The following is a 72089-nucleotide window of genomic DNA, read 5'->3' as shown; positions in this document are numbered from 1 at the left end:
TCGCACATATTCTCCAATGTTTTAACCAGGATCAAGTTTTGTCGATTTAGGTCTTGAAACAATCGAGCAGTTAGATCACCTCAAATATCAAAACAATCGTAAATGACGGATAAATAACAAGACTTTCTAATAGAATCTACAAAGACTTTATGCAAGTTCACCTTTAAGGGAATTTACATTATAAGAAGTTCACATTATAGAAGCATCTACTCTATATCTTCTAATTAGCAGTTGTTACTTTAACCCTTTGACTGCCACATTATATGTTGCGCCAAGTGCATCAGTGTCACATTTGCTTCACTCAACAACCTGGTATTTTTTGTTAGCTTTTGCTCTGTTATGTCTTGTTCCAGCAAGCACAAACTAACAATATATCATTAGAAGTTAGGACCCTTTCAACAACAGAACATAATCAATAGTACCCGACACGGGTGACCTCATAGCGAACCAGGTGATGCTGAACATAAAATAGTGTCTTTACAAATAAAAATCCCACTGTCCTGGCTATACGTCATGGTTTTAAGTAAATACATCGACTTGTACTTTTACACAACTTTTCACTATATCATTTGTGTTGCAGGTAACTGGGTTGTTCACAAGATGTGTCCGTTCTGATACGGCTGAAAATAGAGTGAGTACAATCTGTCCAACAAATCTGATATTTTGTCTATATAGCGACTTTACATTTATTCTGAGCTGTAAAATGCGTGTAAATTGCCTAATCCGTTTCGATGTTATCCGCTTCATTGAAACATGTTGCTGTAATGCTTTTTCCTGTGAAACGCAACATAGCCTGATGTTTGTTCAAATTAAAATTGTGACGCGTAAACCGCTTGCATCCGCACATTCTGATTGGCTCATGATTAAGGAGAAGTAAGCAGCCAGATTGTTTAAGTAATACAGATCAATTAATGGGTATTTTAATAGATTTTACGGCAAGTAAATAAATTGATTGATTCAAAGTGTGTCTGATTAAATGGAGTCCTGTCAATTCTTTCTAGAATGCAAAGGACATGTTGTATAGAGAAGTAAAAAAAGATTATATCGATTGCATTGATTGATTCAAAGTGTGTCTGATTAAATGGAGTCCTGTCAATTCTTTCTAGAATGCAAAGGACATGCTGTATAGAGAAGTCAAAAGGGATTATATGACTTGAATAATGGGAAACAAAATATATATTTGCCACAGTAAAGGCAGTGTCTGTCTGTCTGTTCTGCTGTTTGTCTGAAGCTAGGATTAGAGGCTAAAATAACACATTGCTTTCAATAAGACTCCAACTTAGGATATTCAGTTTGTAGGCTGACACCTGCACAGATCAACCACCTTTAGACATTTCTGAATAACTGTGCACATACCTATTCCCTGTGCTTAATCAGCACTCATGACAATCTCTCACAGCACTCTAGACTGCCAGGGAACTAGTATATATAGTAAATATAACTCTATATGTGATTTTTCCTCACAAATGTGAGAAGAGCGAAAGTGATGTTTTTAAGGCTGACTAACGGACCCCCGTTATTCAAATCGAAGTTGAAAACTTGCATTGACTTGAAGCTTTACGTTACATTTCTTACGTAATATGAAGCAAGAACTCTACATAAAGTCTTTACGCTAAGATGAATTTATGTAAAAGGAGGTTTAAGCTATAAGAGCATCTACTGTATTTACATATCTAAGTTAGCAGTGTTGAGATTGTCATAGTTATTTGTTTATCTTAGCAAGTACCAGATGCAAGTTAGCTCTAGCTCACCAATAAAACTAAACTCTACTAGGTTTTTAGTTGTTATCACTGCACTTTAGTATGGATAGTTCCGCGCCATGGTACTACTATTATGAGTGTACAGGGAACTGGGAGGTTTTGGGAATTGTTCAGAGACATTTATTGTCTGTTGTAGAAAATACAAGAGCACACAGAACAAAACTTGCAGCTGAAGACGGAAAAAATTGAACTTCTGAAGGCAACTGGCTAGATAGCCAAACAAGCGGAAAATTGACTATCATCAGACATTGATGTTCAGGCTGCAAGGGATCAATAATTCAAAGGTTTAACACAGGACCGACCACTATGGCAGCTCTAATACCTTCTGCAGCTAAATAAATTGAGTTTAGACACAGGACTTTCTACTATAATCGCTGTGATACCTTGTTGCAGTTGACTAGGGAAAGTTTGGACACAGGGTCTACCACTATATCAGCTGTGACAGCTTCTGCGGTTAGCTAGAGTGAAGTTGGACACAGGACCGACCATCATAGCAGCCGTAATACTTTCTACAGATAGAGTGAGTTTGGACACAGAACGGATCACGATAAGGGTTGTGATACCTTCTGCTGTTAGCTAGAGAAAGGTTGGACACAGGACCGACCACTATAACAGCTATGATGCCTGCTGCAGTTATCTAGAGAGTGAGTTTGGACACAGGACCGACCACCATATCAGCTGTGACACCTTTTGCAGTTAGCTAGAGAAAGGTTTGATGCAGGACCGATCATTAGAACAACTGTGACACTTTCTGCAGTTAGCTAGAGAGAGGTTGGACACAGGACCGACAACTCTAACAACTGTGACACATTTTGCAGTTAGCTAGAGAAAGGCTGGACACAGGACCGAGCACTAGAACAGCTGTGACACCTTCCGCAGTATGCTTGGGAGAGGTTGGACACAGGACCGACCACTATAACAACTGTGATGCTTTCTGCAGTTAGCTAGAGAGTGGTTGGACACAGGACCGACCACTATAACTGCTGTGATACCTTCTGCAGTTAGCTAGAGAAAGGTTGGACACAAGACCAACCACTATAACAGCTGTGATACCTTCTACAGTTAGCTAGCGAGAGGTTGGACACAGGACCGACCACTATAACAGCTGTGATACCTTCTACAGTTAGCTAGAGAGAGGTTTGATGCAGGACCAATCATTAGAACAGCTGTGACACCTTCTGCTGTTAGCTAGAGACAGGTTGGACACTGGACCGACCACTATATCAGCTGTGACACCTTCTGCAGTCTGCTGTAACGGCTGTAATACTTATTCATTTATTTGTTAGTGAAATATAATATTTCATTTTTATGTTATTATTTCAAATTTGTAATAATAATGATACATCAGTTGTTTACAAGTCACAAAATCCATTTGCTTTTTTTCAACATTTCTAGTGACAAAAATGACAGTGAAATATTTGAGCGAGGTAAAGGTTGAGGTGAGGATAACACTCAAACCTTAACAGAGATGATATCAAAGCTATAAACATTTTAGCTTAGGCAGGTATGATTATATATAGACAATTAACAATTTTAAATACTTTGAAATGCTTGTGACGAATATGACAAAAACAAAAACGATTTATTAGGAAAATAAATGTTGCAGTTGTTGCAGTCACAATATGGAAATTCTTGCAATGTTGGACAATTAATATCAGAACTGAAAATATCATAGTACATATGGCAAATCTATGACGAGATTTTATAAGGAATCTAAGTGAGCAAGGAGGGATGACCTTCCACAGAAAGACAACTTCTTGAAGCACACAGAATAGATTTTAGGCAATTATTTTGATGAACAGGTTCACAGGCAACCGTTTCCTGACCATATTTTTGGTGTAGAAAAAACATATCAGTAAAAAGATGGAGCACCTGCATAGAATGTCACAGTACGCAGGTTGGAAAGAGCAGTGTGTAACTGAAGCGGGGAGTACCTACACTTGCAGTCAATGTCAAGATTCTCAGAGCAGTTAGGTGGAAAACTTTTACAAAGAGCCTAGTTGACAGCCACAAGAAATTTGAAGTATTCAAATTGTTTACAGTAAGTTAATAATTCAAGAAATATTAAATACTCAGACCTACCACTGAGCAGCTCAGGGCTGATGTAGGCTAGACTTCCTCACTGATCATTCAGGACTTCCTGAACAGTAGTGTAGTCGCTTCTTGACGCATTTTTAGTAAATTGTATTACAACTAATTATAGAATAACAATCACCTCTTCATACGAATCTCCTAATAAACAATATATAATTTTATTACATATTTGTTTTGACATGCGAAGTAGTTCATGAAATATGAAGGTCTTTACATCAAATCTTTTCGCTAAGATGAATTTATGTAAAAGGAGGTTTAAGCTATAAGAGCATCTACTGTATTTACATACTTAAGTTAGCAGTATTGAGATTGTCATAGTTATTTGTTTAGCTTGGCAAGTACCAGGTGCAAGTTAGCTCTAGCTCACCAATAATACTAAACTCTACTAGGTTTTTAGTTGTGTGTCACTGTACTTTAGTATGGATGATTCCCAGCCATGGTACCATATGAGTGTCCAGGGAACTGGAAGGTTTTGGGAATTGTTTAGAGACATTTATTGTCTGTTGTAGAAAATACAAGAGCACACAGAACAAAACTTGCAGCTCAAAAAGAAAAAATGCAATCTTCTGAAGGCAATTGGCTAGTTAGCCAAATAGGCTGAGAGTTAGTACTGGGCATTGGTGTTCAAGCTGCAAGCAGTCTACAACTCAGTACCTAGAACTGAGTTGGCACCTGAAGTCCTCTCTCAGTACCCTCTCTGTCACAATCATTTGGTTGCACTCCGTATTTCTGTAAGAGAGGACAACCTCCAAATCATATCATATCCTAATATTATTGCTATTAGTATTTAGGGCGTACAAAGTGCTCAGCGCACAATGTAACTAAAAATCTATAATTATTTAATCATTAGTGAAATATAATAATATATTTTTATGTTAACATTGCAGATGTATTATAATACATTTGTCAGGTATCCAACATTTCTTCTTATAGTCACTATTGTGTGCTATTTGGATTTTATATAAAAGTAGCAGGTTTTGGACTTTTTGTCACTACTTACTAGCCTGAAAACTGAATTTATGTTGAATACAGTTGCATGTTAGAGGTGGAACGAGACACGAGACGTCTCGAGTGTCGACCTGTCTCGTCTCGTATCAGTCTCGTCTCGACTTAACTATTGCCAAACTCGAGACAGGAAATAGAACTGAAGCGCCTGCGCACGGTTGTTAAAACATGGCTTCTTACGGTAGCGACAACTCCATATATTGTACAGGATTGCGGGCAACTGCCTTTAAAGTTATACCCGGTTCGTTACTATCTGTTGCTATTGATTATGTTGGCCACTGAGTCTAATCATGTAATGTAGTCCGGATAATGGCCCTGTTATATTTTAGTTCGGTTCTGTGTCCTTAAAGCAGATACTGGGTCGTATCTAATTACTCTTCGGATAATCCAATTTAATAAATAAGACTTTTGCGGGTAAAATGTCTGTATTTTATCGTATCGTGTCTAAACACCAACTGCCTTTCATAAAATTCGGGCCTCTTTTACGTATATACTACTAATCGCGGATAAAACTTGCCCGGACACGGAGAAACGAATGAAAGGCCGTGTCGACCATAGTCTGTGTTCGGTTAACAATGACTTTTTTTTAGCTCAATATAAGAATATACATGTACATGTATACAGTAATTAATATAATTTCATGAGTACAATTTAAATATAATTCACATACTACAGCTAATACACAAACAACACTTAACATTAAGGAAACGATAAGAATGAAAGTGTTATCGTGTGTTCTTTTAGTTGCGGTATTTCTTCGTAGAGCGACGGCTATCGGTTTCATTACATTAAAAAGTAAGACCTATTCAATAGATGGTAAAAATATACATGTACAAAGCAATATGTTTATAATAATTATGATCAATCAAGCTCAAAATTCTTAGAATATATAACCTCGGTATTTTAGAGCTGTTTGTGTCACTTTTGTTTACAAAAACTACATGCATATCACTATTAAAATATTGTATTTAAATCGTTTACACCAAGCGAAAATTCAATTTAAAAATAGTTTTATTAATTTTATATATACCAAGTAGCTAGTACTTGTGTAGTGAAATCATCACCAAATGCTCATTATTTTACTGTCTCGTGTCTCGAGTCTCGAATTTTTACAAGACAGTGTCTCGAGTCTCGTCTCGAACTTAAAAAACCTGTCTCATTCCACCTCTATTGCATGTGGCTCTTTCATGTTAGCCGCACCACTAGTAAATTGTGATGCTGAGTGAAGTAAGTTGTTCTCTCATGCAATAATTTTGTTGCATGAGAGAACAACTCCTTAATTAATCAAAAATGTTTTTGTGATTATTTTAATGTTGACTTGCAACAAAATTCACATTACAGTTATTTGCTATCAAAAGATTCACAATGTCTTACTCTGCTGTGTTGTAGGTGCATATTATGTGGAAATGAGATTACAAGCTCTTAAAAGCTAAAAAACGAACAGTTATAATCGGAGCCATCACAAAAACGCCGTAGTTTAGAATCTTTATTTGGCTGACGTACTCCAACAGTTTGGTTATTGCTTTGACATGTGACGTTATCATGTGAAATTAAAGGCCAATAAAAGTCTCAACATAAAATGTCTCGTAGCACTAGTTTATGACAAATACTTTGGGTTCTACTGAAAAACCTGTATCAAATATAAAATCTCGCTACTTCACAGTATCGTTTCAGCCTGATGTAATCATTTAGTTGTAATCTGATCATGTGACCCAGAGTTTCCGCCAAATCGCGCGAACAGTTTCTGCAGAATTTTTTGTCAATCGCAGGTGACCAACAGGCTCCTCATGTTCATCAGAAGATAATATGCACAACTTCAAGCAAAAGCTAAAAAATTTAACAAATTTTCACGATAGGTTTTGAGATATCAGTGCTCAAATGACAGCTTTACAATTATGATGAAATAGACGCTTAATGACAATGGACATAATTTTATAGAATGCACGAAGAATATTTGTGAAAATATTTCAACGAATGAAGTTGCATGAAAGTGTAAACAGAAGCCATCTTGTTCAACTATGTCCCATTTGAGCCGTTTTGAAATTGGATTTCAATCTACGGCATTTTCGCGATGGCTGCAATTAACTCTTCATTTTTTAGCTTTAAAGAGCTTGGAATCACATTTCCACATATTTTGCACCTACAACACAACAGAGTAAGACATGGTGAATCTTTTGATACCAGACCAGATAACTGTAATGTGAATTTCCTTACAAGTCAACCTTTAAGATGTTGTTTAAAAACTCATACATTTATTTTTTTGTTCTTTTACAATTACGAAAATATTCTGTCACATTCAAAAAGATTCAGTCTAACAACTTGATTGTCATTATCAAATTGTTAAAATATCTGTCACATTCAAAAAGATTCAGTACCGAGTCTAACAACCTGATTCATTTTCAGTTGTTTTTTAAGCTCAATATAAAAACTTTTTATACAATGATATGATTTTTATACAAAAAACTGTCTTTATGTAGTTTATAAATTGTTTTAATTTTTTTAGGAAAAAATATATTTACCCAAACTAGAAGATTATTCTAAAGATGAAGAGGAGTCGATGAGAAAAGTTTATAGTTTTGTTGGTTCACTCATTCTAGAAGGTTCTAGAAGGTTCTAGAAGGTTCTAGAAGGTTCTAGAAGAAAAGTGCACAAAGGAAAGTTTGAAATGTTGGATATGACTCTAAACCAGTTATACTCGTGACCAAAGACCTTCTCCATTTATTCTACCAGCCATTTAATCTAGAATTACTAAGCTTATTAGAGGACAACAAATGGCTTTGGTCTTAGCGGGCGGTTAGCTTGCACCTTGGCTATTGTTTGAACTTTATTTATATTTTTATAGATATTTCACCGATAGCATTGAACTAAATGAGGTTTCTTCTACGATTCTATAAGAGCACCATCCGTCGTGTCTCCATTAGCTGTGTAATCAATATATTTTTGGATTTTTAGCTCCTGAAATACTCCTCAAGTTGTTAGCTGAAATAACTTGCTATATAAAATATACTGTCAACATGCTGAAGTTATTGTTCATTTGACTGGGTTCTTGTTCAATGTTTGGTTTAATAGAAAAAGTCACGCATGAAAAAAACTCATAATATATACACCAAAATTTAACACAAAAAAAAATTAAATTAAATAATTAAATAATATTAGCTAATGTGACAGAAGCAGTAATAAAATTTAAAACTATTCATGACAATATTTTCCTGTGCGATAAACAACCTTCAGGTTGATTAGCAAATCAACAAGTCAGCTCAAGTCTCATATAGTACGTATTGTATTATAATAACCACTTTAAGTAGTCAGCATATCGCAATATATTACCAAAATATTTAATTATACCAACTGGCTATAACTATGCAAATAGTCCTGATGCAGAACTCAAGCTACTTGTAGACTAGTTAGTCATTTTATAAGTTTTTATGACAAAAAACCTTTTTTGCAAATGAGCAACTCGACCAATCCACACAAGCAATTGATATTACATGCATAAATGTGTTTATTATTTTTATTGGTTATTAGCACAGGCTAGTTTGTTCTGCATCAAAAAATGCAACTGCATTTTGCATGCTTTGCTCTGATTGGTTGTCAAAAAGAGAAAACCGTTTGCAAATTGAAAAAGTTGAAACTGCAGTTTTAAAGATTTTAAAGCAGGCAAAAACAAAATCATTTTTAAATTTATTCGACTGTCAAGATTTTCAACCTAAAATCCACAAGTTGAAATTTTAAAATTCTATGAAAGTATTAAATATGAGCGGATAGTTGGTGTGAGAATGAGATATAATTTTGAATACTTGTGTTTTTTTGTAGTAAATTTTAACTTCAGATTTCTCATTTCACATTAAAAGTTGAGTGAGTAAAATTGAAAAATATGCAAATATCAACATTCTTCATTAACTCAAGATGTCTTTCTCTTAAAATTGGAAAAAGGAGCAAAAAATGCTTCTAAAAACAAATTAAAGAAAATCATCTTAAATATAGAAAATAAATATTTGTGTTAGAGAAAGGACAGTGTTGAGATATTTGAAAGCAAAGAAATCAATTATTCCATTATTAAAAAGCTAAAGGCTATATGTTTCATTCATTAAAGCTTTTTGATACCTATGCTTTGTCGAGCTATAAAGCTAATAAATTGTTGTATAAATAAAGATATCAGTCAGTTATAAAAAAATCATTGAAATAATTGGAATATTCTCTGCTTGGTCTATTTAAAACAAAAACACAGTGCTGTAGCATGGACCCTGAATAGCTCAGCCTGCCTTGTGCTCCTGTATGTAAAAGACTGATGTAAAAGTTTGCACACTGTTTGAAAGCTTTCATAATATAGTATTAATTGTTGTTGGAAATAAAAGATCACAGCTCTGATTCATGTGAAACTATCCAAAATCTATTTGCAATTAAAGTGTTAAACAGGCAAACATTAAATTTTAAATGTTAACTTTGAGGTGTTATATATAACTGGCAAAAAACCTGGAAAAATAACCCCTGGAGTAAAAGAGAAAAAGCAAGTCTACCTTTATACGAGAATTGATGCAAACGTAAAAGTGTGAATATCTTTACCAAAAACTGCGAGCTAACAGGCTAAATAATTTTCAAACAGGCATTAGTAGAACTAAATTGGCAAAAAGATGCAAAAACTTTACGAATAAGTAACTGTTTATTTTGCATCAATAACATATTTTAATGGCTCCACGGATAGCTTGTAGGTTGAAGTTGTCTTCTTTTGTAACCTGTCAAGCAATTTTGAACCTTACTCGAATGTGCTGGGGCTGAATGATCAACCAGCAAAAGTATGTATACATCAAACAACAGTCAATAATTCAACTACTGAGAACCATTGAGACAAGCATATATGTATATGGATTACTTCTGAATAATTTTTGAAAAATGATTTCTCCCGGAGATTGACTCCTGAGTAATCAACCCTGCCAGCCCTGAGTATTGATTGGCTCAATAGTTGAACTTTATGTTTAAAACATAGACTCTAGACCTCTAAACTCAAGACTTCACCAATTCAGAATATTAAGTATCAAGTCTACAGTTAAACTATGCAAATGTTTTCTTTAAAAATATTGGTACCAGCCTGTATTTTAGAAACTTGGGAAGCAAAACTAGTCGGCAGCTATTAAAATATTACCCATCACAAACTATAAATTAGGAATTGCTTGAACCTTGATAAAACTGCCATTCTGATAAAAGTGTAGTTGAACCACTATAAGGCATGGTCAGACAACTACAAGTTTGTGATGATAAAATATTCTTACTTGTTGCTTAGCAGCATTGCTGTCCATTTCTTTACCTTTAATATAACTTGTTTTGAGAGTGAATGACCACACATGTTGCAGATAAATTCCTCATGATTGAAATTTAATCTCCTTCACTTTTAAGTTTTTAGGGCTTTACATATAAGACATGAGATTAATATTACCTTGAATGTGACAACCAGCTTGAGAAGACAACTCTTCTATCATTTTCTTCATAAAATTACAAATAAATTTGCTAAAATGAATAGTATATAGCAACAAAGAATAGAAAAAAACTATCAAGTATTTTGTCGGTTATCAAGAGAGACTGATGGAACAATAACAATTGACAATATAATGAGTAGAATATTAATGAGTCGAAATTAAAATATATCTTTTAAAAATGCAATTGGATTGGAAAGGCAACCGCAAGTGGCATGTTTCTAGCTTTATACCATTTAGCTGGAGATAATAGTACCTTTGCATCTAAACACTTTTCACTATCATCAGTTTATACCAATTTATAATTCATAATTCAACTCTATTAACTCTATGAAACATGATAAAGTTTCATAGAGTTTTTTATCCTCACCATACTAGGGCTTTGTCCTCAAATTGCATAGAGACTTTTTCGTTCTCGACGTACTAAAGCTAATTTGTTTTCCAAAATTATATCAACAATAACTCCTTCCGAAATTAAATATTGGTGATTGCATCTCAGTTCAATGTCATCAATTCAACGTTATGGTAAAAACGGGTTCGAAAACAAACTAGTGATAAAATTTTGGTGAACAGTTTACTAAAAGGCATACTAAAACTTCTTTCAAGTATGTTTTTAGTAAGCTAAATTCATATGAGTTAGGTTCAGCGTTTTTCGAAGGTAAGAACTATCTAAGTAGTACATTGTAATATTACATTACATTAGTAAAGTTATTGTAGGTAACTACACTAGTGTAGTTACCTACACTAGTTTTGAAATGTAAACAAAATTGTGCATTGGTTTTCTATTATTACTATATTAATAATATTGGTTATTCTAATAATATCAGTACATTTTACTTCCAATATTGGCCAATACCACATTTCTCCTATTGCAAGTGGAAAAATATAAACATACAATCTTTTCCTTTCATTATTGCTGTTTGTTTTATATAATAACACCCACACCCAGTACATTACAGCTACCATTGCAGTTATCCTATTGCGCTGCAGTGCCATTTGACTGCTAATATTGCATTTCACAACCATCAGTACCCTTTCCTTTTTCCAATATCACTTTGGTCGTGGGCTGTATGACAGGGGAATTTCTAGTAATATTACATTAGTAAAGTCATTGCAGGTAACTATAGTTACTAATGTTAACATATTGTTTTGTTACTGTTTTGTAATGAGGATTGTGATGATTTGTACCAGGCAGTGAGGCAGTGATTGCATTAGATAATTACTATGGGTTTCTATACCACTTTATACGTCTATACAATATTTTCTCATTATGGTGCCAACACTGAAACGAACTAAAATCATGTAACCGTATATCAAATAATTTTTTATTGTAATTGTAGTAAAACAGACTATATTTAGCCATTACTTGCTAATGATTTCACATTTGCATTTAAACACCTTAAAAGTTTTATTTTTTTTCCTATTTCATTTCAACAAAACACTTTTATCATGATATAAATTTTAAAAGTAGTAGCTGTTTGAAAACATTTACAGTGGTTTAATTTTTTCTCTTAATTCATTTGAACTGCACAAAAAAACAATTTTTTCATGATATGAAGTTTAAAAGTTAGAATGATAAATGTTGTATACGTTGAATAAAACAATTTTTTTGCCCGCAGACATTTCTATTACCTGGAAAACGCCGGGCATTCAGTTAGTACTACATTATATAAGGTTTGGTTGTTGAACATTTATATACATGAATATGAATATCAAAGTTTGTTGCCTGCAATGCTGTCTGCCCATCTAAAGCCAATAGTATGCAGCATTGACAAATCCACATCACCGAAGATTCGATCTCAGAACCTCCCGTTGATCAGGCAATTACCTAACCAATTCAACTACATAAGATGCATTAGGCTCATTGCGCGACATGAATTTTTATCTGGGTTAAAATACCATAGCACTCTGCATTACGCAATGTCACTAAAGCTTGCTCTTACAGCTCTTATTAGTAAATTAGTTTACTGATTGTAATGGCAGGTGGCAGGCAACTACATTACCTGTCACTGTTTATAAGCTGCTTTTTAATACCCGTGCAATGCCGGGCATTCGGCTAATACGTATATAATTGTTTATACCCATTATTATTGTTCAACCAGTACGCTCAAAGCAATCTACATTCACTAAGCATTCTTTACACGAGTCATCTGCAAGTTTGTGTCATCCACAAGTTGGTTACAGCAAGTAAAAAGTTAAAAGCAAGTTAAAAGCTCGCAAGTAAAGCAAAATTTGCTTTACTTGCGAGCTTTTGCTGTAACCAACTTGTGGATGACTACTTACTTGTTACTTATTAACTTACTACTTACTTCGATAACAATTCACAAATTGTCATCGAATATTTTGTGCTTGCGAAAGATAGAAAGGAAACTTGTGAATGATGCCCAAGAAAATGCTCCACAGGCAAGACACAAGCGTGACTCAATAACTACAAGAATACACGAATAGAATTCTTCATCTTTTTTGACAAAGCACTCGCGTTAATCCGCGACATGGGAGGGTCGATTAGAATGCTCATCGTACTGCAAATCAATGTGCTCACAATTCCGAATTCGCACGATGGAAAGATGGTGCTTGCCTATTGCCTGCTGAGCAGCACTTCGGCCATCCTTAGAAACACCAGACTATCTCTTTAGATTTATTGTAGGCCACCGGGTAACATTTGTGTATAATTATATAACTAGTCATAAATAGATGACATCTATTTTAGCTCAGACTTTCTTGGCTAGGTCAGACTATATCGTCATAGATTGACATAATTCCACAATACTTCGATGATCATCTGTAATAACAATGTATCACAAACAAATCTGCATTTACATCAGCGAATAGTCCACGGTATAGGGTTCTCATTATAAAGTGCTGTCACGGGAATGATGAAGCAGTAGTCAGGCAGCAACTGCCATGGAAAAATATAGATCAAGCAATTTGTGATCGCCAATCTTCACCGCTGGAGTGATGTACATAGCACAGACTGTCATGGGTGCTTGGTGACCTATTGGAAAGGTTGGACAATGTATTGGCGTTGTCTCAATGATGCCATCGGTTTACGGTGCACATAGCTAATGAATAATTGCAGAGAGGACAACTCCAACATACAACGGTGTGGCGTGAACTGGCCTTCACGATAAAACTTCGGATAAAACTTGGCCAATTTATCTGATGATAGCAGTTGTTACAACTGTACAAAACTAAATAGCAATAAAATGTTGCCAACATTTTAGTTTTACGGTGTAATACAATATATAAATATAAATATATATATACAATATTTATATATATAAATACATTACAATAACACTCTGGGCGCAATATCACTGGCGCAAAAAATGTGGCTTGCCCAGATACCGACAGCAATCAACTCAAGTGAGTTGCAGAAAAGTGCGCTATTAGGAACAGCTAAGATCTTGAGGCGAGTGCTCAAACTCCCAGGTCTCTGGTAGGAGACCCGAGTTGGAGCAGAAATTACCACCCATGTGGGTTAACCGGGGTGAGAAAACAATTTTTATATATATAGTGTATATATAATGTATATATATATGTATATATATGTATGTATATATACGTATATAACTAAAGTGCTAAAATAGGTTAAGGTTACGTTGTTTTTTTCCAGAGTGGTGTTTTTCTCTGGGATCACGACAGGTCTGTTTCGTGCGTCTGCACTCGTCAGGTAACTTGCGTTAAAGTCACCTGACGAGAGTAAGTGTATATGTATATATGTATTGTCGCACCTCACCCAGAGAGCTCAACCAAATCAAAGCAAAGAGCAAATACTCATGCTACAGACATTACTGTTTCAACTATTTAAACCTCGTTAGTGCGGCTCAGACTAGGCAAGAGAGATAACTCCCATTACATATAAGAGTTGATTTTCTGTTGTTTCATATTTTTTCATAATTTATGTGAACTGCACAAAACACTTTTTCATGATATGAAGTTTGAAAGTTAGAATGATAACCAATGTTATATGATAAATAAAAGTAAATTTTCTGTTCTAAGACTGTTCTAATGATTTAACATTTGCATTTAAACACCTTTACAGTTTTATTTTTCTTCCTAATTTATTTCAACAAAACACTTCTTTCATGATATGAATTTTAAAAGTAGTAGTTGTTTGAAAAAGTTTGAAAACCTTTACTATATTACTAACCTTTACTATAATCTAAATAATATTACTCAGGAAGCGCCAGGCATTCTGCTCGTCATTTATATAGCTAACCCAACTACTAACCCAACTACTAACCCAACTACTAACCCAACTACTAACCAACTATAAAACGCACAACGAACGGCTTTTGATAAGCACTCAACTTCGCTAAATTTCTTAGAGTAGATTTCTGTTTGAATACTTCATATAAATTAGCATATGTGTTTATTGAGGTATAGACTATAATAAAAAGTGGTAATTGTCTTCTTCCAATTGACTTATTAAATTAAAATAAACCTAAAGAAATAAAAAATGGAATGAAACTGAGATTTCAATTTTGATTTAAACTGATTTTGAATAAAAAGTACAAAATTAGGTGATAACAAAATAAAGTTTTCATGATTTAAAGATGTTTTATTATAATAATTAATAACTTATTATGTAAAATAAATTAAAATATTTCACTAAATTTCATCGCTTTAGTTATTTCTTTTTATTGCAATTCCTGTCAATGTGAAGGCTTTACAGTAAACCCAAAGATTATCACAGTTATTATCAGACTGTGAGATGATGAACTGATTAAAGTGTTGTGTCAGGTTTCTATCAAGTAGCTTTCAATCAATATGCAATATTCCTTATGAGGAAACGATAACCAACACTTTTATGATGCTGTAAACCTTTTTGTGAAGAACCTTCTGCTACGTATTTATGTTATAAAACTCGTGTGATGCAACTTTTTTTCATCGCTCAACTCATCCTGAGGAGTTCAAGTGTACCGAAGGAATCATATTCAAATAAAAATTGATTTCACTTTTATATAGAGTGTCGGCACATGTTCGGATGTTTATAGGTCTACCTTAAAATATGCCTATGAATTCAAAAACTATTGACGTGTAATAAAATATAAATTATACTATAGATACAAAAATAAATATACATATAACATGCGATGTAATATATATTTAATATAATATACTAACACAATAATAGCTAATGATTAATAATACAAAATATATATAATAGAATATACTGCACAAAATAGAACACAATATATAATGTAAATAATACCATATACTATATAATAAAACCACACTATAGTACCTAATAAATATGTTCAGTAAACAAATATAATATGTTTAGTACCTAGTATTGGCAAGGCACTGTATAATCCTTATACCAAATTTCAATTACTTTCAAAACATTATAATATAATCCAGAAACTTTATTTTTTATTTTGCAGCTAATATTTGATTGCTTTAAAAAAAGGTTTGCAGAAAAATTATAAAATCATGTATTATTGTTTGATGTTCTGTACTAATAGTCGTACCAATAATAATAATGTTGTACTATTCTGTTATATAGTTTGATAATAACTTGTTGAATTTGATATTCTATCTGATAATACTATCACCAGACTGAGCAGCGAGTAAAAATGCTGCTTATATAGTACTGTAGCATCGCTGCCCAGAACACAGTAATTTTGCAGAGCCTTGCAACTTTCTAATGCGCAGTAGACAATTACTGCTACTGCAACTGTGCTGCTTTTGTGAATTACCCACTCCGATCTACTGAGCATTTACTTCCGCAATACATGAACTGAAATCCAGCAATTCATGCATTCTGCAAATGCAAATTCTTCAAAAATTGAAATTGAATTTGTACAACAACTGCGTATTGATATGTATTGATACTGTGCACAACAACAGCTATGACATATGTACTTATGACACATATAACACATACGTATGACACAAATGTACTTACTATTACTACTGCTACTGCAAATACGTAGATACGTAACTGCATTTTATTTTTAGGCGTCAGTGAGTATTGATCAATGCACCGTTGTGATTTCTTCTGAATGACCATAACCCTGCCATCAACTTACTATAAAATAAGCAGTAGATGGATGTTAATATTCACTCAACCCTACTAAAATTTCTCTGAATCATGTGATATGTGAAGTCAATAAACGGTTTAAACAGAAATTACTCTCGTTGAATGAACAAAGAACTATTATGCTCAAACTCTCTAATTTATAATAGCCAAGCTGAATTAAACTTCTATGCCGGCTGCTTGTACGCTCCTCTCAATATTGTAATCAGTTGGAGACCAGTAGAGCTCAGAGGTAGTAATGATTTCTAGCTAAGGCGTAAAAATATACAAGTATCTACAATATCTACTTGTAAATATTTGAGGTAAGTTTATTATAATAAACATTTGAACACCCCTTCGCAACTTCGAGTTGATCACATGAGACTTTGCTAAATTTTGTAATAGCACTTTGTTTCTGTCTGTGCAGATGAACTAGAGAACTTTACTGACCAAAGTAATAGTTTGCTATAGCATTTTTGGGATAGATCTTTGTTTGGTAAACAATGTTTTTATTACAGGAAAACAGCATTATGCCACTGCCATCACAAAAAAACTGCCTTGTAGCAGTTGGAAGCCTTTTGGTTCCAATTGTTATCATCATATTATCAGCGCGATCAGGGTCTAAAAGGCAGTAAGTAATACCATAAAAGTTTATCATATGGAGACTTCTGCCTGAATGTTTCGCGTTCATTACCAAATGTGTTTATTAGGATGTGGATGCAAGCAGCCCAAACAGGTTTGTTACTACATATAAAAAGGAAATGCAGAGATCTTGCTAAATGACTAGCAAATTACAGGAAAGTACCACCTCGCTGTACATATATTTGCATGGTTTCAGCTTAAATACTATATCACAACTTGGTTCACAAAACAAAAAAGAGTGGAAGTTGAACACAACACGAGTATGGAAAAGAGGTTGTAATTTTTAACGAAAAGTGGTAATAGACTGAGACTCAATTAAAATTTAAAGACAGGAAATAGATATAGCCTGAAGTTTAAGCCATAAGTATAAAATTAGGTGAGAACAAGATAGTCTTGATTGTTGTCTTGTGTTGTATAAAGATAAGGTGAGAACAAGATAGTCTTGATTGTTGTCTCGTGTTGTATAAAGATAAGGTGAGAACAAGATAGTCTTGATTGTTGTCTTGTGTTGTATAAAGATAAGGTGAGAACAAGATAGTCTTGATTGTTGTCTTGTGTTGTATAAAGATTAGGTGAGAACAAGATAGTCTTGATTGTTGTCTTGTGTTGTATAAAGATAAGGTGAGAACAAGATAGTCTTGATTGTTGTCTTGTGTTGTATAAAGATAAGGTGAGAACAAGATAGTCTTGATTGTTGTCTTGTGTTGTATAAAGATAAGGTGAGAACAAGATAGTCTTGATTGTTGTCTTGTGTTGTATAAAGATAAGTACTCATATGTGGGGTAGTAAAGAAGGGCTGTGTCTTTTCTTCTATTTGTATTAAACTGCGTAATGCTACATAGTTCCCTGCCTTTATCCACTTACTGTAGCTTCCGTGACTACCCGCAACTGCTGTCACCTCAGATACCCATGTAACCTTAGCCCACAAAGTTTAATTATTGAGTAAATGAGTATAAAACAGAGGGGTCGTAAAAAGATTAGACAAAGAGGTCAATGAAGAAACAAACGAGAAGAGAACAAGGTCAAGGCCTTGAAAAGTATAAGAAGCTTTTTGCAAGGCGCAAATTATACATGCTGAACATTATCTGAATAATATATAAATAAATACAAACATTATTAATTATTTGCAGAATGAAAGTTGTGCCAGTTGGTGTCATGAACAAGAATCTACAGAGTAGTAACGATCTCAACTGTAGTGCTATGTTGGATAGCAAAAGTTTAAATGATGGAAAGTTAGCAAATGAGGTACATTTGATGGCAGCTGTTCCAGGCTCAGGAAGCGCTTGGAGTATGGGTTCTGTTAAAGCGATAACAGGTGATTTTTGATGTCTTATTGAGTGAAAGCGGTTTATCATGTCAGTTAGTATTTCCATGAGTTGAGCTGTATTCTTTAAAACTAGACATCTGGTAGATGACAACTGCGATTGCCTTATACCACATTTCTTACTTAACATTCACACCTACAATATATAAGTAGGTTAGTTTGTGGCTTTTGATAGAATGGAAAAACCAAAAGAAATATTAGGAGTTATCAGACCACTTAAGCATGCAAGAATGATGAATCTTGTCATTTAGCACGCGATATAGCCTTAACTACAAAAGTACACCTCTATCAACAAAGGCTTCTGTTACATAAATGGTATAAAACAAAAATATGTATAAGTTCTATATTTGAGTATTTATAATCATTGTAATCGGGCTTTGAAGCTCCTTTATTTTTCATGATCATTATGTTTATAAAAACCGGAAATAGTAATGGTTTGTAGTTAGCAGTCTGGACTGTCAAATGGCAGGTCAGTGTTTTGATCCTTACTCACTCTGTTGGTAGGATTGGGAACCATAGCTACCGAAAAAGTGACCTTACCACGGAAGAGACATGCATTTTATTATAAGACGCACTACCCCTATTTTGGATCGAAGAATCCATCCCTGGTTGAGCATCCTGACAAGACAGCAGTTCTTATAAGAAATCCATTTGATGCTGGAATTTCAGAGTTCACAAGACGAAATTTGTAAGTTTTTAATTACAACCTGGATTTTAATGTTAATCTCAGCCTCTTCTACTCTACATGTTCACACATGAGAGTTTAAATGGTCTAGTCAAGTTACCATCTTGATCAAACATGAAAACTAACTTTTGGGCTATAGACAGAAAGAAATAATTCTTGTGGTGACACAAGATACATGTTTTTATTAACATTTGTTATTCGAGCTTACTATAATATTTGTAGGAAAAGGGAGTTAGCAAAGAGAAAGAGAACTGAGAGGGGCAATTATACACAGGAGAAGGGCAAGTATAAAGGTATCATAGATATACAAGAAATCCTTTATCTTGTTCCGGATAAAGAGATCCCCAGTGAAGGTGAGTTGATAATATGACTAGTTCCATCTGCTTATGACTGAATAATTGGTAGATATTTGTCTTATAACTTTGTACAGCTTGAGTAGAGTTATTTCCCTTTGTAACAACCATGTGCAGATAACCGATAAATTAGGCTATATTGTTTTTATACTTTGCAGGGTTCGAGAGTTGGATTCAGTCCTATATGTTGAGATGGAAAACTTTTCATCGATATTGGTTGAAGGATTACAAAGGCAGTGTTAAGACTGTTTTTTATCAAGATCTCATGAAGAATATCAGCAAATTTGTAGATGTTGTTGAATACTTTGGTTTCAACACCACCCTAACTACTGAACGGTGAGTTTTCTTGAACATACTTGCTTTCAAAGTTTGTTTGTCTGTCTGGTTGTGAAATTGAGTGAAGTGACTATATCGAAGCACCTATTAGTATGTAAAGAGACCTTTTCAAAACACCGTAACTATAGCGATAACACAACTGACAAAGTAGGACTGTTAACCCTTCCCCGTTATGATTAATTAATTCTTATGTGAGTTATTGATCATAAAGAGGCAATGAAGTAAATATGAATGAGAAAAGTAAGAGGGGAAAGAGAGATTACTAAAATAAAAACAAATAAGATAATAGCGGATGAGAGAGGAGCCTAAACATGAGAAAAACTTTTTTTTATGTCATGAAAACTAGAGCAACAAAATTTTAAATTGGTAAATATATTTCTTATCATGATTTTTTTTCGGTTCATTAAACATGGTAAAAAAGAATGTACTGTAAGACCTTAGATTGGCGGCCACCTTTATTTGAGTAGGTTAATGCCGTAAAATCTCTAATTGAGCGCTACCTCTATTTGAACGCCACCTCCATTTGACCGCCACTATCACTATCGTTGATCTTTATGAACTCATAATATCAAGTGATCAGTAGAAAAATGTCCACAAAATCCTATTAATGACGAATTGTTTACATTAATCGTAGCTGAGGCCCATATTGAGTTTTTGGAGATTGCCTTTTGGACAGAGATAATTGGTTTATTGACCAGTAAATCCCGTAAAAACTAGAAATTATTAAAAGTAGAATATGATTATGATGATGTCAGCAGTGGATAAAATGCATGAATAAAATATGCAAATAGAATATGCGGATATTACTAGAGGTAAACAAATCAGAGGTATATGTCATGAAACATAAAAATTAATGTACCTCTATTCTCCTCTCATCGGAGCCTTGCTAGTACTTGAAGATATTTAAAATATTTATCCAACAGGTATAATTGCTTGTATATTGAAAAGTTTCTACTATAATAAAAATATCATGTTCATAAATTGATAAATAAAGTTATCAAGTGCGAACTTTGTAACGTTGCCGTCTTGGTGAGTTGTAGAGACTGATATGGGTGAGTTACTGACGTGTATTTATATGATGTACCAGGCATGTAAGAAATTATAAAAAATGGTCTAAGGGTTACTGTCATGAACTGAACATTTGGTGCACCGATTCTCGCAGACAGCACCAAAACAGAGACAATAAAATGGGACATAAACCCACCCAATTTCAAGAGTCGCTAAGCCAAGCTCCAGAAATTGCACCAATATAATTGCTGCTCCATTGATGGTACCCAAAGCAAAGAGTGCTGAAAGCATCAATCCAGATGGAACTGACCAAATTCGAAGGCATGAATCAGCCCAAAATAGCCCATTAGACTTCAGACAGCTTTGTGCCTTTTTTCGTTAAACCTTGGAAAGCATCATCATAGAAATAATCAATAACGGTCTCAGGCTAATAGTAGTTCCTTGTTTTACGCAGTCTTGATACTTTGAAGTGCATGTAGCTATACAAAAATGATTTAAATTCATGTTGGTAGTTGAATTTTGAAAACAACAACATAGAAATAACTAATATCTGTCTCAGGCTAGTAGTAGTTCCTTGTTTAACATTGTCTTTCTACTTTGAAGTAGCCTACACATATATTTAACAACAAAAAAACGTTTAATTTTACGATTGTTGATGAACTTTAAAAGCGACACCATAGAGATAATTACAAACTGTCTCAGACTAACAGTTGTTCTTTGTTTAAACCATAACTGTCACGTACAACTTTTATCGTAGTTTCTAGGTATAAATCAGGCACACTGATTCCGCTTTCGTACTCAAAATAAAGATTAGTTCACTGACTTTCAGAGTGATGAAGGCTTTTTTACAGCGTTTTAATATCAGTTTCAAAAACAACACGATTGGCATAACAAGCTCCGCCCATAAATACGTGACGTAACCTAGCTTTTTAAGAACAGAAATTACGTAGGGATGTTTAGACCGATTTAGAATAATAGAGATGGGTGTTTTAAAATCCATTAATATCTAAATTCAGCCTTAAAAATAATCTCAGTCTTTTCTGAAAGGTAGATAAGCTATTTAACATTGCATATTTAAAAAAGCCCGATAATAACGCTAGCTTGTGATAAAACTGCGCTTTTTGAGCTCATTTTTTATAAGCCTAATTAGACATCATGTAACAAGCTACGAGCAATTTTAAATAGTTATATACCTTTCATAGAAGACTGAGATTATATTACAGGCTGGATTTAGATAAAAATGGGTTTTAAGACACCCATCTCTATTATTCTAAATTGGACTAAACATTCCCAACTTCCGTTCCTGAAAAGGCTAGGTTTCGTCACATATTTATGGACGGAGCTTGTAATGCCGATTGAGTTTTTTTTGAAACGGATATTGAAACGCTTTAAAAAAGCCTAAGTGACTGAAGGTTAGTGGTCCAATCTTTATTTTGAGTACAAAATCGGAATCAGCGTGGCTGATTTACCTAGAAACCACGATAAAAGTTGTACGTGACAGTTATGGTTTAACGCGGTCCTAGTACTTCGAAAAACACGCATATAAAAACGGTTTGCAAGTTTTGGGCCAAAGGTTACGTTTAGCGAGCTAACTTTTATGCTTTGAAATTATGCTAAATGCAGTGCATAAAAGTTCTACGCTGCCAAAATTGTTTGGACACTAATATTAGATAGTTCAGCAATGCGAAAGAAGAGTTGAGGTCAGAAAATATTGTGGATGCTATTGGACAACTAGAAGATGTTTGTTCCACTGAGAGCAACAAGCAGGGCGCAGCTATCCGAGCAAACGATGCAAACATTTTTGCTTTTAAAGCGTTAATTTTTGTTTCCGCATGTCATATAAGTATGGTTCATTTTTGTCACTTGTTTCTGCATGTCATATAAGCATGGTTCATTTTTGTCACTTGTTTCTGCATGTCATATAAGCATGGTTCATTTTTGTCCCTTGTTTCCGCATGTAATATAAGTATGGTTCATTTTTGTCCCTTGTTCACAAATATATATTTGTATCATTTAATACATTATTATTATATAACTTATAAATTTGCAGATTTATGGCATGTTGTTTAATAGCATCCTTACGGCTATCTTAACACGGCTTACAATGGATCGTTGTTCATAACTTCTCTTCTTTATGCAACATTGGTAAATACAAATATGAAATAAAATATGTCTTCAAATTTAAAATTATATTATGTAACTTATAAATACTGTACGCAGATTTATGGCATGTTGTTTAATAGCATCCTTACGGATATCTTAACATGGCTTACAATGGATCGTTGCTCATAACTTCTCTTCTTTATGCAACAGTGGTCAATATAGATATGAAATAAAATGTTTAGTCTATTTCATATCTGTATACTAGACACTAATAATTATTTATTTTAACTTGCAGAAGGCAGCGTCTGGAGTGCTTCATAGACGCACATGAGACAATTAACACAAGAAGGAGACCTCAATCAGATGTTATTGATCATGCCAAGGAAGTGCTGAAGGAATACTATGCAAAGGATGTGCAAGAAACAATCTCTTATGTTGAGACACTATTAGCAAATAAATACAACAAGAAGTTTGTGATATTATAATAATTAATAATTTATTAGATGAAATAAATTAAAACATTTCGCTAAAATTCATTGCTTTAGTTTTTGCTGTTTATCGCAATTCCTTTCAGCATGAAGGTTTTACAGGAAAACCAAAGCTTATCACAGTTCATATCAGACTGTGAGATGATGAACTGGTTGAAGTGTTGTTTCAGGGTTCTACTAAATAGGTTTCAATTAATGTTCAATTACTGTCCTAATATTCCTCACAATGCAAAAGCAAAAGTTCTAAGTAGTGGCTAAGCAAGTAAATAAACGGCAGCTGCAGATATGGAATGCAAGTTGTCGACTGACAGCAGCAGGGCTTGATAGAATTACCAGAAGATGGAAAGGCAATCGGTTGTAAATGGTGTTCAAAGTAAAACACAACATTGTTGGACCAGTTGAAGGATTTAAAGATAAACTTCACAAATTTTTAAAGATTTCATCAGGAAGATTTCATCATATATATATATATATATATATATATATATATATATATATATATATATATATATATATATATATATATATATATATATATATATATATATATATATATGTATATATATATATATATATATATACATATATATACATGTATATATATATACATGTACATATATATATATATGTATATATATATATATATATACATATATATATATATGTATATATATATATATATATATACTCATGCTACAGACAGTACTGTTTCGGCTATTGAAGCCTCATCAGTGCAGCTCAGAGCTTAGGCAAGGGACACAAATCCAATATATATATATATGTACATGTATATATATATATATATATATATATATATATATATATATATATATATATGTACATATATATATATATATATGTACATATATATATAGTTTCCTCAGCCTGGTTAACCTATATGAATGGTAATTTCTGCTCTAACGCGGGTCTCCTACCAGAGATCTGGGAGTTTGAGCACTCGCCTCAAGATCTTAGCTGTTCCTAATAGCGCACTTTTCTGCAACTCACTTGAGTTGATTGCTGTCGGTATCTGGGCAAGCCACATTTTATGCGCCGGTGTTATTGTGCCCCGTGCCCCAATAACTGCTGGGATTACAGTTGTTTTGACATCCCAGCATTTTTCAATCTATTCTCCATGAGGGAGATATTTTTCTACCGTTTCTCTTTCTTTTCTGGCTATATTGTGGTCATTGGGTCCTGCTACATCTAGTATAGTAGCCCTCTTGTTCTCCTTGTCCACTACCACTATATCTGGTTGGTTTGCTAAGACATGCTTGTCAGTCCTGATGTAAAAGTCCGAGATGATCTTAGCACTGTCATTTTCAACGACCTTACCAAGAGCTTCCCAGCAGTGTTGTGGTTTATTAAGGCCATACTCATCACATAGACTTCTATACGCAACACCTGCGACATGATTATGCCGCTCAGTGTATGCGTTTCCTGCTAGCTGCTTGCATCCACTGATGATGTGTTGGATGGTCTCAGATGCATCTTTGCAGTCTGCATCTAGGATCGTCTCCAGTGATAGATTTTTGTTTGGAGTTGCCTTGTTGGGAGCACTTGCTCCTGGGCTGCCCATCTTTTTTTCACAGAGGCTTTGTATTAGAAGTGGAGACTTTCTGGGACTCCTAGCAAACCTTCTGAAAATAGAATATTTTATTATTATTAGTATTGGAAAGTGTTGAACGGAACGTTAAATGTATATCCAAGAGCATGTGTATGAACACGCTGAACATATACTCAATAGAGTGCAATGAACTTTCAAATACTATTAGGCCTGCTAAGCAACGAGTAATTTGTGTCTCACCATTGCCATATTTCGTTGTCAAGAGTTGACTTCCTGAATATCAATCTATATCTATTGCTAGCTGTGTTTCCCGGCATTGCCCACATATTAAAAATCAGCTTATAAACAATGAGAATTAATGAGAGTTGCCTGCCACTTGCTATTAGCCTGCCACATTGCCAATGGGAAATGTGAGTATGCCCGGTGGCAGGTGTACGTGGTAGGTAATGATAGCTACCATCTTTGTGATGTTATGCTATTACCCTGCGTAGTACGCAAAGCTGTTGGGTATTTGCTCCCATATACCGACATATATCAGCTCGTTAACAAATAAGTCTCTGTGGCCTAATTGGTACGGCGACGGACTTGCAAACAGGAGAATCTTAAAGATCAAATCTTCATGAGTGAGGATTCTTCATTCCAAAATTTGAATAGTTATAGCCACAATGCAGACAGACATACAACACACACTTTGAGAAATATACAAATAGATATATAAATTTCAAAGTCCACCATTCAGTTTGTCCAGCTAGGGCTATTAAAATTTAGGAAAGGAAGATGCACTTCGTGCTGGATTTGATCTCGGAACCTCCTGATGGGCAGATTTCATTAGGCGATATGAGTCACTATGTCGGTTAAAATACGCCTAGCACTCCGCGGTTATGCAGCATCACCAAAGCTTGGTCTCGCGGCTCTTATTAGTAAGCTTAGCAATACAGATAGTAATGTACTCAGATTAGTCATTAGCAATGTGCCAGGCTGATGGCAATTGGCAGGCAACTACAGTACCTGCCACTGTTTATAAGCTGTTTTAATACCCGTGCAACATCAGGCATTCCGCTAGTGGATAATAAAAGGACAATTATGAGGTAGCATGCTAAACAATGCATGTTTTTCTATTTATCATGTCTCATGCGTGGAGCTTGTTACTAACTCCTGCTATCTAGGCTATGTCTGGTAGAGGATGACAACTGTATATATGCAATTGTCTCTGTCATTTTTAGTTCTCTAAATGGCTGAGTAATGCATTTTTCTAATTAGTCCATGCTTGTAGCTTCCGAATGTAATTTTGGGGTTTATAATTTCTGAGTAATGTGTTTTCTCTAGGTAGATCTTCTTAATATAGTAGATGTTTTGATGATTAAGCAAAATGTGTAAATTGTTTAAGTTTTCTCCTCTTCTGATATTGCTAAAAGTGCTTAGTTTTTTCCTTACAACAGCGTGTGTAAAATAGCATGCGTGGAGAGAAAGTCCTGATTTGCCAAGTATCGAGACTCGCCAGGTACTACTTGGTTAACTGTAATGTATCTACTAGTAACTACAAACCTGTAGCATATTAAGTTTCAATTGGTTAGTGCAATGTATTTACGCGTAAGTACAATCGGTTGGCTGATGTGTATGTAGTCAATAATGGGTGACTGTTATATATTAAGTTGTAGTTAGTTAACTACAACTAATTAAAACTAACTATAATATATCTAGTTGTAGTTAGTTGGCAAATAGTTAGTTAGGCTAATAGCAAAACTCTCACAAATTCACATTGTTTATAAGACAAAAAACTTTTCTCATGATATGTAGTTTGAAAGTTAGAACGGCAAATGTTGTGTCATAGCATAACGTCACGAGAAGCTGTTCGCTCACATTAAACTGGCTAATAACAAAACTCTCACAAATTCACATTGTTTATAAGACAAAAAACTTTTCTCATGATATGTAGTTTGAAAGTTAGAACGGCAAATGTTGTGTCATAGCATAACGTCACGAGAAGCTGTTCGCTCACATTAAACTGGCTAATAACAAAACTCTCACAAATTCACATTGTTTATAAGACAAAAAACCTTTCTCATGATATGTAGTTTGAAAGTTAGAACAGCAAATGTTGTTATATGTTAAATACAAATCAATTTAATAATATGAATATTTTGTAAGATCTATTTCATATACATGTATTATGACATATATTTTTATCACTCAGCTGGCATATAATTCGCATACATTACAAAACTGCAAATGAACTGTGACAACCTCAAACCATGAGGAGATACAGCAAATAGTCTTAGTATGCATACGAGTGTCTGCTCCGCAAGTTACTAGTGTTCGTCAGCAAATCACTCAGGACAGAGATAAACTTGGCAGACATAACACATATATCTGCACCGCTATGTGCAAGCCATGCTTCTGCATTGTGAAGCATTTTTCTGCTCCGTTTTTCTGGAAAATGGCCAAGCGACAGATTCATTCGGATGATAGCTGGAGGTTGTAGCCACGACATTTTAGCAGGAGGTACTGCGTGAGCAGATGCTGAATGACCTGTGCCTTCCTTACTTCCCAGTGGTAAACCCTTGCCAATTACGGCTGTCGCAAAGCTGCTTGGAAAGGTCAGCAGATCAAAAGGAGAGCTTTTCTCAAGCCATTTGTGAATGACCCAGCTGTTTAAAATGGCAAGATTCCAGAAACGAAACAAGATCCGAAGGTATCATTTCTTCTGCTTCAGGTTCTGACGATAACAAGACACAAGGAAGTCTGTCAAATCCACTCCCCCATGTGCTGGTTGTAAATTGCTATAGCAAATGGCCTTGTGACATTCTCTTTTGTCCCATCTCTCCACATAGCTTAGAGGCTTGATTCCAGCAAACGTGCTAGCTGTATGGATAAAGATGTTGTGATTTCACTTTACGACAGTGACATCACACTGGCTTGTTGCATATAAGAACTCTCCTTGTCCTTTCTTGCTCTCATCCTCAGCCAACACATTCACATCACCCAACAGCATGTTTCTCCTCATGAGGCAAATGCTAAGAATTTTCTTCTTACAAAGTGTTTTCAACACGGTTGAAGACACTTTGTGGTGTTTTCCACGGTGATGAACAGGTTGTCAAACAGACTTTGTGGTACTTTTTCTAACCCTAAACACAGGCGTATCACCACATCTGCATATAAACTCAACTCTTTTTCAGGCCGATTCCCATCAGCTCCTTGGTAGATTTCAAAATCATAAACATACCCAGACACACCTGACCGTACCCAGGCCTTGTATTCGCACTTCTTAGGTTTGCGGTGTATGTACTGCTTTAGCGAACTTCGTCTAGTAAATGGTACCATCATCTCATCCACACTGTAAAACTCCTCAGCTGTGACGGCGGACTTGAATTCATTGCATCAAAAAACCGTTGAATTTTTTTAAGCAATCGGTCGATTCTGTGTTTCCTGTGTTATCAGCAAAGTGTAGAAATTGCCGTATTCTCTCAAATCTATTTACAGACATGGCGTTAGCAATCAAGTTGCATCTCAAGCCTGTGTTAGACGACCAGTACATTCATAGTCTGGAGTAATGAATGTATGTCATGACAGTGTTGATCTCAAGAAATATAAGAAGCTCGCCTTTTTTCAAGCCTATAGGAGTATCTATGCTTTGTTGATTTGCATACAAGTTTGATTGGTAAATGCTGATCAGTAAAGTAATGACTGAATATGTCTATTGGCTCAATATTTCCTCCAAGAGGAATAGTGACTTTGCGTTCAAGAAAAAGTTTGAATGTTGTTTACGTGCATTTCAGGTGAAACTTGAAGGTTAAGGCTACTTGTTTGGTAAGGCAGTCTTCTTTTCTCTGGTAAGCTTGCTTGCGCTTTTGATTACTGTCCTTTTTGTAATCAGCTTTTGAGTAGACGTGACTATCGATATAGATGTTTGATCAATGCTGTCGGCTAAACATTTTGAGAGAGCTGAGGATGTATTGTAACTATGCTCCTCATCACTGCTCTTTACAGTCTCCGGGTTAGCTAAACTTTCTGAGAGAGCTGAGGATGTATTGTAACTATGCTCCTCATCACTGCTCCTTACAGTCTCCGTGTACACTTTCAACTGATTTTGTGGGCTCCAATCCTCATCTAGGTCACTGTCATCACTTATCAAGTTATCCTCATTATCGCTGCCAAGTGCCGCTGCAAGCACCTCATCAGAAAAAATCCTTGGATTGGTACGCTGCCTTCTATCCATCTAGAAACATAATAGGAGTTGTGTAACACTGCCTTAGTCTCTTCAATAGCATACTGAGCATATCATTTATGCTCATAAAGCAACTCTAATTTGAAATCTGCATTCCAGCAACAATGGATGCCATGCATAATGTACACTTGTGGGCGCAATGCTAGATCAATTGCTGCATGATGTACACATGTGAGGACATCTACTGAAGTGGCCTTACTCTTTTAGCCTCATAATTTACTTTAAATTCCGTTTTTCTATTGCATTCTGGTCACTTTGATACAAAGAAAAACTAAAATTAGAAGGTTTTGCAGATGCACAGCAACCCAATAGCACAACAAAACATCTCAGTATATTTCAGTACTAAACTTTGATGAGCACTCCAAACTGAATTTCCCTCCAAAGCATTGACTTTGACCTCTTTTGACAGAATTCTACTCATATGTTGATGTAGGAAACTTAAAGAAATCGCAATCGTTATTCTAACGAGTAAACTATAAAATAAGGGATGGTCTTGCAAAGGGCTGTGGGGGAGCAACTCCATGAGCATTCATTTCCAATGGACTGATGAAAAGAGGAGGCGACCAAGCTGATATATAGAGAAAAGACTTCTGGGACAGAGATTGACGTACAAAATATGACAGACACCATTAATCAAGATTTACAGAAAATTCTTACGCAATGAACAATCTTTAACATATTTATTTCCACTGCTTGGGTGTTCAAAGAATTTATTTATGTTTGTCATATTTATTCATAATTGTTTGTAAGAATAATCTAAGTATCAATCAAGTACTAGCTGTTAAAGTCATTTAAGTGATATTTTTCCTTTTCTGTTGTTACTTTTTCTCCAGATAATATTATTTATTCAAGTCTTTTTCGTTATCAAGATCTGTCATACTATTTCCCAAAAGTATTGTTCCCTACATAGTATGTGTAAAATTTGATGGACTTTTTGTTAGAGTTTAAATTATTGCACTGCAATGGATAGTTGTCTCTCAATAATCCCACGACCAAACGAGCGGAGCGAACGTTTGAGTTTTTATGATGAATGCATGTGCAAACAACTTACGAAGATTATTCATCAACAACGTCGCAAACCCTTGTTTCGAAATCTCATCAACAAATTTAAAGGTTGGCTTGCAACAAAATTCACATTACAGTTATTTAGTATCAAAAGATTCACCATGTCTTACTCCGTTGTTGTAAGTGCAAAATATGTGAAAATTTGATTACAAGCTCTTAAAAGCTCAAAAACGAAAAGCCGCCGTAGATTGGAATTTCTTTATTTCGATGACGTAGCCACGAAATTTGATTATCGTCTTGTCACGTATGTTCTCACGTGAATTGAAAGGCCAATAAAAAGCTCAATATAAAACCTATCGTAGCATTAGTTTATGACAAACACTTCGGGTTTTACCGAAGACCCCGTATCAAATATAGATGCCTGCTACTTTACAGTTTTGTTTCGGTTTGGTCTAATCGGCAAGTCGTAATCTGATCATGTGACCCAAACTTCGCAAATAATTTCTGCAGCACTTTTCGATTATCAAAAGAGACCAGCAGGCTCATCATGATTATCAGACAATGATATGTACTCTTTCAAGCTAAGGCTAAAAAATTAAACAAATTTTTACAGTAAGTTATAAGATATCACTGCTAAAAGTGACAGCATTACGATGACGATAAAATAGACATGTAAGAACAATAGACATAGTTTGATTGAAGGCGTGAAGTAGCCTATATTTGTGAAAATATTTCGACGAATAAGGTTGCAAGAAAGTGTAAACAGAAACCATCTCTCACAACTACATCACATTTGAGCCATTTTGGAAAGGGAATCCAAACTACGACGGTCTCGTGTGGGTGCGATTTTCTGTTCGTTTTTTAGCTTTTAAGAGCTTGTAATCACCTTTCCACATATTTTGTACCTACAACACAACAGAGTAAGACATGGTGAACCTTTTCATATCAAATAACTGTAATGCGAATTTTATTGCAAGTCAACCTTCAATAAAGTATAAATCTGAGAAGACAAAAACAAATCCTAGAAATGAGGCTAAACCAACTTACAAATTACCTTTGTCATAGGATGCGTGTTGTGTAGCAACAATGTTACAACAATGTAACAGTAGTGTAGCAAAAGTACAGCAACAGTGTAGTAACAATGTAATCATCAACAAATTTAACCATCGTTTTGTAGAGTCGTTAAAGTATAATAACGATACAAAACACATATAAGCCTATTTAAATATGTTACCAAGTCTTTGTAAATTGTCGACAGCATCTTAAAACTTACCCATCTGATCAAATTATACACAAATAGACAGATTAATTTGGTCGAAAATTGTTATTAAAACTGGCCAAACCTTACTTTTATCAAAATTAAGACCGGCTAACAAAACGCCGAGCGACAGAGAATAGAACTATTAAGTCGTGCGCAATTCACGAAAAAATAACGCGCACGTATCACCAGTCTATAGCATTGTCGAATTGCCGAAGGTTTCTGTAATTAACGTAGAAGTACAGAAATCGTTTCTTTTTTGCCGATTTCAAAGTAACTGACATTTTGGAAACTTTTGAGTACTTTGGTATTCTAACTGATGTCCAAAGCAGTGAAAGTAAAGGAAATGACGATGATATTTTTTCTAACGATTCTTATGAGATTATTACAATATTTAATTATAAGTTTGGATGACTATTGAAGTGTAAGCTATTGATGGATGACTATTGATATTGTTAGCTATAGCGTTTTGAAATGTAAACAAAATTGTGCATTGGTTTTCTATTATTATTGTATTACTATATTAATAATATTGGTTATTCTAATAATATCAGTGCATTTTACTTCTAATATTGGCCCATATTGCATTTCTCCTATTGCGGGGGGAGAGATATAAACATATAATCTTTTCCTTTCATTATTGCTGTTTGTCAAGACCAAACACTTTTTTAAATAGATTTTCTAAAAATCTATAGAAATATCACAATTTCTTGATATTGTTAGCTATGACGTTTTGAAATGTAAACAAAATTGTGCATTGGTTTTCTATTATTACTGTATTGCTATATTAATAATATTGGTTATTTTAATAATATCAGTGCATTTTACTTCTAATATTGGCCCATATTGCATTTCTCCTATTGCGGGGGAGAGATATAAACATATAATCTTTTCTTTTCATTATTGCTGTTTGTCATGACCAAACACTTTTTTAAATAGATTTTCTAAAAATCTATATAAATATCACAATTTCTTGATATTGTTAGCTATGACGTTTTGAAATGTAAACAAAATTGTGCATTGGTTTTCTATTATTATTGTATTACTATATTAATAATATTGGTTATTCTAATAGTATCAGTGCATTTTACTTCTAATATTGGCCCATATTGCATTTCTCCTATTGCGGGGGAGAGATATAAACATATAATCTTTTCCTTTCATTATTGCTGTTTGTCATGACCAAACACTTTTTTAAATAGATTTTCTAAAAATCTATATAAATACCACAACTTCTTGATATTGTTAGCTATGACGTTTTGAAATGTAAACAAAATTGTGCATTGGTTTTCTATTATTACTATATTAATAATATTGGTTATTCTAATAATATCAGTGCATTTTACTTCTAATATTGGCCAATATTGCATTTCTCCTATTGCAGGGGGAAAATTATAAACATATCATCTTTTCCTTTCATTATTGCTGTTTGTTGTATATAATAACACCCACACCCAGTACATTACAGCTACCATTGCAGTTATCCTATTGCACTGCAGTGCCATTTGACTGCTAATATTGCATTTCTCAACCATCAGTACCCTTTCTTTTTCCAATATCCCTTTGGTCGTGGGCTGTATGACAGGGGAATTTCTAGTATTTTTATTGTTACAAATTGGAAAATTTTACAAAGTCAGCAGTCGGGAAGGCAGTGTGATTGGCCAATTTGAACAATAACTGTTAATCTTTAGGCCATGTGTTTATGTTATATAAATACTGCTGCAATTCTTTAAGCTTGTCAGCTTGTGTTTTGCTTTTGAAAGAGACACGTGATTTTATTACCATAATACAATCATGTTGGCGAAATATTCTCTCTAATCGTTATTAAAAGACTAGCAACAAGCTCGTATAAGGTCACAACAAATAATTAGATAACTAAAGTTATTGTTCTTACAAAAGTTGTGTTTTCTCCAGTTGGTTTCAAATGTATCGTCGTCGGTTTGCTCAGTGCACTCTGTTGGGTTCAGCAGAGCTCAAGTAAGTTGGTTTCACCTCTCTCCTGTTGGATTCAGCAGGTTGCATCGTATTAAGCGTTGGGTCTAAAGTAGATGCATCAGAAGTAAGAGTTGTCTCCACCCCAATTGTACCAAGTTTTCGTCAGTGAGAAGCCAACTCCAGAGCCTAGCCAATGATTCAAACGAAGTTGTTGTATATGCTCAAAACAACATTTTGTAACTGCTATAAAATGGTGTACACATGCTTGGACGTTGCACATGAATGGGTTAATGTAACTAGTTCCCTTTTAGTGTGTTTTGTCTTATCTCGGCATTTTTTAAATTGCCACTAATAGGTCGCGAACTGAGTAGTTTTCACATTTTGTTTTATGTAGCAGCTTGTATTTGTCATATCATATCAAAAAAATAAAACGAGTCATTTATTGATCTTAGGTTAATCAGTATTACTAATTTATTATTGATCGTGTTATTGATAAGAGGACACTATTGTGCGCAATCAAAAAGAGATAATGTTACTTTCAAGTCTCAAACATAGCCGTAAATTTTTACCTTTTTTGCCCACAAATTCGTGCAATCAACATGTTCAAAAATGATAATTGATTTTTGAACTAGATAGGACAATAAACAATATTTGGACTAAAGCAATCAAAAGTCGCGCATTGGCTGACGCGACGTTATTGATTTGTCCTTCGCCTTTACTAAATTAGCAAAAGAAAAAGGGTAAGTTGCATGAATGGGGCGCTAGCTTTGTATATACGAGCCAAGAAATATCGAGCTAGAGAAATATTTTTTGGCTCCAACGAATTACAGGCTTGTATATTCGCACTCTTCCAATCAAATCGATTAGTTTCACTCGTTTGGTTCTATTTTTGCCGAGTACAACTTTAGTAAAGTTGTGTCGGGCGCATAGTCATATCTAGGCTTGATCAAAGGTCAGCCCGCCTCATTGAATTTTACAGTAAATGCTCTCTCCGTCTTACATCTGCGCTAGTAGAAAATTGTCGCAAAGAGGCCGTACTCTTTTTAATGGATATAATATAAACTTGGAATATAGTTTAGCTGCAATTCAATACTATATTTCAGCATGGTGGTTATTAGTGAAGACATTTTAGGACATCTATTGTGTCATTTAAACATGAAGAATTATTTGGTATAGTAATTTCATTTTATAGAACTCTTAAGCTTTATTTGGGCATAGCATCGAAGTCGGCTGTCGTTCGAAGTCGTGCCTCAGTTAAGAGTAACGTAATTGATATTTACAATGGAATATTTATAATTGCGAGGGGCTTGGCGAATAAATTTCACGCCGAAGCAAGGATACTACAGTAAACGCGCTGCGATATGGTTCCCCTTTGCAACACCTGAAGTTGCCCTTCGCCAAGCCTGATCGTTTGTTGATTGGCAACGGTCTTTGGTTATGGAAAGCTCTCAATAAGGTCATAAAACTTCGTAATTTGTTGAGTTTCGCGCCATCGCTAGTCTATGGTATGCAAGATATATTTGCTTGATTCAGCCCAAGGTTTCAAAATCTGAACAGTTCTAGTTAAAGGGCAGCAGTTTACGCTGTCTTTACTGAATGGGAAATTTTGTTATGGTTACGAATGGCTGCGACTTGACATGTTATCACTACTAGTTTTGGTAGTTTTATTTCGCCCAATAAAGCTTCACATTTTATCTGCTGGTTTTGTTGTTAGATAAGTACTGGAACTTCGCTAACTCATAACACCCATGAAAATTAGCCAATTGAACATTGCGTGATTGCAGGTGTGTCACGATGTCTCGATTCAGTGATCTTACTGATGAGTCAACTGAAAAGTTGGAAATATGTCTGCCTGACTTGCCTGATGGACCCCTCAATATTTATCGAAGCAAAGCAACGTTTGACTGGAAGCGGATGAGACTTTATACATTTGGGTATGACACTCTCGAATTTCAGGTTTGTATTATTAGGAATCTATTTAACGAGTTTTTGTTGTTGACTAATTGTTGAACTAATTGTTGTTACCAACAATCAAGTTCGATCGAGGGCTTATCTAAATTTATCTCCCGGTTGTGTGCTCTTTAGCAATTATACCAAAAACAACTTTATAACTTTATATCTCTCAATATTTTTCAAAAGTCGTGTTATAAATAGTATGAAATATCATTTACATATTTTATTAAGCAGCTGGAAGCACCGAGGGACCCATCATATTCAGTGAGATTAGAATGTTGCCCCTACAATACTCACCATAGAGATAACTTCCGCTAAATCCTCCACCTATAAATTATGTCAATGTTAGCCTTTCGTCGTCTCTGTGTCCAGCTATAGCGGGTACAATCTAGTAATGTAAAATATGGTAGCCTATATGTAAAAGTCTCCACCATACTGGATTTGAACTCGCGACAATTGCAATATCTAGTTGTAATTAGTTAACTGTAATATATCTAGTTGTAGTTAGTTAACTGTAATATGTCTAGTTGTAGTTAGGTAACTGTAATATATCTAGTTGTAGTTAGTTGACTTTAATATATCTGGTTGTAGCTAATTGACTGTAATATATCTAATTGTAGTTAGTCGTAGAGGTGGAACGAGACACGAGACGATTCGAGTATCGACCTGTCTCGTATCGGTCTCGTCTCGACTTAACTATTGCCAAACTCGAGACAGGAAATATAACTAAAGTGCCTGCGCACGGTTGTTAAAACATGGCTTCTTGCGGTAGCAACAGCTCCATATATTGTAATGGATTGCGGGCAACTGTTTAAAGTTATACCCGGTCTGTTACTACCTGTTGCTATTGATTATGTTGGCCACCGAGTCTAATCATGTAGTCCGGACAACGGCCCTGTTAATATATTGTAGTTCGGTTCTGTGTCCTTAAAACAGATACCGGGTCGTATCCAATTACCCTCCGGATAATCCAATTTGATAAATAAGACTATTACGGGTAAAATGTCTGTATTTTATCGTATCGTGTCTAAACACCAACTGCCCTTCATAAAATTCGGGCTTTTATATACTACCAATTGCGGGTAAAACTTGCCCGGACACGAAGAAACGAACGAAAGGCCGTGTCGACCATAGTCCGTGTTCGGTTAACAATGACGTTATTGTTAGTTCAATATAAGAATATACATGTACATGTATACAGTAATTCATATAATTTCATGAGTACAATTTAAATATAATTCACATACTACAGTTAATACACAAACAAAACTTAACATTAATGAAACGATAAGAATGTAAGTGTTATCGTGTGTTCTTTTAGTTGCGGTATTTCTTTGTAGAGCGACGGCTATCGGTTTCATTACATTAAAAAGTAAGACCTATTCAATAGATGGTAAAAATATACATGTACAAAGCAATATGTTTATAATAATTATGATCAATCAAGCTCAAAATTCTTAGAATATGCAACTTCGTTATTTTAGAGCTGTTTGTGTCACTTTTGTTTACAAAAACTACATGCATATCACTATTAAAATGTTGTATTTAAATCGTTTACACCAGGTGAAAATTCAATTTAAAAAGAGGTTTATCAATTTTATATATACCAAGTACGCTAGTACTTGTGTAGTGAAATCATTACCAAATGCTCATTATTTTACTGTCTCGTGTCTCGAGTCTCGAATTTTTACAAGACAGTGTCTCGAGTCTCGTCTCGAACTTAAAAATCTGTCTCGTTCTACCTCTAGTTAGTCGACTGTAATACATTTAGTTGTAGTTATTTGACTGTAATATATCTAGTTGTAGTTAGTTGACTGTAATATATCTAGTTGTAGTTAGTTGACTGTAATATATCTAGTTGTAGTTAGTTGACTGTAATATATCTAGTAGCAAATGGTTGATCACATAGCTCTATCGACCATGATAGTTGTATCAAGGTTCTCAAAGTTCAATACAGTAGATGGAACCTTATTGCCATGTAGAGCTAGTAATACAAGTCTACTTTAAATAACCTGTGGAGATAGTTTATTAGAATTATGTATTATAACAGCTCTGATGGAGTGCATTGAGGATTCCTTCGGTATAGCTGAATATCATAGTAGCTTTTGAACATCACTCCGTTATAACTAACAGCCAGATAGGTCATAATCATAGATGTATCATGACTATTTATAGCACCGAGTTTGGGCGGCTATAGAAAAAGACCCACTATTTGCTAGGAATTACGGCTATGAAAGTATTGAGGAGAAAAGAGAGAAAACGTTTCTCAGATTTCAAAGGTACCGCAATAAGCATACATGTACTGTGCCTAAATCACTTCAAGCGGGTATTTTTGTGCTTGTGTCATCTTCTCCATAGTTTATGCTTTTAAACTGTTAATAATACCCTACAGGATGAATTTATTCGCGGAGTTATATTTCGCGAAAATTGTCTTATCATGCATATTCGCGGATGAATTTATTTGCGGCTGAAAATTGCCACTCTCTAGGAAAAGTTAACTCTATTGCGGCTAGTAATAGAGTTATTCCTACGCATGCGCACACCGCGTGTTTCGGTTTATATTTAGCTTACAACTGCGAGGCGATCATGCTAAGCTACGGTAAACAACTTTTGCTGCGTCCAGAGGTCTTCACGAATATTCATCGCTTTGGAGGCCTTGGATAAGCCAACCACTTGTGGTAAGTAATGAGTTTTTCACATTTACTAAATTAGAATTTTACTTTGGTTCTTCGGTAAAACGCAATACTTATTTTTTCCATCCCTACCGCTTCATTATTTGTTTTAGTGTGTGAGAGGGATTTTTCATCATACACCGAAGAACAATGACTGCAATGGTGGTAGATGTCATTTTTAGAACATCACCAATCATTCAGGGAGGTCTGGAAATTGAGGTTGAAGTGACCGCAGCTACTTATGAAAAGAATATATCTGTTTTTAAAAAAGGAACAAAAACGCCTTTACGAGCACAAATCTTTGGCCAACCGGCAGAACTTTGCAATAGTAAGCCACGAGGAGCGTTCTGATGATAACTTCCTTACCAGCCATGTAGTAGCGAGAGAATCGCCTTCAACATCTACCTAAGACAGTGACAGCGACAGAGCTGCTATTACCAAAATAACTAGTCAGAAAGCACCATTACACGCTAGTATTCACATATCAAGTGTACCAGTTTAATTTTACTGCTAGACAACCGCCATATGGACTAAACTGTTTATATTTACTCCATTCATCGTTAGTCAAATTTTATTTGTATTTGAAATATTTTATTTGTACACTCAAGTTTGTAATAAATTATAATATATCTATACATGAAATAAAATATATAATTTAATCATGTTTGCTGCAGCGATATCAAGGAGTTGTAGTCGATGAAGGGGTCTAGGTTGACTGGCTGCTTCTCTGCCAGTATTCCTGCCTTGATGAATATTACTACTTGTCTCTAGTTTTCGTAATCGGAGTAGGTTGTTTCATTCTCAATCTGCAGTAAACACAAAAAAGAAAAAATATTAACGAGTGTTAAGGAAGTACAAAAACAATAGCTGAAGTATTTAATGAAAGCGATCAGTTTTTAAACAAAAGAATTAACTAATGCATTTGATTATGAAAAAAGGTATCTGCACTACAAATCAAATACATACCATAATGTTCAGATCAAAGTCATGATCGTCCTCGACTTTGGTATTAGAGATTGATGGAGTACATTTTAATGTAAAAAGACTAGGAGAGCTTTTTGGCGATGCTGAAGCCATGCCGAATAACTTGTGAAAACCTTGAATAATTTTGTGAAGTTTGACGCAATGGCAATAAAGCTCGAAGCCTGGCGATAATTTTAAAGAAGTTTTGGAACTCGGCTACGTTTAGTACTTTTGCCTAGCGGCTATTTGCGCGATGACGCCATTCTGCATATCTTTTGACAACCTCGAATAATTTTGTAAATAAATGTGATACATTGCCAATGGTGTTAGCTCAAAGCTCAGGCAATGATTTTAAAAATGTTTTGGAACTCAATTACGTTTAGTATTTATATTAAAAGCTAGGCTAGCGACTAGTTTTCAATTTGATGCAGTAGTTATTCTCTCTTGTGATTAAAAATAGAACTAATTATTCACGGAATTTAATAATTCGCGGGATTGACTGTTCGCGAAATCGCGAATTGTTATGACCAACGAATATTTTCATCCTGTAGGGTAATACAGCAGGCGTGTGCTAAACTCAAACTAACCTGAATGCGGCTTCAATGAAAATTGTTTGCCCGAGTCTAGATTTAGCAAGTCTTGATTTTACTTACGTCTATACATATCTACAGATGAAGAATTACGTCAAAAGCATTAAAATACGATGCCAATAAAAAGGTTCGAAGTTTTACACAAATAATCATGATTTTTTCTGACCCAGGTTTTGCGGTCTTGTCTAACTGTATTGATAACTGTGATACAGTCCGTGAACCCATTAAGCTTTACATACGAGCTTAATGCATTCTGGGACTCGTATGTCAATTTACTCACATGTTCTCGTATCTCAATGCAATATTTCCTATTTAACAGTTGACTTGCAACAAAATTCACATTATAGTTATTTGGTATCAAAAGATTCATCATGTCTTACTCAGTTGTGTTGTAGGTGCAACATATGTGGAAATGTGATTACAAGCTTTTAAAAGCTCAAAAACGGAAGCCGCCGTAGATTGGAATCAGTTTATTTTTCTGACGTAGTCATTACATTTGGTTATTGTTTTCTCATGTAATGTTCTCACGTGAATTGAAAGGCCAATAAAAAGCTCAATATGAAACTTCTCGTAGCACTAGTTTATGACAAACACTTCGAGTTTTACCGAAGACCCCGTATCAAATATAGTCGCTCGCCACTTTACAGTTTTGTTTCGGCTTGGTCTAATCGTCTAGTCGTAATCTGATCATGTGACCCATACTTCACGAATAATTTCTGAAGCATTTTTCGATTATCACAGGTGACCAACAGGTTCGTCATGTTTATCAGACAATGATATGTACTCCTTCGAGGTAAGGTTGAAAATTTAAACTATTTTTTGCAGTAGGTTGTAGGATATCAGCGCTGAAAGTTACAGCATTACAATGACGATAAAATAGACGTGTAAGAACAATAGACATGGTTTTATTGGATGTGTGAAGTATATTTGTGAAACTATTTCGGCGAATGAGGTTGCGTGAAAATGTAAACAGAAGCCATCTTCTACAACTACATCCCATTTGAGCCGTTTTGGAAAGAGATTCCAAACTATGGCGGTCTCGTGTGGCTGCGATTAACTGTTCATTTTTGAGCTTTTAAAAGCTTGCAATCACATTTCCACATATTTTGCACCTACATGTACAACACAATGGTGAATCTTTGGATACCAAATAACTGTAATGTGATATTTGTTGCAAGTCAACTTTTAAAATAACTATGCAAATTAATCCGTTTCTATGCTATGAAGCACCATTTAAAAACAGGATTTTATGACGAAAAAAAAGTGTTTTCAACTGTAATTCACTACCTACGCTCACAAAGTAACAAATACCAGTGGTTATGATCTGCAATTAAATGTAACGTTACTATGTACATTATTGTATGGAGTTCGTACCTTCGAGACATCCGTAGTGACTAACAGTGGTATGAGATAGACTTCACAGCTATGCGCTCCGTACATTAGACCTGTGACGCTACCTAATATAAACTTTGAATTTAACTTAGATGAATTGAATCAGAAACTTGTTCGAAATTTTGCTTGTATCTCAATTTTCTTGTATGTTGGTGCCACTCGGATGTCGAGGTATGACTGTAGTTAATTTTATATATGCACCTCAGTTTAATGCTTTTGTTAAAAAGCTCATCATAAGTCAGCCACTAATAAGTCTAACTGACCAATCACAACTCACATTAAGCTATTAGTTAAGGGTTTGGCAGTTGTGTTATTAGTAGACCTAAATATTATCAGTTAGCGATTTTAGCCTTCAGCTCACTTGTGTTTCTTTTTATGGTTGGCTGTTGGTTTTTAAAGGTTGCACGAGTATGACTTTCTGACAGAAGATGAGATCATGGCTAACCCCATGGGCTACAATGACTTTATCACTGCCCTTGGAATGTATGATTGGGCTCTGCTCGCTAAGTACCAGCTAAACTATCAGGTAAGAGACACCGCGTACTGCCCGTTTCTAGAAACATTGTTTCTGGTCATGCCTTAAATATAGATCATACCTTAAATATAGGTCATACCTTAAATATAGGTCATACCTTAAATATAGGTCATAATTGTTAGCAGCAAGTTGTGATATCTGATTATTCAGAGAATCGCTGACTCCTATTATAGGAGTCAGCATGTTATAATAGTCATCATGTGTACTCCTTTTAGACTGGAATGTCTAGCTTAAAAGCTGGTTGTTATCGTTCAAATAATGCACAGTAATATCATTAAAAAACATGCTTCAAGAATCAAGACAGTAATAACTTGGGCATGAATCTTTTCCAAGTCAATCAATTTGAATCATGAATGTTTGTGTTCATTCAAATCATCATAAGTTGCAACAACTTACACTGTAAGTCAGCTGCCTGTATTATTCTCATAAACATTTTATTGTTTATAATTATAAGGTGTAGTTGAACTATAAACGTGTCTACCTGTTCAGATAAAGTTAAATCTTTTTCCTTCTTAACCATGTGTATAATGACAAGCATATTCTAAATGTGAGTTGGAAATATTTATACTTGGGAATATTTTTACTTGGGAATATTTATACTTGGGAATATTTATACTTGGGAATATTTATACTTGGGAATATTTATACTTGGGAATATTTATACTTGGGAATATTTTTCAATTTACTTGGATTGCTTTTTTTTTATATCTTTTGTGTCTTCACAGAACTGGTGTACTTCAAGATCGAATGACAGATCATGTCAAATTTAACACTGTTTGTCGGTTAATGTGAATCTTTTGTCACAGCCATCGGATAAAGTGCTGGTTTGTTAGACGTTATTTGACTTAGTTAAACTCTAGGGTTTTAAAAATCATCACGAACTTTTTTATATGTTGAAGACTGCATTGAACAACATGAAACCAACCTGAAACGGCCATTCCTCTTGGTTATGGTTTCAAGGAAAAATTACTTTGGTTGTTACATTTCCAAGTTTGTGTGTCACTTATTTCAACGTATGAGTTATATTACTAACTCAATCATCCTGAATGTCCATAGACGATCTCCTTTTGATATTGTAGTTAAATAATCAATACCCATTTACTCCACTTGCTCAATCTACTCCCTTTTACCTTGACCTTGCTCTATCACATTAATATCAATTAGCTTTCTTTTACTATAATTGTGTTTTTGGGAGGGCATTGAGTAATTTTTCATGATTATAGCATTAGTGTTGGTTTTGCTGTAAATGTTTGCTGAAGTTTACCAGGGCTCAGGAACTTCTCGCCATGTTTATAAAATTACAGTTGGTTTTTCTGTAGATGTTTGCTGGAGTGTGCCAGGGCTCAGGAACTTCTCGTCATGACGACTTTGTGGAACAGACTAATTTATGTAATGTAAGTCCACGTGTAAGGTTCGGGCTGTGGTTATTGTTACCCGACCCTAAAGTTGCTAAAGCTCATTCTAGAAAAATGTTCAGACTATGTCAGTCACATTTGTTCTAGGATTGGTATTGTTTAGTTACAAGCATTTTTATTTTTTAGTATATGTACCCATTATTAAATGATTGTTAAAAATGTTAGTGATGGATTCACTGTCTTTTAGTATCACGGATGTTTCTGTTTGACTGAGCTTAGCCACGGCAGCAACACAAGAGCCATGAGAACCACGGCTACCTACAAGCCTGACACTCAGGTAATTTTTTTGATGCCAGTTTCTCCCCGTATTGGTGAACGCCATATGTACATTTGAAAATATCATGAACCCATGCCATACCATTTCAATTCATTCCTATGTTGGCATCGTAAGGCGAAAAATGTTATATAGAGAGACATGGAAACCTATAGTAATTATGTAATGCAAACACTCCTTGGTGGAAATCATCACAGTTTTATGTACGTGCATGTATGTACATATTGAAATTGAGTAACAAAATAGTATGTTAACCTTAGTAACTATGGTTACCTACATTAACTTTGCGAGTATTTCGTGGTTATGATGTGAAAACAAAATTCATAACAATGTAGACTACAAACAATTTTGACGGATAGCTTCTGCAACAAACAACTTTTTTAGCTGTCCGATATCTCGCCAACGTCATTTTATTAATTTCACATTAGTACTATGTGCAGTACATACCGTAGGGAATTCTTACCTTTGAAACAGACATATAACATAAACTTTTGAATTTTACTTAAATGAGTTTAGCTTACTAAACACACACTTAGAGCTAAGTCATAGTATATATTTTGCTAAACTAAACTGTAATTTTGTCATTGTCTAAAATTTTATCACTCAACTGTTTCCGGTTTCCTTTTCGCTATAACGAAAAACATTGAACTGAGAGAGAGTGAGCATCGTATCTCTTTCAGGCGTTGTGGGAAGGATTTTGACGAACAGAAATCAGCATCTTCGTTATTCTGACGTATTCAGCATACCGAGTGCCAAATTGGAATTGTTGTTGATATCAGATGGGGGAAAATGTCATATGGGGAAAGAAAAAACATCGTAAGGCGAAAAAAACGTATAACAGGGACATCATAACCCGTTGGTGCACTGTATTATAAATCGTGATAAATGTGGGACACTTGTTAATTAGAATTCATCTCAATAAGGAAGCAGCACTGAGTTGGTGGTATTGGAGTTGAGTTTAAATTTTCAGTAAGGTTATATTGGTGGACACAGGAATGACCTTTGACCTTGAATAACTCGAGCCAATTAGTCTACACACTGACTAGCATTTGGTTTGGTAAACAAAAGAGAAACTACTAAGAGCCAACTGAATTTAAATAAAAGAGAAACCACCAAGATCCGACTGAGTTTAAATAAAAGAGAAACCACCAAGATCTGACTGAATTTGAATTAAAGAGAAACCACCAAGAGCCAACGGAGCTTAAATGAAAGAGAAACCACCAAGAGCCAACGGAGTTTAAATGAAAGAGAAACTACCAAGAGCTAACAGAGTTTAAATAAAAGAGAAACCACCAAGAGCCAACTGAGTTTAAATAAAAGAGAAACCACCGAGATCTGACTGAGTTTAAATAAAACAGAAACCACCAAGAGCCAACTGAGTTTAAATTTATAAATGCAGCTATTTTGAAATACAGTAAATGCTCCTATCGACATTAATGTCATGAATGCTGTCGGCCTCAGCATTTTATCTAAACTTTTCTTCATATACGTCAAAGTATTAGATGGAGTTAAACAAGGAACTACCTTGATTATAAAATATTAGCGTGGTGCTATTAATAATTATTTCGATGGTGTCAATTTCAAAGTTTTAAAGAAAAAATGCAAAGCTTTGGAATTAGAAAACAGACATAACATTTTTAATTTTTAAAAACATTTCCAAGTTAGAATACCCCATAACAATGGCTACATCGTTAGATGTAGCCATTGTTAAAACAATATTACATCGTAAGACGTTCCTGAAGGGTATTCTCATCATTCATCAAAACTTTTTAAAGATTTTAAGTAAGATTGTAAACCACATTATAGACCAATCTGAAAACAATGGTTATGATTTAGACCTTAGTAACTTCGAATCAGACTGCATCTCATGATCGTGATGATTGATCTTTTCAGATACTCCATCACTATAATCATGGCAACTACGACAGCAACAACAAAATAATTAATTGTTATTGATGTAACCGAGTCATTATTGGCACCATTTTATGGACACTTTTTTATTGATCACGTGTTATTATGGGTTCATAAAGATCAAAAAAATATAGGTGGCGTTTAATTAAAGGGTGGCATTGTATTTGTCAACCCTTCTCTAGTTGTGGTTTTTCTCAAATACAGGTGGTATTCAAATAGAGGTTTCGCGGTATGTGAAGTTTTTGCTTCTTGCTACATAAAAACTTCCATATAACGTAAAGTGTCAGGTCAATGCAAGTTTTCAAATTTGATTTGTATAACAATAATTGTAGTTAGCCTTAAAAATATCACTTTCACTCTTGCTACACTTGGGAGAGAAATTGGTGTACAGGGTTGTCTTTATTATATCTACTAGTTCTGTTCTAGAATAGTTAGATTATCCGGTGCTTTGAGAAAGCACAGAGAATAGGTAGCTGTGCAATTATTCAGAATTCGTTAAAGGCGACTAACTGGTGCAGATGCTAGTGTCAGTATACCAAGCTGAATGTCACGTGTTGGGGTCTCCCCGAAAGCTATCTTTTATTCTAACCTCGAACCCTGGTGACGGATGGCCAGATGTCAGAACGCCCACCATTGTTATGATGTACCCTGGGACACATGTATTCGCGTCATCTAACTTTCGCGTTTTCGCGGAGTCATTCTCTCGCGAAAATTTCATGAGCGAAACTAAACTATCATAACGAACGAGCGAAAACGCGAAATTAAATAGCTTTGTTCATTGATATCCCCAATAAAATCGTCATATTAGAAATGCAGGCAATTTTCGTGTGTGGTTGGGCTCATTGGGCAATTTCTGCTAAACTCATTACAGCTAATACTCCGGCTGAGCAGCATGGCGAAGCAAATTAAGATAACAAGTTTTTTTTTGGAAAAGCCAAGACAAATGAGGAAGATGATGATATTAGTTTAGTCACTGAATTCGTAACTGATGAGGATGAAAGTCTGGTAGGGAAAGTCATAAAATTGAATAATAAATATTGTACTGATGAATTTTATTACCAACCAAAAACAATAACAACCCGGAGCCATGGCCACCGCGCGCTATAAATACTTGAGATCTAATATTGGTACCACATCAGTCATGGCTGCAGGGACCTTGATGTCATTGATAGTCCAAGAAACAAATGGCAGCAAGCGATCAAATTGCATTATCGATCTCGCCCACACACTTCTACCTGCGGTTCACAAATACAAACTAGTCCCAAATTGATTTTTTTTATGAGTGAACTGGACCTGAGGAATCTAATCTGTTTGTTCCACTGCATTTAATTTCACATCACTATATTTTCGCACTCATCAGAGCCACGGAATTAAGTTGCAGCAAAATTTTACTCTGTATGCTACTCACGAAACTATATACTAGCGAAACATAATTGTCCTAGGGTATAGTAAACATTTTTTTTGCTTTAATTTAGGCACATAAAAAATTTTATTAGTTTTTCCTTTGCATAATAAGCTTTGCTGTTTAGAAAAACATAGATGTAAATTAACATTGAAGGTGTGCGCTCCCCATAGCTTATTGTAAAATCATTTTAACCATAAACCAAGTGAAAGTGGTAAAAAAGGATGAGCATTGTCGATACAAACCACTAAAACTACAGCTTCTGTACAGTCATTAAATTAACAAGTTAAGTCTAGTTTTTTTATCAAAGTGCCAAAGAGGGAGTTTGGAAAGATTTTAGAACGGATTAGGCAATTTCCTTGTATTTTACTGTTTAAATAACGTCAAATCCCGTAAACATTCTGGAACGGATTATTTACGTTGTAAGTGTGTCTATTGTACACATTCTTATTATTGCATTCATATTGTTATTATATTCATATTGTTATTACATTCATATTGTTATTATATTCATATTGTTATTACATTCATATTGTTATTATATTCATATTGTTATTACATTCATATTGTTATTATATTCATATTGTTATTACATTCATATTATTGTTAAATTCAAATTGCAATTATCAAATTTTTCCTTAATGCAATTTGGAGACGAAAAGAGTTGTTTATGAAAAATTTCTGCTTCCGTGATTAAGATTTGGACTAAACAACTTGTAAATAATCTCTCAAAAACTCAGCAATCGTAATATAAATAATGGATAATTTTAAAATAATGTGATTTTCTTGGGTAATTTTCAATTATTGGTAAAACATTAAGATTTTATTTGAAAGATTTTTTTGTCTTTGTAATAATTCTCCAGTTTATTTTGTTTTATCAATTGACCTTGAACCACAGCTCGGAGCAGTTGACCTTGAACTGCAGCTTCGAACAGTTGACCTTAACTATAGCTCTGAGCAGTTGACCTTGAACCACAGCTCGGAGCAGTTGACCTTGAACTGCAGCTTCGAACAGTTGACCTTGAACCATAGCTCGGAGCAGTTGACCTTGAACTACAGCTCGGAGCAGTTGACCTTGAACTACAGCTCTGAGCAGTTGACCTAACTATAGCTCTGAGCAGTTGACCTTAACCATAGCTCTGAACAGTTGACCTTAACCATAGCTCGGAGCAGTTGACCTTGAACTACAGCTCTGAGCAGTTGACCTAACTATAGCTCTGAGCAGTTGACCTTAACCATAGCTCTGAACAGTTGACCTTAACCATAGCTCGGAGCAGTTGACCTTGAACTACAGCTCTGAGCAGTTGACCTAACTATAGCTCTGAGCAGTTGACCTTAACCATAGCTCTGAACAGTTGACCTTAACCATAGCTCGGAGCAGTTGACCTTGAACTACAGCTCGGAGCAGTTGACCTTGAACTACAGCTCTGAGCAGTTGACCTAACTATAGCTCTGAGCAGTTGACCTTAACCATAGCTCTGAACAGTTGACCTTAACCATAGCTCGGAGCAGTTGACCTTGAACTACAGCTCTGAGCAGTTGACCTAACTATAGCTCTGAGCAGTTGACCTTAACCATAGCTCTGAACAGTTGACCTTAACCATAGCTCTAAACAGTTGACCTTGAACTACAGCTCTGAGCAGTTGACCTTGAACTACAGCTCTGAGCAGTTGACCTAACTATAGCTCTGAGCAGTTGACCTTAACCATAGCTCTGAACAGTTGACCTTAACCATAGCTCGGAGCAGTTGACCTTGAACTACAGCTCTGAGCAGTTGACCTAACTATAGCTCTGAGCAGTTGACCTTAACCATAGCTCTGAACAGTTGACCTTAACCATAGCTCTAAACAGTTGACCTTGAACTACAGCTCTGAGCAGTTGACCTTGAACTACAGCTCTGAGCAGTTGACCTAACTATAGCTCTGAGCAGTTGACCTTAACCATAGCTCTGAACAGTTGACCTTAACCATAGCTCTGAACAGTTGACCTTGAACTACAGCTCTGAGCAGTTGACCTAACTATAGCTCTGAGCAGTTGACCTTAACCATAGCTCTGAACAGTTGACCTTAACCATAGCTCTAAACAGTTAACCTTAACCATAGCTCTGAACAGTTAACCTTAACCATAGCTCTGAACAGTTGACCTTAACCATAGCTCTGAGCAGTTGACCTAACTATAGCTCTGAGCAGTTGACCTTAACCATAGCTCTGAACAGTTGACCTTAACCATAGCTCTGAACAGTTAACCTTAACCATAGCTCTGAACAGTTGACCTTAACCATAGCTCTAAACAGTTGACCTGGAACCATAGCTCTAAACAGTTGACCTGGAACCATTGCTCTAAATGGTTCGCCTTAACCATAGCTCTAAACAGTTGACCTTAACCATAGCTCTGAACAGTTGACCTTTTAACCATAGCTCTGAACAGTTGACCTTTTAACCATAGCTCTCAACAGTTGACCTTTTAACCATAGTTCTGAACAGTTTTCCATAAACTATAGCCCTCAACAAGTGACCTTGAACCATAGCTCTGGAATGCCTGCCCTCCAACCAGAGATCTTTGCACAGATACAATCTGTAGTTTCACTTTCTTTCTCTGAGACGGATTTAGTTTAAGACGTTTCCAACGCTCAAATACAACAGTTTACTTTTGACATGAGTCTGCAATAATTCAAAAATGTGTTGTAGATGTTTGAATTAAACACTCCGGATTTTGAGGCTACAAAGATATGGGCAGGAAACATGGGTAAGACAGCAACCCATGCAATTGTTTATGCCCAACTTATCACGCCAGATGGACAAAATCATGGGCTACACACATTCGCTGTGCCTATTCGAGATCCGAGGACATTATTATCCTATCCAGGAGTCATGGTTGGTGATATGGGCCAGAAGTTAGGCATGAATGGACTCGATAACGGGTAAGTGCAGTTACTACTTTGACAAAGACAACTACGTGACTCTCTGCTATTTCCTTGTCAGCATTCTTATCTTATGAACAAAGTCTGGCATTTCTACCCGTCACATGCTCTTGTTATCTCTTATGTGAACTCACTGGCTACGGTTTTCCTTTGTTATCAAGATGATCAAATGCCTAGCCTAATTACAGTCAAACCTTTAGATATGAGGTTGATTCGTTCTGAGATCTGCTTCATATGTTGAAGCAAATATCACTATGAGAATATACTGTAAATCATTTAGTTTGTTCCACAGCTCAAAACCAATGATAACTTCATATATATAATACAGTTAGTTACATTTAGTATTAAAACAAATACATTACATGCAAGTCTTTAAAAAAATCTATCTAAGCTGAACTATATATAAAAACTAAAATAATGGAATAATAATTAATAAATGTTTAATCAGTAAATCAGAAACACTTCAACAGAAGTGGAAGTATAGCAATGTGCAGGCTCACAGGTAGTGTAGGCGATAGAGTTTTATGGTGTAACTTACTCTAACCTAACTTTGGTATAGTTTTATGGTGTAACTTACTCTAACCTAACTTTGGTATAGTTTTATGGTGTAACTTACTCTAACCTAACTTTGGTATAGTTTTATGGTGTAACTTACTCTAACCTAACTTTGGTATAGTTTTATGGTGTAACTTACTCTAACCTAACTTTGGTATAGTTTTATGGTGTAACTTACTCTAACCTAACTTTGGTATAGTTTTATGGTGTAACTTACTCTAACCTAACTTTGGTATAGTTTTATGGTGTAACTTACTCTAACCTAACTTTGGTATAGTTTTATGGTGTAACTTACTCTAACCTAACTTTGGTATAGTTTTATGGTGTAACTTACTCTAACCCAGCCAAATGTATTTTTTATTACTTTTTATGTTTGGATTTTCAATTCTCATCTTCGAACTCTAATAGAGTTGTCTTTTTTATCGGTTTTGTTTTTTACCTGCTTAGCTTGTTGTTTTATAGGTTTCTTTCCTTCTCCAAGTATCACATTCCTAGGGAGTATCTGCTAAACAAGAACGGTGATGTCACAGAAGATGGGCGATATGAAACCCCATATAAGGTATGAGTTGCTGTTTAAGATATAAGTCACTGTATAATGTATGAGCCATTCTATGGCATGAAATGGTAGTTAACATATAAGGTATGAGTCACCCTTCAAGATGTGAGTCATCGTATAAGGTAGGACTCACTATATAAGGTATGACTCGCCATATAAGGTATGACTCGCCATGTATGTTATGAGTCACCATATAGGTCATGATCACAGAAACCATGGTTAAGTCGAGATTGTAAGATTTGGAGTTATCTACATTAGCAGAAGGAGAAAATTCTCAGTTATTTTGCAAAATAAATTTTGATTCTAGCTTAATTACAGCAGATTTTATGGTCAATAAACTGAATGCATGTTTACCATTAGTGAGAAAACAGTTCCGAGAAAACTGGTGTTAAAGTTTGAGAAACGAAAACCAATGCACAATTTTATTTACATTTCAAAACGTCATAGCAACCAATATCAAAAAGTTGTGATATTTACCTAGATTTCTGTATTTATATCCAAAAAATTATGCTGAATTTAGAAATCTAAACAGATTTTAGCTGGCTGTCATAGAATTAGCTGTATATTTATAAGAAAATATATTACTTAAATTTGTAGATATCTGTCTGGCACAGCCAAATCATCAACAAAATCTTTAGAAAAGTAACAACAGTAACATGTTGCACACCATCGGTCACTATATACTTCGATCTTGGAAATTCGAATAATTATTCTTATAATTAAATATTGTAATAATCTTGTAAGAATCGTTAGGAAAATATCATCGTAATTCCCTTTACTTACACTGCTTAATTGAAATCAGTTGGAATACCAAAGTACTCATTTATAAGTGTCCAAAATGTCAAAGTTATCTTTAAAATTGGCAAAAAAGAAACAATTATATTTATCGGACACCATTTTTCAGTACTTGTTGTTTAGCATAGCAACGGTTTTAAGGGGTTTTTCTGAGGATTAAAGACTTCTATTGGCTACACTGACCTCAGATTCAGAAAGATCACTCTTTGATTGGTCCAGATGCACGTGTTACAAAAATCGTTACCAAATATCGTAAATAATATTATAAATTCAGTTGGTGCAACTTCAAAGTCGGATAACTCAACTTCGTGATTTGCGACTTAACCATGGTTTCTGTGACCGCGACACATATATGGTATAATTAAGCATATACGGTATGTCACTATATGAAGTATGACTCATCGTATAAGGTATGACTCACTATATAAGGTCTGACTCACCGTATAAGCCTTATACTGTACTTGCGGTCATACCTTATACTATAAGGTATGACCGCAAGTACAGGGATTTGTATGGAGGGTCATACCTTATACTATAAGGTATGACCCTCCATATAAGGTTTCAGTTACTATGTGTTACAAGTCATATAAGGTGTACACTCCAATATTTTATTTCCTCATCAATGCAGGTTGTGGAAAGGTTTATTCGGCATTAATTTACTGCTATTGCTGGTTCATCGTCAGAGTTTGTGTGTTCACCTCATAGGACCCACGGAAAAGGTTCGGAATGGTTCTTGGAGCTCTTTCCGGTGGTCGAGTGGGCATCACCGGTATGGCCTGGTGCAACCTTACTGCGGCAATCACCATTGCAATACGCTATTCAGGGGCCAGGAGGCAGTTTGGGCCTGATGAGACTCAGGAGATACCAGTCCTAGAGTACCAGCTGCAGGTAGCTGCAATTTTAATGACTTGTCATTAGAGAAAGCCTCATGCTAAATATTCGGTATTATGTAGTTGTTTGAGTATATATGGAGGATGAATGGTTAGATGAATGATGCTATGAAATAGATATCAAAGGATTTGGACATTGTTAAATACCCTATTTTCACTACTACAGTCTGCAAGTGAAGCTATAAATGTTGTTCATTATGTCCTTTGTCAATACCTATTATGTTTCAAGGTTTGCATTTGTTTGACATAATGTCAGGTGACAGAGTGTTAGCTTGATATACATGTAATTGTAAGGTGTTATGTCTTGCAGCTTGCTTACAACCATGTACTATACAGTAAACGTTCCTATACCATAAATAATCCTTTCCAGGGAAGTTTGTTATAGGGATTTTATGCTATAGGGACTGTCAAATACATGTAAATATTCCGTTTCGACATCTTCCCGAACTCTCCTTTTTGGCCCTTTCCATCTGAAAAAAACTAAACTTACTGTCTTAATTTGGTGACTGTGCAGTAGCACATAAACTAAACTGAAATATTTTTCAACATTGTGAACTTTTGGTATTTTTTTAACATTTGCTAATTTTTAGTTTTTCTTAAACATTTTATTAATAATTTTTTTTGGCCCCATGATAAACCAGCACCATCATCAGTGGATGGCTTCTTTGAAATATTTATCCAATGTGACTTGTTTTTGAGGACTTAAAACTTTTTGAAAATGCATTGTGCAGGTATCCTCAAAATCATTGATGGCACGCATCAAGTGAAGTTTTTTAGGGTGATATATGACTACAAATTTTGACACACACATTTCCTTCACTTTATGAGGAAAATCATCGATAGTATGTAGCTTCATCAAATCATTCGTCATCACGAGCCGCAATAGCATTAGGCCACAACTTTCTCTACGCGGCTTTGAACGATTGCTTGGCCAATCTATCTAATGCAAATTTGACCAATCGCAGACACGCACAATGTCAAAGTCACTCTTCCAAAATTCATGAAGGTTGAGTTGGGTGCTGTCCGTGATGTCAAAACACCGTTTGAATAGATAAAGCATCTCTACAAATGAGAGCTCATCCATGGTGTTTCATGCAGGCCAGGTGGGTGGGCAGGGGCATTGTCTAGGACGAGAAGGCACTTGAGAGGGAGGCTGTTATCCTGGAGGTGTTTTTTAACTGCCGGGTCAAGCACCGTATTGACTCAGTTGACAAACAACTGCTAAATAACCCAAGCCTTAGAGTTCGACCTTCACATCACTTCGAGCTGCTGCTCAACCAACTTTTAGGCTTTGAAGGCTCAAGGATTCTCCGAATGGTAAACCAGCAGTGTGTTCACCATGCAATCACTACCGGCGGTTGCAACATAGAGCAAGAGTGAGGCGATCATTCATCGGCTTGTGTCCTGTGAGACTTTTTTCCTCAGCAGTAATGTAGGTTCGGTGAGGCATCTTTCTCCAAAACAGGCCTGTCTCATCGCAATTGAATGCCTGCCGAGGAATGTAGCCTTTTTTATTTTTTTATTAAATTCCTCAACAAAATTTTCAGCAGCCTGTTTGTCGGAACTCGATGTCTTGTCATGCCTTACAACCGATAGGATGTCAGTCCTTTTGAAAATTGTCAAACTATCCATGCGAGGTCATAAAATCTTGCTCTCTCATTCTGCTCTCACCACTCTTGGTCTTTGAAAGATAGTCATATATAGCAGTTGCTTTTTCCTAGATTACAGTCTCAGTTATCGTCTATACTATTTATTTCTTCTTGATCTAAATGGAGAGAAGCCTTTCCATTTCATCATTTAGACTGGAGCTTCAGTTGTACATTCTGAAGATGCCCTTGGTAGGCTTCACCACTTTGAGGGCATCTTTCTGTTTGTACATTCTGGAGATGCCTTTAGCAGGCTTCACCACTTTGAGGCCATCTTTCTGTTTGGACATTCTGGGCATGCCCTTGGCAGGCTTCACCACTTTGAGGCCATCTTTCTGTTTGGACATTCTGGGCATGCCCTTGGCAGGCTTCACCACTTTGAGGGCATCTTTCTGTTTGGTAATTGTTTGTATAGTCTAAGTAAGATGGCCGTATAGTCTAGCAACATCCCTTAACTTCATTCTACTTTCATACTTCTGTATAATCTCCTGCTTAGTTAGTATTAACAACCTTTCCATCTTTTTCTTTTCATTTATACTAGACTCCATCATTACGGTAAATTAACAATAAGTTAAAAGGAACGCATAACTTCAATGGTAATTTTAATAGATTTTATACCTTTTTTTCAGCAAGGTAAAGAAAAAAAATATCGCATATGCCTAAATTAAAGTGAAAATATAAAAAAATATTATAATAATATTATAGGTAATTATTTTATATAATAGACCTCCTAAAAGGTCTTTTCTTTCCTAAGTGCGGCAAGAGATAAAACGGTACTTTTAAGGCTAAACTTGAAACTTTCGTTATGCAAATCGAATTTAAAAGCTTGGACCGATTGGACACTTTACGTTATATGAAATTTGTTATGTAATACGAAGCAAAAACTTTACATAATTCTTTTACATTATCTGGAATTTACGTTATAGAAGTGTCTACTGTACAAGTGTCTACTGTACTATTGTTTTGTTGTCCACTTGCTTCCACAACTTCTTTAACAACCAGGTTGTACCTGTTACAAAAGAAATTTTGCATAACTATCTTTCCCATTGTAGGTTTTCTAGAAAAGAGCCATGTATTACCCTTGTTCTTATATAGTGACTATAGGTGTGTTTAGTTGATTTGTATGTATTTCTAAATGTAAAAGTGAACTCTTTTGTTTTCCCAGTTGAGTGTTCAGACACAGCAGTGCGTGTTTATTTTGCAGCAATGGCGGCTTCTACCATATTTAGCAGCTGCTTACACGCTCAGTCATTTCTCACGCTCCTTGTTCAGAGACTTTGTCGGCCTCAGAGTTGGTATGATGGTAGGGGAGAGCGGCGAGGAGTTTGCCGCTCTTGGTAAAGAAATACACGCCCTCTCGTGTGCTAGCAAGCCTCTCGCATCATGGACGGCTCGTGATGCTATTCAGGAGTGTCGAGAATGCTGTGGTGGACATGGCTATTTCGCTGGTAAAAGCTATTCATTTCATATAACTTGAATAAGTTTAGGAGTTGCATTCTCTTATTTAAATTTTGTGAGGAGTTACATGTAGATAAGATTATAAAATGCTTGTTATACGGCAATGCAGCATTACAATCACCTGCCCATACAGGTCCATATTTTATCAAGAGTCATTCAGAGACAACCTTTACACCATCCAGAAACTACGTAGTTTGATTAGTAATATAATACAGTCATACCTCGACATATGAGTGCCCAAAAAGAGAGATTCGAGATACGAACTAAATTTCAAGCAAGTCTTTTGTCTTAAGACACAACACAACTTTGAGATACAAGCCCACGAGCTGGTTCTCGATGCGATCGCCAAGTGTGCAAGAACACACTTTCGAGAACAGCATCGCTTGAAAAAGTTTTAAAAAGGCCAGCTCAAAGTGATTGTGAAGCGAGGCAAAGGTGCAAAACTGGACGACGATAATACAAAACGAAGACAAAATGATAATTAAGTTTAGCGTCAGAGTAAAACCTATTACTAAGTAAGTGTTTAATAAGCTAAATCCATCCTAAGCTAAATTTGAAGTTTATGTTATGTTACGTTGCGTCACAAAAGTTTAGCATACTAAACAAGTTGTCATCAAGTCACTCTCACGCTGCCATAAGCCTGTACTGAACGTGTTGAATATAAGAATTCCAGTATGTACATAGTGATGTTGCAATTTATTGCAGATCATCACTAAATAGGTATTTGTTACTTTGTGAGCGTATACGCTGTTTTACAATAATTAAAACATGTCTGTCGTAGTATCTTGTGCTTTTCATGTGCTTTTTCAGAGGAGGAGGACGGATTAATTGGTATTTAGTTGTTTTATATAGAAAATACTGCTTTGAGATGAGAGAAAAAAATCATATAGGGGCTTAGTTCCAAAACGCATTAAGCTTATATGTCGAGGCATGACTATTACTATTATGCTAATATTATCATTTTATTAATGTTACTATCAAAAGAATATTACTGTTATATTTGAATTAATATTACTATTACATTACTATTAATACTAGTATGCATGCCAGTCTCGTCACTGCGAGAGAGAAATCGTCATGAGTAGCCATTATATGGAGAATTCTCCAGTGAAAAGCTCTTGAGTGGTGAAATGGTAGCGGGCATGTTTTAAGATTGGACACTCCAGGTTTGATTCCTGTGCAAGGCAATCTTTTTTCTAACGCTTTCAGCGTGGCTTCAGATAGTTGGATGGACGGACACTGTTCTTATTATAGTAAAGATTGCTCTTATGTAAGATTTTATTACATAAGAGAGCGCCTTAATGATGTCATAAATACTCAACAGATATGAAATGCAAGGCCCCAGAAAGCTTTTTAAATTATTAGTTTACTCAGTGTAACCATTAAGGAAATTATTGTGAATTTTATCAAAACACCGTCGGACCTCTGCATGCTACAGTCAAACCTCTAAATACTATAATTAGACCTTTACATACTATAATTAGACCTCTAGATACTACAGTCAGACTGCTATATGCTACAGTCATACCTTTACGTACTACAGTCAAACCTCTACATACTACAGTCAAACCTCTACATACTACAGTCAAACCTCTACATACTACTGTCAAACCTCTACATACTACAGTCAAACCTCTACATACTACAGTCAAACCTCTACATACTACAGTCAAACCTCTAAATACTACTGTCAAACCTCTACATACTACAGTCAAACCTCTACATACTACAGTCAAACCTTTAAATACTACCGTCGGACTTCTACATGCTACAGTCAAACATGTACACGGTACAGTCAAGCCTTTACATACTACAGTCAAACCTCTAAAATATGTGTAATTATTAACTAATAGTCATTACAAAGAGGTTCTTTTTGCTGCATCTACATAAAGACGTGAGAGCAAATGGGGCGACCTGATAACATGTGGGTTCGGAGGAGTTTGTAACAGATATACTCAGTTTAATTTACCTTAGTCTGAACTAAATAAAGTTCACTCTAACTTCACTTATACATTTTATTTTCAGAGCTGCATGTTTTCGATCTAATTTTTACAAGACTTCTTACTTTCAAATACGAAACTTGAAACACTGTGTCCTAAACTTGCCTATGGCATAAAATCAAGTATTTACTTGTAGAATTTTGTATATCCATTCTGTCTCAGAAACTTTGTTTATTATAATTGATACAGTGAACAGGTTGGGTGCGTTGAGGGACGACAATGACCCAAACTGCACATACGAGGGAGACAATAACGTCCTGTTGCAGCAGACCGCTAACTATATTCTAGCATCGGTGAAGGACGGTAGGTCTTTTTCAGGTCCTCATCAGCTTTAGATCTTTTTATCATTCCTTGCTTTAATGCTAAGGAAAGCATTGCTTTTCATGCTACTCTTGCTGGGTCTATATTTATAAATATAGACCCAGATGTTCTCATGTTTCTCTACAAGAACATGTCTCCACATAAGAACTATGGATATCGTATGTTGGGAATTACATGTAGTTTATATTTGTTAAAATTTTGTATTGATTAAATTAATTATTATCAAATTTCTTAAATTTGCTATGCTGTATCAGGAAATTTGGTTCATATAAGTGGTATTAGATCAAGACTCAAGTGCAGTGTCATTTTTCATTGTATATTCATATTATTATCGTTATTAATGCCTTTGAGTTCATGAAAAAAATAAAATTCAGCATAGCTCATTTTTTGAAAGTCTGCACAACAAATAACCTGTTCTCGGACGGTTGCAGGAGATTTGAACACCCCCTTATCATCCCTAAAGGTCTTTGGAGACAAAAGCAATCACCTGTCCAAGAAGTCAAGTGTGACATCAGTTGCCGAGTGTAAAAAGCCACACGGTTAGTAGACTAGTCAGGTCACTTGTTCAGCCTCTTGTTATGCCTGCCACAAATCCTATAACTTCCAGACTGCTGTTGTTGGCAAGTGGCCACTCGCAATGTTGGCTTATTAGTGTGAATTTTTTTTAAGCCCAAAATCGCTGTTCGAGCTCTAAAGCGCATGGCTTTATGCAGAGCCAATTTTGGCAAAGCCTTATCATGACAATGCTTGTTCGATGCGTACAGCATCTGTCATAACTAAACAAACTTGGATTCGATAATCACAGTTACTCGCAGTTAATCAGCAAGATGCTATCCTATATATATATATATATATATATATATATATATACAGTCAAACATGGATAACTCGCCCACGGATAGCTCGAATACATGGTTAATTCGAACGGTTTCTTTGGTCCGTTCCCACGTAATGATAAATTCCTATATATAACTCGAACTAAACACTGTTAATTCGAACTGTTTTTTTGCCCAACGGCTACCGAAACGGTTGCTATCGCTTTAGAAAATCACTTTATTCAAAGCCATAGAGCTAAACCTCATCTTTTCGTAATTCATAATCGTCGTTATTACCACCATCGGCAAAATATTTTTGTCAACGACTTTTCTAAAGGTTTGGTGAAATTTGATTTATACTGCTATACGATGAATGGCACGGGCTAGCCGGGTCACGCGTGCAAGGATTTTCGCCACGCACATACAAAACAAAAATCGCTTGTTGTTTTTGTTTTGTATGTGCGTGGCGAAAATCTATGAGTGCGTGGCGTAACCCAGCTAGCCCGTGATGAATAGTTTTCCGACGTTGATTCCATGTTGAATCAACGTTGGAATATTGAATGTTTAAAACGTCTTAAAAATTGTTGTAATTAAACGTATACGTTGTCTTAGCTACAAAACACTATTCATCGTTTGACCTAAACACAGAATATGTGTGTACATTCAATAGGTATCTATTAAAAAAGCGTGAGTGATATAGAATGTACGTAAAACCTCGTAAAACTTCTAATTGAACTGCCTCGGAGTGTTGCTCTTAACGAATCCCAGGTAAAGTAAGGTAATCTTTGCATAAACTTCAAGAAAAATCGACAAAATTGATCGTGGGTAAACCCCCAAAAGAAAAAAATGTCTTTTCTTTTGAGCATTTCAACAACGATCAAGTTTTGCCAATGTCAATCTAAAAAACGTCCTGACAATAACATCACCTCAAACAATGAACCAATCTCAAGTGATAGAAAAATCTCTATACTTTTTGATAAAAACGTTTTAAACTTTACATTAGAAGCATTTAATTTGAAACAAGCCATTTGTGCTTCTGATTTATATTATAGTTTGTATATGTACATGTATCTACTAATAAATATGTAAATACATGGACTTGTGACAGTGCTCTGATAACTTGAACGCTCTGATAATTCGAACACTTTTGCTCGGTCCCGTGAAGTTCGAGTTATCCATGTTTGACTGTATATATATATATATATATATATATAATTTAATCTGGTATAACTTATTTTTCATTATTTTTGTATGTTTTACATTCTCCTTTTAATCTTAGCCGGCATTCTTTGCTTTCATTTGTGAAACAGCACGACTTTAAAAAAAACTTGGAACGTTGTTTGTTTGAATTTAGCTCAGGTAGGGGTTACCTAGTCTGGGCATGGCTCTCGTGGGGATTGGGAGAGAGAGCCTGGGACACATAGCGAAAAAAAGGTAAGATAACTTCGGCAAAACGAGCGACATATGTTACATATGACGCTCAGACTGATACTAATGAAAGCGTTTCGATAGATTCCGATCTCACGATGTATTAGATGTGGCGCGTTTAAAAGCCTATCGTCACGGTAACGTGACTTGATCTAGTGAAAGGCCCTATGTTTTTGATAGACTGGGTAGTTATGCAATACCCCGTTTGATAACAAAACGATAAGAACCATAGGTTACTATTCTCTTGCGTTTTCACGTTTGCGGTTTCATTTCATTTACTGATAAAAAATGGAGCGATTCAAAAATCATCTATCAAAGCTAGGCATAGTCACGCTGAGACCACAACAATCTCAAGCTTTACAACATATTATCGTAGGTTTTGATTAATTCATAGTTCTTCTTACTGGCTTCGGAAAGAGTATGTATTTGCTTTCAGATAGCACCGTTTTGCAGTGGTAGGTCCGAGTCGTTCATAATAACTGTCGCGAGTAATCCCAATACTCGCGAGTAAAATAAAACTGAGATTACTTTTTACTAGATAAACTTTTCTTTACTAGCAGCGTGCGATTCATTTTTGTTGTTCTATTGCTATTCGTTTGTATTGTTATTGTGAAAATATTTAATTCACTTGATTTAATTTTTGATTATAATTAAATCAAAACCTAATTAATTAAACATATGAAATAATATAACTCCCGTGATTGATTTATTATGCAACCAACATTTTATACTTACCAACCAGCGTTTGTTTGCTGCCAATTCAAATTAAAAATAATACATAATACTCGCGAAGATCATAAAAAAGACTGTCTCATGATACTCCTTCGGAAATAACGATTGTGATATTAGCGACTGCAGAAGTCGACTTTTAGAGTTGTCTTTTCCGCGTGTTGCTATGTGTCCCAGGCTCTCTCTCCCAATCCCCCACGAGAGCCACGCCTAGGTTAGGGGTTACCCAAGTATAATGCTCCCTTTTTCATCCAAGTTTCAGCCTCAAAAGTTCAGGAGTATTACATGTCAGGGTGTGATAAATCCCAATTTGCAAAGTCAACTTCTGTGTGAGGGGAAATCAAATTATGTAATAATTGTTATTGGTATGTTTGTGGTATTTTATTGATCGGTATAAGGGGAAAAAGATGCAGGAGTTGAAAATCTATTTTTGTATCATATTTCCCAGGCCATAAGATGTACTAGATTATAAGGCGCAGTATTAATTAATCTGTGAATTTCTATCATTTTCCACATATAAGGCGCTACTTATTATAAGGCACAATAAATGAGCAAAATAGGCCATATATAAATGCCAAATAATTTGAAGTTTATTCAACTAATTGATAATAACTTCATCAATGTTTAGCTGTAGGCTAATGAGAAAATGCAAACTATTGTCCCATCGATAACATACCCATGTCCCATCGATAACATACCCGCATACTTTTTTCCACCCAAAAATACAAAACCATTGTGCAGTTGTAACACACGCACACACAAAAATCCTTAATTTCACTTTCTTTTGCAGTTTATTCTTCGTCCATAGACCCTTCAAACTTCATCTTTAGACTTCGAGTTAAACACACGATTTCGACGCCAAGTAGGCCCAGTTCCCTTTCAAAGTTATCAGATTTGATTTGCCGCTGTCCCCAGCATGTTCAGCAAAATCTCGAATGACACTAGGGGCTGTTATCTTCGCCAATGTATCCATAATATATTGGCAAATAGTGTCACAACTTGCCCTGTCTAGAACTAAAGGTTATATATCATATAAGGCACACTGAATTATAAGGCACATTGTTGATTTTTGGGAAAATGTTATGATTTCAGACGCTCATATAACCCAAAAATACCACAAATGACCATCCAAGTCAGAGCATCCCTAGTATTCTGTATCTCCCAAACAGGCATGACTCCAGGTATTAAAAAAGAGGTCTTATGAGACTTTCAAGCTGAAAGTCATCAACTTTGCAGAAGCAAATGAAACCTCCACTGTTTCCAGGGAATTCAAAATTCTGCAGGCAAAATCAGGCTGTAGAGAAAACAGAAAAAACTTCTGGTGGAGTTGCTAAAAAACAAAAGAGCATGCAGGGCCCTTCCAGCCAAGTACCTGTAAATGGAAAAAAAGCTTGTAGAGTGGGTGGCTTGCGGGAGATGCAAATGTCTACCTTGTCACTGGACTTCATATTCATCTAGAGGCTCTCAGAAGGAAGAAACATCCTAGTTTCAACGCTTCTCCGATTTGGGTCCACAGGTTCATGAAGAGAAATAGCCTAAGCTTGAGGCAAAAATCAAAAGTAGCTTATAAGCTACCTTCAAAACTTGCTGACAAAGTAATTTTATTTTATTTACTCTTTTATGTTGAAGCAAAGAAAGCTGTATGACTTTGAAGTCTTACTGATAGTGACTGTGGATGAAACACCTTAGTTTTGGCATGCCTAGCAGGAGAATAATTGAGTCCAAAGGAAGCAGGACTGTTCAAATCAGAACAACTGGACTTAAAAAGTCAACACAGTCCTGACCTTCATGACAGATGGAACTACGGCCAAGCACTCATGATTATTAAAATAACTAGAACTTCAAAAGAAAATTTTTCAAATGCCATGGTGATCCATGTTCATCCCAAAAGATGAATTGATGATGAAGAAATTCAGCTGTGGCTCGATCATGTTTAGGATAGTGGGCCTGTAGCTCTGCTGAAAAAGAAATCCATTTTAGTGGGGGTTCTACCATGTTTTATGGGGGTTCTACCATGTTTTATGACAATTTTGACGACCTGACGACAGGGATAATTGAAAAGTGACAGACGAGACGACCATTTATCACTGTAGGTGACATTGGCGAGGGGATGATAATTGTTTAAGTAGGATTACTAACTGCCTTATTATTTGTCCATAAATCAACTCGATCAAACGAAACTTCACTTGTTTCGGTTTGAAGCATCTGGCCCAGCATTCATAAACTGACAGGTAATTTATGTTAACAGCAATGAAATGCCACGATATACTGACAGCAAACCTGTTTCCAAGTCTGACTGACAGTGATTATCGAAGACAATCTCGGTCTATTTTCAGTACAGGAAATGTAGCCCTAAAAACCTAGGACGCCTGTCACTCACTGAGTAATCAGCAATGCTCCCAAACATCACTAATAAGTTTGTGAAGGTCGCTGGTTGAGCCATGCTTTTGATAAGCAGAAGTTCAAGCTGCGCAAGTTTCAGGTTTTCAACGCAATCCAGTGCCACCAGAATGGATATTTGCATTAAATAACGATTGTGAAGAAAGAGGTTGTATTGGTTACCAACTTGAAAAAGGTGACGATTGTGACCTTGTGATGGCAGTGATTTTAAAAGTGACTATTCTGGCGACAACTTTGTGTGGTAGGACCCCCGAAATGCAAAATCGAAATGCAGAAATGTAATTTTTTTTGTCAGGAAATAAAAAATTTCTTATAAAATCTAAAAATTATCCTTAACAGAAAAATCTGAAAACTTATGGGAGCGCTATACTTGGACATGTAACAGGACCAGTGTTTTATTTGAAAGTAAGAGAGAGTATTATACTTGAATAAGCGTCATTGTTGGGTTATTACAGTAAATGCTCACTCAGCTATTACATGATCAATAATGAACATGTATAGTATATGAGTATAGTACTGCTGCTGAAAAGCTTTCCTCAATTAATAACCTAATTCTATCCTTCTGATATATGCTCCAATTTCTGAGTAATATGAATGTTGGCTAAATGAGTTTAGCTCGTGGTTTTTATTCTTTTTAGTAAAAATAAATTAGAATCACCAAAGACTAAAAGTACTATTAATGCTTTAACACATTTCCTACACAAAGATTAGCAGATACATTAGCATACATGCGAGTGATCGGTAAAAACCCAACTATTTTTATTGCGAACAATATAACACTGAATTATATCTAGGCTTGGCTTCAGTGTCAACTTTATCATATTTCAGTCGCTCTGGATGCCTACAAATGGCTTGTTTGCTTCTTGTTTGAGGAAAGTAAGGAGAGACTAGAAGTTCAAGAGAAGGAGATGAAATGTTCATTTACTAGTCGTAACAATAGTCAGGTCTACTACTGCAGAAGCCTTGCTCTAGCATTTATCGAGGTACGTCTATTGTATTAGCTGATACCTCTATGTTTTTCTAATAAAATGGCCTCATGAAGGTCCATCCTTCACATACTTGTTAGAAGATCAACTGCTATGCGCATTCATGTACTTTATCATTCGTAATTGTCGATCGTTTAACTCATTTGCAACCATCATGGGTTGACTCACAAGACAACATATTTGTTAAAAAGTAATTGTTGTCAATTGTTTAAGCATTCGTCTACTCAATATTGGAAAACCAAGCACTAGCGCAACTATCATGCATATCAATATTTGTCAATAATAGTCATTGAACAGGCACGTGATTGGGTATATAATTTCATGAGGTCATGTGTCGATCAGGTGAATTATTGAAGACCTGTCACCGAGAGTATAAGTTCCAGGGTTATTCATCGACTTTAGTACATAACTGTTTCCTACTGTAGGACAAAGGACTCGGCATTTATAACTGTTTCCTACTGTAGGACAAAGGGCTCGGCATTTTCCTTCTAATATATAATATCCTTTGCCTCTTGTTTCATGTTGTTATATCAAAATTGCTCTATTTCATCTCTCTATTTCATCTCTCTATTTCATCTCTCTATTTCATCTCTCTATTTCATCTCTCTATTTCATCTCTCTATTTCATCTCTCTATTTCATCTCTCTATTTCATCTCTCTATTTCATCTCTCTATTTCATCTCTCTATTTCATCTCTCTATTTCATCTCTCTATTTCATCTCTCTATTTCATCTCTCTATTTCATCTCTCTATTTCATCTCTCTATTTCATCTCTCTATTTCATCTCTCTATTTCATCTCTCTATTTCATCTCTCTATTTCATCTCTCTATTTCATCTCTCTATTTCATCTCTCTATTTCATCTCTCTATCTCATCTCTCTATTTCATCTCTCTATTTCATCTCTCTATTTCATCTCTCTATTTCATCTCTCTATTTCATCTCTCTATTTCTTGTTTGGCCTCCTATTATCTTTCCATATCTGATCCCTATCTCTGTTCCTTATCGTTCATCTGCTTGTATTTTCCATCATTCTTCTAATATGCCCAGCCCATGCTTTTCTCTTTTAAATTTTTAAGTATGTCCTTCGCTTAGGTTGTGATCAAACTCATTCATTTGATTTTTATCATCATTTACCAAGCCTAAGATTCTTCCCATCATTTTCTGGGTGGTTTGCAGCGTTTTCTCTAAGTTCTAATCTTTCTCTAATGTGAAGGGTGGCTCACCTTAATGCTTTCTCCGCTGCATTTGGTTTCTTCTACTAATTTATATATTTTGTTGCCTTATGTCTTCTCTTATTTTCTTCTTGATTGTTTTGTCTGCTTCAACATACTCTCGTGTTTCTCCTGGCATACTTACCACTGTCTTGCATATATTTCTGTGAAGTTCTCCTTTCCTCAATCAAACACTTAGTCTCTGCACTCATTTTGAGCTGCCTCCCCAGCTTTATGGCCAATTCGGTTGCATGGTGTTGTACATGTTTGCCGAGTCCGCTGTGTTCTCATCAAGTCTTTCCAAACGACTAAATGTGTTCTTGAGCAAAATTTGCAACTCATATTGTTTTCTGCAGCAGTTGCTCTGCATCTACTGTCCTTTGTTTTGGTCATGGACTTCTTTCTTTTCGGATTTCAATCTTAAGATCTCATAGTTACATTTTGTTGTCACTTTGTTAAATCTGTTGATTGTTCTCACATCTGCAAAACTTTCTGGTTTGTTGATCATCATATAGTCTATCTCGTTCATGTTCCTACCATTTGTGCCTTGCCGAGTCCATCTTCACCAATTTTTTTTGGAATGAGTTCATTATCTTTAATTTGTTTATTATTGCCCATTCCACCATTCCATTAGTGTTCTATCGCGACCGTTTCTATCTCCTATACCAAACATTCCTATAGCTTGTTCCTTCAGATCTTTTTTAAAGGTTGTCTTGCAACAAAATTCACATTACAGTTATTTAGTATCAAAAGATTCACCACATCTTACTCTGTTGTGTTGTAGGTGCTAAATATGTGGAAATGTGATTACAAGCTCTTAAAAGCTAAAAAATGAAAAGCCGCCGTAGATTGGAATCTGTTTATTTCTCTGACGTAGTCATTACAGTTTGGTTATTGTCTTGTCGCGTGATGCTCTCACGTGAATTGAAAGGCCAATAAAAAGCTCAATATAAAACTTATCGTAGCACTAGTTTATGACAAACACTTCGGGTTTTACCGAAGACCCCGTATCAAATATAGATGCTCGCTACTTTACAGTTTTGTTTCGGCTTGATCTAATCGTCAAGTCGTAATCTGATCATGTGACCCAATACTTTGCAAATAATTTGTGCAGAACTTTTCGATTATCACAGGTGACCAACAGGCTCATCTTGATTATCAGACAATGATATGTATTCCTTCGAGCTGAGGTTAAAAAATTAAAGGAAATTTTTACGGTAAGATATCACTGCTAAAAGTGGCAGCATTACAATGACGATAAAATAGACGTGTAAGAACAATAGACATGGTTTTATTGAATGCGTGAAGAATATTAATTGAGAAAATATTTCGACGAATAAGGTTGCATGAAATTGTAAACAGAAACCGTTTCCCACAGCTACGTCACATTTTAGCTGTTTTGGAAAGAGAATCCAAACTACGGCGGTCTCGTGTGGCTGCAATTAACTGTTCGTTTTTTAGCTTTTAAGAGCTTGTAATCACATTCCCACATATTTTGCACCTGCAACACAACAGAGTAAGACATGGTGAATCTTTTGATATCAAATAACTGTAATGTGAATTTTGTTGCAAGTCAACCTTTAATTACTTCTGTGGCATTAGAATCACCCACCAAAATTGTATAATCACTGTCATTCTATAGTTGTTCCACGATATCGACATGCATGTCTGACACTTTATCTGTGGCACTTGTGCTTGGCATATACACTTGAATTATTTTTGTTGTATGTTTTTAACGTTAAGTTAAGTGATGTTAACTTGTTAAGTTATGTTAAGGATCTTAATGTTAAGTTTTTTTAAGTCAGGTGTTAATATGTTTACTTCAGAATATTGTCTTACAAGTTTCGGTGAATCAGAAACCCTACTCTTTGTTGCCTATTTAGCCTGCCTGTGGTAGAGAATGTCCGGACTGGTTAGTATGCTGAATCTTTGAATCACTTGTCTCGAAATGTCTCACTTGATCCCAAGTCCTTAAGTTCAAGTTGATGTATCATCAACTCAACTCTTGAGGTTCTGACATTGTCTGTTAATATTCTAAACCCTCTTGCATTCCCTTCCCCCTCCCCTGCGTTTGTTGTCACCTGTTAAGATGCAGATTTTTAGCACTTCCTGTTTTCTGCTTGTCTGTATCAAGGTCACTTCTCGGATCCATGGCATTCTTGCTGCTGGGGACTGGAGGCTGTGGTTTATTTAATTTTCTCATGTTGGAGTATTAGGCGTACTCCTCTGCATTGCAAGGTGCAAGATGATGATTTTAAGTGACATCATCACTAGTCTATGCAAGGCAGGGTGCCTATTCGCCAATGTGTAAAACCACCTGCATACCAGAGTTATTAGCAAACTTATTAATTTGGTTCTCATTGCAGTTGGTGGTTATTGAAAGATTCTATAACGAAGTTGAGAGTGAGACAACTCCAAAAGACCTGAAGCCTGTGTTGGGGAAGCTGGCAGCACTTTACTCATTGTGGAGCCTTGAGAGGCACCTTGGTACTCTCTATCAAGGTATTAGTTTAACCGTTCAATTTACCATAAAACCCCTAATTGAACGCCTTGGCGCTCTATTTTTTAACCCTTTCTCTATAATGGCGGTCAATTGCAGGTGGCATTCAACTAGAGACTGGTGTTGTATTTTTCAGATAGCTTGTCAGAATTTTGGGAAAATAAGTTTAGCCCTTTTACCGGCGAAGCGAATGTCATCTATATTTTGCCTTCTCTTTCTGGTGGTGATGTTAAACCTTTTGGATGCAATAAATCCATTAACTTTCTCCAATTCGCCAAATATCTCCTAATAAATATGGATAGAGAAACTGAGAAATATCTCTACCAGTTGAAATCTATTACTTGCAATTAACTTTTTGATGTTGATGATGATATTATAGCCCGTGCCCTTCTTTGCAATATGTTGAAGCTTTCAATTTTTACTTCATTTTAAATTTGAAGACATATTTTTATTTTATAACTGTATTTAAGAATGTTGCATAAAAGCTCATAGCACTCATTGATATGTTTGCTACAGTTTGCAGCAAAACTAGCCTTTTATGTGCAATAGAAGAGGAGTTACGAGCGTCGATCTCGTGTAAGCCTGGTTAAGGTAACCCTAAGGACCTAAGGATGCTTTTAAATAATATGCTATAAATCTGCAAATTTATAATGATAATCAATCAAATGCTACGATTATATATATTCATGAACAAGTGACATAAATGAACCATACTTATATGACATGCACAAACAAGTGACATAAATGAACCGTACTTATATGACATGCAGAAACAAGTGACATGATATGAACCATACTTATATGACATGCGGAAACAAGTGACATGAATGAACCATACTTATATGACATGCGGAAACAAGTGACATAAATGAACCATACTTATATGACATGCAGAAACAAGTGACATGAATGAACCATACTTATATGACATGTGGAAACAAGTGACATGAATGAACCATGCTTATATGACATGCGGTAACAAGTGACATGAATGAACCATACTTATAATAGATGCAAAAACAAAAATTAAAGTTTTTTAAAACAAAAATGTTTGCATCGTTTGCTCGGATAGGCAGGTTTTGATCATTGCATTCGATGGAACTAACATCTTGTGGTTGTCCAATACCTTCCACGATGTTTTCTGACCTAAACTCTTTGTCTGCACTGCTGAACTGGTCAATATTAGCATTCAAACAATTTTTGGCAGAGCAGAACTTTTACGCGTTGCTTTTAACACAAATGCAACCCGTAAACATTTTGTTCGTTAAACGTAACCTTTGACCTCAAACCATTTGAGTAAATATAATCCATTTTTATATAGATTTACATCAAAGTATCAAAACCGAGTTAAACAAAAAAACTAATAGTATCCTGAAACCGTCATTAATTGTTTTTATGGTGTTGCTTTCAAAGTTTTAACAACCAAAAAGCGAAAAGCTTTGGAGTTGGACAACGAGAGAATTGATTGTTATTATTGTAGATGATTTATTATTAATAGGATTTTGTGGACACGTTTTTCCTGCTCACTTGATGTTATGGGTTCATAAAGATCAAAAATTGGTGGTCAAATGGAGCTAGGGTTCAAATAAAGAGTGGTGCTCTATTTTTCAACCCTACTTCCATAGTGGCGTTCAAGTAGAGGTGACGTTCAAATAGTGGTTGTCCAATATCAGATATTATGGTATATCAAGGTAATGGTTTATTATACTTTATATCGCAGGTGGCTACTTCAACACTAACCACTCTACCAAAATTCTGCGTCACACCATTCTTGAGCTCTGTTCGGAGTTAAAAGATGATGCTGTATCTCTTGTTGACGCCCTGGCACCTCCGGACTTCATACTTGGATCTCCAATAGGTAGAGCCGATGGGCAGGTGAGTGTTCACTCACATAACACGAGTGTGGCCTTTTTCTTTCACATCTTTTTTGAAGTGTAAAGTTACGGCCACACGTAACAAAGTTTTCGTTCATTCTGACCAAAATCACGAGATGAACGAAAAACGCGGCCGAAATTCACAGAATTGTGAGAGCTGTGCATTATTGCTGCACGATAACACGATATAATTCGATATGACAATATATTTTAGTGGATGATTTTATATTTGGTCAGTTTTCAAGTCGATATGAATATCGAAGCCGATATTTTATCGAAATATCAGCTGATTTTATTTTGCAAAAATGGAGTTGTCTGTCCTTTTTATTGTAATAAGGTGACAACTCCTGTTTTCCAATCAATATTAACCAATATCCTCTCATATCGTTCATGTTAAAACCTAACACTATATATCAAAAGAAGACAACTCCAATGTTCGATATTTATCGATATATTTTGAGACCAAATAATCGAATGTACATGCAAAGATAGCGTGCAGCACTACTGTGCATGCCTACCAAAATCGTCGACGAAGCGCTTTGAATTGGCTAAACAAATTATTAGCGAGCACGATTCTAGCAGCCTTTGATATTTATATAGTCCAAGACACATAACGCGACACGCAAAAAAATACTAACGCGATTTGCCATAGTGAATACGATGCAACAGACTTAATTGCGCTAAAGATGGCAACTCTTTTCACAACAGAACTTTTGCTGCTAAAAAGAAATTAATATTATTAAAAAAGAATCGATTTGTAACCATGCTTCCGAACAATAAAGAATCAACAATATTGCAACCGAGTCAGTTGCATCGTACTCACTATGGCAAATCGCGTTAGTATTTTCCTTGTTTGTCGTGTTTTTGTTTTGAACTATATAAACTGCAAAAGCTGCTAGAATCGTCTTCGCTAATAATTTGTTTGGCCAATTAAAAGCGTTTCGTCGACGATTTCGCTGTGCATGCACATCTCAGACAATTCTGTGAATTTCGGCCGAATAATTCTGTGTTTTTCATTCATTTCGTGATTTTGGTCAAAATGAATGAAAAATTCGTTACATGTCGCCATACCTTTAGGCTTCACTTTGAAACGTAAAAGGAGCGAAAATAAAGTTCATCATTCTTTATGAACAGTTTCAGTAGTAGTATAACTCCAAGTTATCCTCTGTTCACTCGTTATCGTGAGCGCGACATGTCATGAACTTGAAGGCCGTTGTAGTTCAACAAGCGGCACATTGAAAAATGACCAACTTCTATGACTGCTAGTTTTCCCTTGCAGTGGTAGCAGAGGATAACTCCAAGTTATCCTCTGCTATGGCCAACTTCTATGACTGCTAGTTTTCCCTTGCAGTGGTAGCAGAGGATAACTCCAAGTTATCCTCTGCTATGAGCAACTTCTATGACTGCTAGTTTTCCCTTGCAGTGGTAGCAGAGGATAACTCCAAGTTATCCTCTGCTATGAGCAACTTCTATGACTGCTAGTTTTCCCTTGCAGTGGTAGCAGAGGATAACTCCAAGTTATCCTCTGCTATGAGCAACTTCTATGACTGCTAGTTTTCCCTTGCAGTGGTAGCAGAGGATAACTCCAAGTTATCCTCTGCTATGAGCAACTTCTATGACTGCTGCTTCATTAGGAGTGGGTATCTTTTCTAGATTTACCAGAACCTCTACAACGCGATGCTGCAGGGAAACGAGGTGCTGGATAGACCTAGTTATTGGAGGCAGTTTGTTGAGGACAAGCCTGTTATTGGTTCAAGAAAGGTGGCTAAGTTGTAAAACTCTCATGCTATCTGCTCCTGACATCATTCATCTTGGACCATAGAATTGTTCTATTTATTTTTAATTATAAGCTGTTTTGATATCGTTTGTCTTTTTTATATTAATGGTCTCATAATTCCAAAGACTGTCTGATTCAGCACAGTTAGCGTCAAACATTTTATTTCATCTACATTACTAAATGCTACATTACTAAATACTACATTACTAAATACTACATTACTAAATAGACCACTCTGTCACTCAAACTTGTTTCTATTTGTTTTCCTGTATACAATAGATACTCCTATAACATTAACCGCCTTTAACATAAATTTCTCTCAAAGTAAAGAATCTATGTAAAGTTTTTGTTTCGTATTACATAGGAAGTTCCTTGAAACGTAAAGTGTCAAGTCAGTGCAAGTTCTCAATATTGATTGGAATACGAAAGTCCGATCGTTAGCCTCTCTTGCCGTGTTTGAGAGAGAAAATAGGGGTATAGGAGGTATACTCTATCATACAAGCTAGTATCCTGGCTGTCTATTACACTGTGAGAGATTGTCAGCTGTGCTGATAAAGTACAGAGAATAAGTATGTGTACAGTTATTCAGAAATACTTAGAGTCCGTCGATCGGTGCAGCTGTTAGAGTGTCAGTCTACCGATATAAATATTTCATCCTAACCTTTAATCCTGGATTCGGAAACATGTTCATGACAAAACATGAAAAGTTGGTCTAAATTAACATTGAAGATGTGCATTCCCCATAATGTAACATGAAATTGCTGTAATCGTTATGTGCTCTAAAACCAAGTAATAAACCAATAATACTACAATTACTGTACAGGCATTAAGTTGATGAC

At 35.4% G+C, this 72089-nt stretch overlaps 2 protein-coding genes across 2 annotated transcripts; both read left to right on the top strand.

The window, feature by feature from the left end:
• The first annotated feature begins 18125 nt into the window (after positions 1-18125).
• LOC137404946 (uncharacterized) lies at positions 18126-23288 on the top strand. The gene is made up of 5 exons (XM_068091173.1): positions 18126-18309; positions 18823-19006; positions 19226-19356; positions 19515-19692; positions 23099-23288. The coding sequence occupies exons 1-5, from the start codon at positions 18126-18128 to the stop codon at positions 23286-23288; spliced, it is 867 nt and encodes a 288-aa protein (XP_067947274.1).
• Positions 23289-35065: 11777 nt separating this feature from the next.
• LOC137403608 (peroxisomal acyl-coenzyme A oxidase 3-like) lies at positions 35066-71491 on the top strand. Its single transcript, XM_068089578.1, has 15 exons — positions 35066-35237; positions 37410-37513; positions 41251-41377; positions 42706-42780; positions 42989-43078; positions 49076-49308; positions 50326-50422; positions 51920-52102; positions 54955-55198; positions 57398-57511; positions 57961-58068; positions 63730-63884; positions 67466-67601; positions 69320-69474; positions 71127-71491. Exons 1-15 carry the CDS (start codon positions 35076-35078, stop codon positions 71247-71249), a joined length of 2106 nt encoding a protein of 701 aa, XP_067945679.1. The 5' UTR covers positions 35066-35075; the 3' UTR covers positions 71250-71491.
• The last annotated feature ends 598 nt before the right edge of the window (positions 71492-72089 follow it).

This window comes from Watersipora subatra, chromosome 9 (genome assembly GCF_963576615.1).
Source record: "Watersipora subatra chromosome 9, tzWatSuba1.1, whole genome shotgun sequence".
Classification (NCBI taxonomy): Eukaryota; Metazoa; Bryozoa; class Gymnolaemata; order Cheilostomatida; family Watersiporidae; genus Watersipora; species Watersipora subatra.
Note: the sequence above shows the minus strand (reverse complement) of the source record. Positions and strands in the feature narration are given on the sequence as shown.

Coding starts and splice junctions, on each gene's coding strand:
- LOC137404946 (XM_068091173.1), top strand. CDS start 18,126: ATGAAAGTTGTGCCAGTTGGTGTCATGAACAAGAATCTACAGAGTAGT. Junction 19,357..19,514: donor TAAAGAGATCCCCAGTGAAG/GTGAGTTGATAA, acceptor TATACTTTGCAG/GGTTCGAGAGTTGGATTCAG. Junction 19,693..23,098: donor ACCACCCTAACTACTGAACG/GTGAGTTTTCTT, acceptor TTTAACTTGCAG/AAGGCAGCGTCTGGAGTGCT.
- LOC137403608 (XM_068089578.1), top strand. CDS start 35,076: ATGTCTCGATTCAGTGATCTTACTGATGAGTCAACTGAAAAGTTGGAA. Junction 50,423..51,919: donor GATATGAAACCCCATATAAG/GTATGAGTTGCT, acceptor TTCACCTCATAG/GACCCACGGAAAAGGTTCGG. Junction 69,475..71,126: donor TAGGTAGAGCCGATGGGCAG/GTGAGTGTTCAC, acceptor TATCTTTTCTAG/ATTTACCAGAACCTCTACAA.